The sequence below is a fragment of the Phalaenopsis equestris genome, unplaced genomic scaffold, assembly GCF_001263595.1.
Source record: "Phalaenopsis equestris unplaced genomic scaffold, ASM126359v1 Scaffold000317, whole genome shotgun sequence".
Taxonomy (NCBI): domain Eukaryota; kingdom Viridiplantae; phylum Streptophyta; class Magnoliopsida; order Asparagales; family Orchidaceae; genus Phalaenopsis; species Phalaenopsis equestris.
In genome coordinates this window covers 578,115-640,437 of record NW_018164759.1, presented here as the reverse complement: position 1 = coordinate 640,437, position 62,323 = coordinate 578,115, and the positions used below count along the sequence as shown (strand labels likewise).

Genomic DNA, 62,323 nt, shown 5'->3' with positions numbered 1-62,323 from the left:
AGCATATGCTATTGATATATTATAAAATATTGCCAAAGCCTAGGAAGTCCACCTCACTGCTTATGATAATATTTTAGACGAAGTAAAATTTTATTGATATGTTTAGTAATAATAGTAAAAATAGTTAGTTTTTGACAATCATGCCCAGGATGTCGTTGGCATAAACATCCTTTCAAGATTATACTAGGTTTTATGAAGACATTCTGTCTTGCTCTTATATTTTTTCATCAAAAATAAATGTTACCCTAAAAAAAATAACTATATAAGGATTAATTTGTTATAAATGTTTTGAAAAGGGGTGTGAAAGTCTCCGCGCGTATAAATTTTTTCAATGTTAAATTTGTTTGATCAACAAAGATGAGAATGTTTTTTTTCAAAAATGATGTCTATTTCTTATGTGATATAAAGTTCTCAATAGTAAACCTTTTAGAGTTGTCAAATGACCCACTCACACATATATAAATTAAGAGAAGCATACATGATGCACGATATTTTCTTTTGTGAAAAAATTGATGGGTCATTTCCCAATTGAAACTATTAACTAATATGAGCAAGGATTACTGAGGAATAACTTCCTTATTAATCAATTAAAACAATACTATAATTTAGTATTTTTTTATTGTGGGTACAACCTTCTATGACTAAGTAAAAGGATTCTTAAGATTCTAAAATTATCATAGAGTAATGTTAAACAACTAATATCAATGGGCATTGGAAGGCAAGCATTGCTTGTTGGCTTGGTTGTTTTCTTGATACGAGAGTAGATTAGATTGATTGGAGAATGAGCATTGCACATTAATTGATGGTAAATGTTAGGCGATGATCAATGGGACAAGAAGTTGAATATCATATGTTGATAGTTGATATATATTGGATATTGATCGATCGTTGGCAAATATTGAGCATCAATTATTTGTAGGTATTAGACGATGATGAATAATAAACACTAGAAATTAGACGATGATGCGTGGTTGATGTAACTATTCTCAATGGAATGAGAAACAATGATCCTATGAAGATGAGTGTTAGATGAGAGTGCTTAGCAAACATACATTTTTTGGCATTGGCAAAATTTGGGTGATGTTATAGAACAAGTATTAGAAATTAAATAATGTTAGATAATTGAATAGGTTGTTCTCCTAATAAAAGGGAAGATTATGTGATTTGGAAGATAGAGCATCAACATTGATAACTAAAATATAATGCGACTTTTTTTTGCTTAAAACTTTAATCGAAAATGGTTGAGAAAATTAGAGTAGCCAATGTGTTATGAAATAGTTAAAAATAATTTGATACTAACAACTACCATTTATATAAATGTAAGGCTAATTTGTTGTTTGCTGGTTGTTTTCTACATGCCAATCCTATTGGTCTCAAGTTTCTAACTCTAATTCACCCGGTGGTTGGGGCTTTGTCAGTGGTGAAGTTTGAAACACATCTAATGCCTCGTTTGAGAACTCGCTTCTTCCTCATCATAGTTTTGGCGGACGCAGCGAAATCATAAAAGCTTAATTTAGATGGGATTTGGGATTTTCTTTGAACATTTCTTCCACCGCAACAGAGACCCTATATCATTACAGAATGCAAACCAAGTTTTGTTTTGCAACCTACGTTCCATGTTTGGTATTAAAAATGTCGAAAATAAATAGAAATCATCTCTTTGTTGACAATTCTATTGTTGTACAACCACAACAGTCACCTGACTCAGGCTTCTCCGGCTTCTCCGGCGACTCCGGCGACCATAGAAGTGGATCCGACGAGGTAGAAGAGCATTCAGGCGGTTGCGGGGTTGGCAATTCCCACCGCTCATCCTGAAATTTATTTTTTGAAAGTTGTTGATGTATAGTCTTCTATTAGTGGATTCAAGTGGTTGAATTGACCGCAATTGGAAAACAGAGACGCCATTGCAGTGATCTGAAGTAGAAAGAATTCAGGGTTATATTGGTCCTTAACTTTCCACACCGGATTTTTTATTCAAACAGCCATATATACGGTTGTTTTATGATAGAATTTTTTAGGCCGTTACTTTTAAATTAAGTTTTTTGGAAGGTAAATTCTCTTCAAACATGGAAAATTGTACGTCGAGATGGTTACAAATTTGACGCAAATTTGACTAAGAATTTCTATGCCACGACAGCTTTTGGATATTCGGTGTTATTATTACTAATCAAGAAATTATTACTAAATTAAAATTCTTAAGATAATAGTAGCTCCAATCCATTTCCGCAGCCGCAGCAGTAGAAAATCGGATAAAGACGCAGTGAGACAAGTCCAAAATTGTTTCAGCAGGCCTAGACCGACTCAAAGATTGTCAAACGGTCGGTAGTGGCGACTAGGTTGTGATCTTCGTCGTCGTCTCACCGTATACCTAACTAATCCCAACTAGCTTCACATTCCCTCAACTTCTCGCATGGCCGACGCGTCTCCTAAGTTCCATCCCCCGGATCTTCTCCCCCCGGCCGCAGCGGCCGCTGCTGACCTCGCTACATCCCATGATGGCCTTGTCTATTGGCAGTACATGGCGGCTGGATCCGTCGCTGGAGTAGTGGAACACACAGCCATGTTCCCCGTCGACACCCTCAAGACCCGCATACAGACCCACAGCCTCCCCTGCAAGCCGTCTCCCGGTCTACGCCACGCTTTCCGCTCCCTCATCCGCGTTGACGGCTTCCTTGGTCTCTACCGCGGCATTACTGCGATGGGACTCGGCGCAGGGCCTGCCCACGCTGCCTACTTCTCCGTCTACGAGATCTCCAAGCGCCTCCTTCTCACTGAAGACCACCCGAACAATCCAGCCGCTCACGCGACCGCTGGTGTTCTCGCCACAGTCGCAAGCGATGCTGTTTTCACGCCAATGGACACCGTCAAGCAGCGTCTGCAGGTAGGAAGCAGCCCGTACAGGGGGGTCGCCGATTGCGTGCGGAGGGTTTTGAAGGAGGAAGGCTTTCGGGCATTCTACGCTTCTTACCGGACGACGGTGCTGATGAATGCGCCGTTCACCGCGGTGCATTTTGCAACATACGAGGCTGCAAAAAGAGGGCTGATGGAAATCTCTCCCGAGAACACAGACGATGAAAGGTTTTTGTTGCATGCAGGGGCGGCGGCTGGGGCGCTTGCAGCGGCTGTGACTACGCCTTTAGATGTCGTAAAGACGCAGCTGCAGTGCCAGGTGCTTTTCTGATTTCTGCATACTTATGCTCTCTTTTTTTCTTCTTCCCGATTTGTTTTGCATTTTTCCGGCACTTTATCTCTCATTAGTATATATAATAGAACAAATTTTTAACTTTTTTTTTTATTTTTTTTCCAATCCAAACTTCATTTTTGTGATGAAGTTTGATGGTGCTTTCTTTTTTTATCAAAATTCAGATATCAGAGTTCAACCTACGAATGAAACCATAAGGGAGGTTATTGGGCTATACTTACGATGGAGTTGATGTGTAGTTAATAGAAACCACAATTTAATCGACCCAAGAGTTTAATGTGGAGGGAGGGAGGGGGGAGGGTGTTTTCGTCATTTTATATTACATCATTGAATCTCATGGAGGTTTTTGTGTTGTTGGATGTAGTTGTGTGATTTTGTAGTTTTGGCTCAAGGTCAATTTCTTTCGGGGCCTTAATGAACTGAAATAGGACTAGGCACTACATATCTTTTCCTTTGCTTTATAAAGATTTGTGTGTGTGTGTTTTTTTCCTTTAATTGATAACATTTCTATCCCAAAAATACGGATTTATTAGGATTACATGACAAATCTTGAGGAACAATATCATGGGTAAACTTATCTATAAACTGTTCAGTGATGAAAAGTTTTACTTTGAAATGTTTTACCATATCAAACTTGCTATTAATGTGTCACCATATTTTTGGTAGGATGCAGCTAATACTCTGAGCTTATCAATTAAAGTAGCATGTATGAGATTCCTGCAACTATTAGGATCAACAACAGCACATGTAACACTGTCTGCTTGAATGTTTATTTTTAAGAGTTTTTTCTTCACCTTAACTTCTCATCATCATTAACAAGACTTCAATCTTCTTTATAAGTGGAAGGGCTTTCTTATTTTTGTTCTCAAGGTGTTAAGTCTTTTTGATCACTTGCTATTGAGTGCTCGCTTCCAACCATCTTCGTTTATATCATTGGAATTTGTAGTCGTGGCACTAGGGTCTTGTCTACTTTTTTTTTTTTATGATTTACTTTTCTTATTCGGCCCTCAATTTTGAAGAAATTTCTAGCTTTTGCTTCTATTGCTACCCCACTTCTTCTTTATGATGATGATTTTGGAGCTCTCCTAAAAAATATTTTACACTATGAACTTCTTGATTTCTCCTTTGAGATTTATATGTAACCTTGACACATATTTCATTAGCAAACTTGTATTGCCAAGAAATATCCAATGCAATTGCTTGCATTTAAAATTCAGTTGCATATTTTATTGCACACTTTGCCTTTGTTTTTTTCTCAATTGTTCCAATCAAATCCACATCTCTTTTTCTTTGTCAGCAGAATAAAAGTGAGATTTTAGCAATCCTTTAAGTTGTCACCATTTTTTATTCAAGATAAATATTAATTCTTGTACTCATAATTCCATCGCAAATATGTATATCTGTGGAACTTGATTGGAAGTTCATAAAATCTCTGTTTGGCAAAAAAGAATAAAAAAGGGTACATGTTTTGGTAAAAAACTGTAGAAAAATATGATAGCAGTTATAGAACAATTTTTCTACTTAATTATTATAATGATTCAACAACTATTATTTTAATGAAATGATGGAAATGCAATTAAGATCGATAGAATAGGAAATTTGTGAACAAATAGATAATCTGATTTGCTTTTTACTTCGAAATTATATATAAATGAAGGGATGTGATTCACTTTCTTAAATGAACGGGTGAGTCTTTATTGTTCCAAGATTCTTTTCATTAGTAGTGTAAATATTTGAAGCATATGCTATTGTTATTTACTGTTATGTCTCATTTCAATTCGAACTAAATGGAATGGCTCCCTCTTCAATGCAAATGACTTTTGGAGGAGGATCTTTTGCTTGTGCTATAAAGGATTAGTATAGTGGAATATAGTAGGGCTTGAACATGCTACTTCTAGCAACAATACTGTGGATTCTTCTAGGTGCGATTGTATTTTATTTTGGTCCATTAAAATAATTACTTTTGAATCGTAGTCTAGCTCACTTTTTATCTGTAGTTAGCATCTTTCATGCTTTTCATTGCCGCAACATTCATTTTTTTAATTTGTTCATATTTTGTTTTGCCTCCTAATGTAAACCCATGTATGGTTGATTTATTTTGAATTACTATTACCTTGTTTCTATTTAATGGTAAAAAAAACATATTTGAGATCAAACATCCTAGTTACAAATTATAATTATGTTAATGTAGTTTTTAAGATCAAACTCTGTAATCTTTCTCATGCATTGGTAAAATATTTGTCATGACTCGTGCTGTTATAAACTTGGGGAGCAAGTTTTAGTATAGACTTGTATTTTTGGTTATCACATGCAGCTGTTATGATGGGTGAATGCTTTATGCTCTTTGAAAAAATTCAATATGGACCCTTTTTCATTATCAGTATCCTCGTTAGCCCTTATTAATGTTTCAACAATGCCGTTATAAACAACAATCACCCAAAATTTGACTTCTTTTTAATTGTATTCTTTCGATGTAGTCTCTTATTCTCCTTTAATCTGTATTCATTGGTTCTTTTTTTGTTGTGAATTAATGCAGAAACCAACTAAATTTGTCTTGGCTTGCCTCTCATCAACAAATGATTGTCATGCACTTGGCTGTGATTCCTCTTTTAATATCTAATAATTTGTTTTGGGCTTAAGGATGGCAATTGAAATTTGGATTCTTTTTCTTAATTAAAAATGTCAAGGCTAGGTTAGTATTCAATAAAATATTAACATTATAACTTTCGTTCTGTTTGGGGGCAGCTGTAGTTTATTGAAAAGCAATCATGAAACTTTTGAAAAATAATCTGATATTCAAAAAGCTGCGGTGGCCAGTACAATTTTTTTTTAAAAAGTCAGACAGCAGCTACAAAGTTGCCACCGCACCTAGCCTGAACCGGTGAGAAAATGCAGATTTCAGCGGCTGTTTTTTAAAAAAGATGTCAAAACACAGTTTATCTAAAACAGATAAAACTGCGGTGCGGTGCCGCACCTCTACTCCAAACGGACCTTTTATCTTCATTTGTTTTGTTGAAGATTTTGATTTTAATTACTACTAAAAACGTCATGACTCTGTGATCTCCCACTATTTTGATACTTGTAGTTCATAGTTCTTGTTTTACTTTCTAGGTTGTGAAATTTGGTGGATCAAAATACTGAATTTATAAAATATTTTTGCAAAAAGCCTGCATATGTCGGTAATTTTTTAATAAGTGCGAAATTTATTTATTGGGTTAAATTAGTAATTCACCTGATAAAGCTTGATTATCTTATGCTTTTGTTGAACTACAAGTTTGAAAAAGTAGCAGTTATTAATCATAGGATTGATTGGATTACCAAGCTAAATAAGGTAGATTTAGTAGATAGGTATTTTGATGGGAAGACTGAGATACCTACTGTGTCATATTGGCAAATTTAGATCTATAAATAGAAACGTTCTCTTTCTGAATTTCCGGATATGTTAAGAATTCACATATCCAAGCTTTATTGTGTTAGGTTCTGACCTGACATACCTAATCTGATGCATAAGTTGTTATGCTTGTTTTTTTTTTTAATTGTGGGACTAAAGTGCATTGTGTTATCTCGAGAGTTTATTTGCACTGAAGCGTTTTGAGCTATTTTTATTTCAAATTTTGCACTAAGGCATGTGCTTCTTAACTATTCTGCTGTGAGCATTTATTCGAAAGCCAACTTAAATTATTTTTTAATGTTTTTAAAAAATACAGTCCATGTTGCGTAATTCAAATTTTTGTTGGAATTATCAACTTGATAATTCTTGCATATGATCTGTCTACAGCATTTTTATTCAGGGCAATGTTTAGATTTTTTATTTTATTATGTTTATACTCATATCTAATGGATCTTCACTTCATTTTTTTACGGTGAGTACCTTAGTATTTGGTTTATTAGATTTTATAGGCGCTGTAGATTTTAACTATTTTAGTTTTATATTTGTTCAGAACAATTCAGTGTTCCAAGCCTTCTATTTTTACCACTTTGAGACTAGTGTTGAGACTGAGCTAGCTTGTAGTTGATTTGGCTGTGACTCATGTTTGTTGTGTTGTTTTTCCACGAAAGACAGGGTAATGACAAATATATTAGGGAGAAGAAATGAGCACAAACTGCCAAACAGTTATATCGATAGATACAAAGCAGAAAACAAGAACAAAAGCTCCAACCTGTCTTGCAGCACAAGAAAGCTTATATAATTTTAGAGGTTTGAGACGAAATAGCACAATGAGCTTCTTGAAAGGAGATGATGCAAATTTATAGAACTATAACATTTTGATAGAGAAAACAAACTCACTCAAAACTAGATCGACAAGAGCAATACCTCAATATCATTTATTTTATGTGTTAGTTTTGCTAGATGGGGTGTAGAGAATTCCTCAATTATGTATTGACAATGGTATTTGATGATACTAAAAGTTTGTTGGACCTTCGTGTTCTTAACGATAACCAAGGATATTTTAAGTGCGGTGAAGCAGATATATTTAAAGTTATGTAATGTTGCTTTACTCAATGTGATTAAGACATAATTAACACCACCAATAAATGTATTCTTTAAGTTACCAATTTTTAAAATAAAATAAAACTTCTATAGTTTGAACTTGATTAGTACTAGTATAAAAGATGAGATACAGTAAAGATGCTGTAATGCTAGAAATTTTTGTAGGAACAAATATTCATGAATTTCTTGTGGTGTTATATGTTAATATAAATAGCTGTGCATCCAAATATTTGGAAATGACTGCATTTTCAATCTTTTGTCTATTATTAAAAGTGAATAAGGGTGACAGCTTTATGGCAGAAACAATACCCATTGGTGAGAATGTTGCCCTAATTGCTATCCCCACATCAAAATCAAGCAGAATTGAGCTATACAAGCCTTTTCTAAGCTCCAAAAGGTCCAATAATTAAGAAGGTATATTATGTAATTATTTTTAAAGACAAAAGTACTAAGAATTCTGTTAAAAACTTCAAGGGAAATCTCTATACAATAAAGGGTCTGTTTGGGGTAGCTGCAATTGTTTGAAGAAGTAACTGTGAAGCTGCTAAAGAAAAAACTGCTGTTCAGAAAGCTATGTTGGATATTAAAAAAATTTTTTCTTGAAAAAGTCAAACCGTAGCTTTTTGGCAGCCACCGCATGTAGCTAGGTATGATGGGGAAATACAGCTTTTAACTGTAGTTTTTTAAGAACGCTGACAAAAAACTGTTTTACTAAACAAGAAAAATTGCAATGTGACACCACATTGTTGTCTCAAATGCACCCCAAGTATCCATATGAGAACAAATTTGGACGCTATTATGCAAATACTACAGAAGAAGAAATTGTTCAAACATTTAAGGACTAAAGTAAAATAAAATATCAAAACTTTGTACCTTATTGGCAACATTTGATAAAATAATGGGTGTGTGTTTTCTTAAATAATGGGTGTGTGTTTTCCTTTTCATATCTTTATTGTCCTTAAACACGTTCAAATGAAAATAGGAAAATGTTGTCGGGAGCAACTGATCTCATTATCAACTCTTCAACGTTTTTTTTATTTTTATATACTTTGCCTAGGAAGTCATAAAATAACCCTAGTTGATGCACCGATAATTGTCGAAAAGGAACCTATAAAAGACACTTTACCTTGCGTTGTCGAATGTTATCCTCATACCTAAATTATCCATGAATCTTTTATCTATTATTGTCATCATACCAAAATTGCATTTTAGTTTTTATTCTAATCATTGTCATTTCAAAATTGAAGAACGATGATTGGGCATACTAAGGAAAGAGAAATTTATTATATAGATGCAAATAGTAATAATCAATTGCTTTAGTCAGGTTAATTTAAAAGTTTTGATTCAAGAAGCGTACAAATTTGGCTCCATCTTATTCATCTATCTTTTATTGTACTACAGTCCATATTTCTTATATTATTCAATAAAATCAAATTTAAAGAGTTGTAATGTGAGGTTTATCAAATGACTAAACACCATTGAGTTATTTATTCTTTAACCTGCTTATAAACCTTTGTACATTTTCCCCTATTAGGCACCGATATATGTGTGCCACCTTGCATCATTAATATTAATGGTGTTAGATGGTTAGTTGTTTTGATAGATGATTGCTCACACAACTTAATTTTTTTCTCATAAAAACTAAATCCAATGTGTTTACAATCCTTTCCATGTTCCATAAAATGTTTCTTACCTAGTTTTACATTAATATTAAATATTTTATGTCTACTAGGGGGAAGAATTTTTTTAATCAAGCATTTTTCTTACATCCACAGAAATGAAATCATCATTGAGCAATCGTGTCAAAAGAATAAGTCATCTCTCCTTGATACCTCTAGGGCTCTGTTCTTTGAGAGTAATGTCCTAAAAGTTATCAAGGAAATCACTTTTACTACCCAATAAATCATCTTCCAGTTATTTTATAAGACAAAACACCCATTGAAATCCTCGCTGAAATGTTTCTGCATACTCATTGCTTCTGCTGGAAAACCTTTGGGACTTTGCTTATAACCATCAACAACATCAAAATACTAAAGGCGATCTAAAAGCACTTTAAAATGCTTTTTAGTATATTCCTCAGCTAATAAAGAGTGTCACCATCTCTTTTCCAAAAGATTCTTCTTCTCCTGGGATGTAATTTTTTACTGAAAATTAAAGATTCTATGAGCATCTTTGTTTTTAGGAGAGCCTTAGAGTAAAGACTATTTAGTTCTCTAAAATTTGGAATCCCAATTGACCAACCAACCCATCAAGTCTCTAGTAGCCTTGAGACTTCCCTGCAATATTGAAGTAAACCTCTTGTAAAACAATTCCAATAACATCTTTCCTAATGAACATTAACCATTTTTACTTGTACACTTAAGAAAAAAAGTGGAGTATAACACTCATCTAAGGCATGCTCAACCATCTGGAATCTTGCAAGTTCAAGCATCATGCGGTGAAGCTATGATCTCTAACCTGAAATTCAAACCCAACATGATGTCAGCCTTATGTATTAACTTCAAGCATTCAATAGCCAACTTTATTTTACTTTCCAATAGTTATTCCTCCCCTCCCATAAAATGTTTCTTAGTGGTTAAAAAATATCAATATTTGAGCTATTATTCCTAAAATACATGAGAATCCAGAATGAAAAATTGTCATAATGGAGAGCCCTAAAATAAAACTAAATTTGGGGGTTGTTAGAATTTATAAAGGAAATAAATTAATTTGATGTAGGTGGGCATATACAGTATCAATCAGAACACAAATGGGAGCTGATCCCCTTCCCAAACCCTCTCCGATCCCCCTCCCCCTCTCCCTCCCCCTCCCCCTCCCAGTTTCACTCAAAACCATCACCTTTGTGAATGAACCATTGCAATACAATCGCTACTAGAGCTAGCTGGGAAGGTAACGACGGGATCACGGCTTACGGAGACCACCGAAACTCCCATCTTTCTCATCCATCTGCTCCGCTCCTTCCAGAAGCCATTGAGGAAGGTAAGCCTATTTACGCCATTCTTCCTTTTAGCTTGTCCCAGATTTACTAAATCCTCCGATACACTGGATTTACTAAATCCCGGATTTACGACGAATCGATGTCTTTTTTTTTTTTGAAAATGAATCGGCATTAATTTGAGATTTACCAAATCACAGGATTTATGGAAGTGCATTTTGTCGTTTGGCAGGATTTAGCCTAAATCCCACGTACATCCTATTTAAAACCAGCTACCAAACAACCCTTTAATGTTCTCAGAATCGTTGGATTTAAAATTCATTTTTACATGATGCACTAGAAGAGTAGGCCCATATGGAACGCTCAATTAGATTTTAATCTAGATTTAAGTGCGGACTATGCATGCCAGTTGACGATAGCTCTATATGAGCACAAATATTCTCCAAGGGCCTGGATTGAGAAGTTCACCAAAGCTACTGAAATGATGATGTTCAAACAAAATTTCAGAGATCGCAGGGTTGTTCATGAAGAAATCTAATGCGAGCAAAACTACAACTTTCATAGCATATGTGAATGATGGATTATATTGGGAGATGATCACCATGAATTACGAAAGTGAAAGACCCACTATCTAAAGAATTTGAAGTAAAGATGTGAGAAGAATTAAATATTTTCTTGAATTTGAAGTTACTCACTCAAAGGTTGATATTTTTATCTCTTAACAAAAATACATTCTAGATATACTAAATGAAATGGGTATAATGGGTTGCAAACTTCTGACTCTCCTAATTCCTTTGTGAGAGATTGCATAATTTCTATAACGTTTTGGTCAATCCAAGCAATTAGACTGTTTTCCTCATTAGAGTTAATGCCTGTGTCCATTGTCTCTTACCACTTGTGCTGCTACCTTTCCTCTGTAAGGCAGCGGGAGTCATCTATCTAAATCAGAATTGGTTAGTTATGCTTGATCATCAAGTTATCATCAAGTGAGAGGAGAAAGCTGTAGTATTGTCTTTTCTGTGCTTTGTTTTTGCTCCTTGATGTCCGGCTTTCAAGGTTTCTCAACATTAATTTCAATTGGCTTGGTCGGGCAATGCTTGAAGCCATGAATGAGGTATGACACAAACTGCAGATGGGCTGCTTCCATATTTAAACTATTTTCTGATAGATGATTTTACCATTTAATAAGATTGAAACACTCGGCACACATTAAGCAAGTCCTGTGGGCTCTTAGTTGAAGTTGTACCATCCATAACAAGAGATTTCCCATTTTGCTATCAATTTTGCTTTTATGATTGGCTTTCTGAGCGAAAGAGGAAGGTTAGGTTAGGCAGTGTGACACATGGGAACGACGTTTAAAACCTGTCTTTCATATGACCAAATTGTCTTTCATATGACCAAATCACGACCATCCTTTTCCGTAAAAGGAGATCCCGGACTCAATCCTATCAATAGGGTTATCAAAGTGGAATAAATGGAGGCCATTTTGTAATATTAGCACATCAAAATCAATTCCATTAATTGTTGGCATCATTTTTCCAAATGTATCTTTTGCAAATTTTCTTTTTATACAAAGACCTGCTGGTGTTTTGGAAAGTAGACAAGCCTAAAATAATGGTCTTTTAAGCCTAAGGCTGTCTTCCAACGCATGGAAGTTAAGTCTCCTTCCCTATCTTCTGTCATGAAAAAATATCTAGAGCATAACCTTGAGCACTTTAAGAGTCATGAAGCAGTCCGATAGAGTCCCTGAAGTCATGGAGAGATCTACAGGCTCTGTTTAGTTAGTGGCTTGAAACATTTGTGAATTTTGATCTTCAGTTGTTATTGCCTATTTTTGCTCGTTATTAGGCTTTTTGGGCTCTATTTTTTAGCATGCCTAAAGCCAATTAAACTCTCAAAATATTTATGGATGTTCTTTAACCTTTATTGATAAATGTATGGACTTTTGAAGCATTCAATAACTCTTGCATCTATGCATATTTTGCAATCTATAATGTAAGTGTTGGAATACATGCTTAGGACTGCTTATTGAGTCTAGGTTTATTTGAATTTAGTTTGTTCCTTAATCTTTGGTGTTAGTTGTTTTTTTTTCTTGAATTTTGTTTGTTGTTACTTTCTTGGCTGATTTTTAGGGCTTTTATTGGAAGTTTGTTATTAGCTCCAAGTTTAAAATATTGTAAGGCTACACAAAAATGGAGTTCTAATTTTTTCTTCAATCTACAACAATTCTCTTAAGTTTTCTCCTCTTTCTCATTTCAAGAAACCAACAATTTGGAAGAAACGCTCTCTTCTTAAGGGACCTGTGTGAGTTTGAGCGACAATGGAGATCGAAGCTAGTTTTTCCTCAGGCAATGGAAGTTGAGCAGTTATGGAGATCGAAGGTTTTTTTTCCTCAGTTGCTCCACCAGTGTGTGACGGAGACAACTACTGGACGCATGCAGCCCGCATGGAGACATACCTGGAAGCTTTGGATCTCTGGGAAGGAGTGGAAGAAGACTATGACATTCCTCTTCTCCCTGAAAATCCCATCGTAGCACAAATTAAAGCACAAAAAGAGAAGAATACAAAGAAGTCCAAGGCAAAAACCTGCCAGTTTGTTGCAGTTTCCTCCACGATCTTCACTCGTATCATGTCATTGAAAATGACAAAGGAGATATGGGATTATCTCAAAGCTGAGTATGAAGGAGATGAAAGAATTCGAGGGATGCAGGTGCTAAATTTTGTGTGCTAAACTTGGTTCGGTGCTAAATTTTGTTCGTGACTTTGAATTACAAAAGATGAAGGAGACAGAAACCATAAAGGAGTACTCTGACAGACTACTCAAGATAGCAAATCGTGTCAAATTACTTCCCTGGAAGATTCAAGAATTGTGAAAATCCTTGTAACAGTGCCTGAAAGATTTGAGGCTACCATCACCACCTTAGAAAACACAAAGGATCTGTCAAAGATTGCTGATTGCTTTGACTTTGACAGAACTCTTAAGTGCTTTACAAGTACAAGAGCAGAGGCGTGTAATGAGGAAAAGAGCCGTTGAAGGAGCTCTTCCATTCAAGCATCAAGATGATGAAAGGAATAGGAGGCCCAAGAACAAGAAGTTTCAAGCTACAAGTGGAAAAGAGAAAGATTAAGATTACCCTCCATTCCTCCATTTCGACATTGTGGCAAGAAAGGTTATCCTCCTTTCAAATGCTGGAGAAGACCAGATGTAAAGTGCAGCAAGTGCAATCAAATGGGACATGAAGCTATCATTTGCAAGAATAATGATCAACAGCAAGGAGACGAAACACAAGTGGAAGATCAAGAAGAAGATGACCAGCTTTTCGTTGCAACTTGTTTCACGAGTTCTGAAACAAGTGAAAACTGGCTCATTGATAATGGCTGAAGTAATCATATGACACTTAACAAGTAGTTGTTCAAGGAATTGAAGAGCACCGAGTCCAAGAAGGTCAGAATTGGGAATGGTGAATATATTGTAGTCAAAGAAAATGGCACCGTAGCCATTGCAAGTTGTTTAGGAACCAAGTTGATCACCGATGTTCTCTATGTATCAGATATTGATCAAAACTTGCTCAGTGTTGGTCAATTAATAGAAAAGGGATTCAAAGTGATGTTTATGGAGAAGGCTTGTGTGATAGAGGATGCTACATGCCAAAGGATGTTTGAAATTAAGATGGCAGGGAGGAGTTTTTCACTCAATCCAATGCTGGAGGAGCAAGAGGTTTTTGACTCTTTTCCCAATGAAAGTTCTGTAAAACATGCCCACTAACTAGAAGTTTCATTGATTAATGAGGGTAATGAAGGTCATTTAGATGATCTTACAATAATGAAGGAAACACTTAGAGTTAAAGATGAAGAACTTCAGAAATTGGCCAAAGAATTACGTGCAAGAGATTCAACTATATGTGAGTTAGCAAACAAGTTAACTGAGGCAGCTTAGACTGCTGAAGTAGCTGCATCTGTAGCTCTTGCTATGGATGAAGAGAGGAGGCTTGCTTACACAGAAATTGAACGACTGGCGTAAAAAACTTCAAGAAACCATTCTTAAGTTAAAAGAATCAGAAGAAAAGGTTGCAACATTTAGCAGAGATAGAGAGATCCTGTTCAAGCAGAGAGACTCTGCTCTTCACGAGGCACATTTTTGGCGTTCTAAGATCGCAAATGCTATAGAACATGTTGTTTTATTAGAAGCAGTTGTAGTTCGAGTTGAAGGAAGCACCAGGGTTTCACAAGCAGATGCGGAAGTTCGATTAAAAGATGTCGTTGAAAAAAGCATTGTTCGCTGCAAAAGAAAAAAAAGATCTGTTAACATTTGTGACTGCTTTGCATTGTGACTATCTGTTAACATTTGTGACTGCTTTGCAATCTCAAGTTCAAAGGCAACAAAGTTCCACATAACAAGTGCTAGAAGAGAAACCCGAGTCAAGCTCAAGCTTCATCAAAATGGTGCCAATGACTAAACATGCGGGCTTGGAAGACGATGTCAGTAAAGCTTGCTTAAGTGATTCAAAACTCATTTGGGTTTCTGGTGACAGCATGCAATTGACTACCAATGGTGTCGATATTCGTACCATTGTCATGTACCATTGTCATTTCTCATAACCCTGTGTTTCATGGGAACACTAAGCATTTCAATATCAAGTTATTTTTTCTAAGAGAAGGGTAGAAAGAAGAATTTGTGACTCTGATTTACTGCAAATCTGAAGATCAGTTGACAGATTTGCTTATAAAGTCACTTCCAATCAACAAGTTTGAGTTTCTAAGGCAGAAACTTGGTGTTCACAGATCCTAAAGCAAGCAGGAGTGTTGAAATACATGCTTAGGACTGCTTATTGAGTCTAGGTTTATTTGAATTTTGTTTGTTCCTTAATCTTAGGAGTTAGTTGCTATTTTTTTTTTAATTTTGTTTCTTGTTACTTTTTTGGCTGATTTTTAGGTCTTTTCTTGGAAGTTTGTTATTAACTCTAAGTTTAAAATATTGTAAGGCTACACAAAAGGTGGAGTTCTAATTTTTTCTTCAATCTACAACAATTCTCTTAAGTGTTCTCCTCTTTCTCATTTCAAGAAACCAAGAGTAAGGTTCTCTGTATGCAATGCTAACATGACGCACAAGAGGTTTGTTTTTTAAACTGAAGCGTGAAATTTCAGTGGTATGCTTCAGTTAATTTAAGCATGCATATTTAATGTAATCCTCATTAGTTATCCTTTCTAACAACCTTGACGTATGGAAATTTAAGTCAAATTTTAGCTAAAAGAACTGTTATCAAATATTAAGCAATTTAAAAATTAAATCTAAGTGATGTTCTATTTATACATTTAATAATAATCAGCATGAGTAATAGAACAAAAAATGTCAATTATAATCTAAAAGTGAAAATTGAAACTCGTTTGATTTGGTTAAATTAAAATTGATTTTTTTTTTTTTGAATTGATTTTCAGCTTCGACCAAGTTACTTGGCCCAAAATCTATTTCAAATTTACAATGCCTTACTTGAGTTTCTCTTTGTTTTTACATGGAATTACTGAATTTTATATATTTTTTATAATGGTAATATTAAGTATGTGTTGGTTCATTTAGTTGACATTTTGTAGCTCATGCAAAAGATTCTTCGTTCAAACCTCCTAAATTCACACGTTTTATAATTTAGAACCAACTTGAAAACAATTTCATGCCAAATCATCATGAAATGAAATCAATTTAGAGTTGGCTTTTGAGTTGAGCAAAACTTGTTTGAAATCAGTTTGTTATCACCCGCACATCCATGGAAAACCCTTGACTGCTAGCAATATAAGAGAAATCTCCCATTGATAATAACAAATAATGTTTTGTACTATGAATGCAAACTCATTTTGTTTTATTTCAGAAATAAATCGAGCATTTGAGAGTCCAAGGAGGTTGGATCAAAGATATACAGGAAATAATATGTGTTAAGTGGTTTGAGATGTTGCGAGCTTTGAAGAATACTTGAAAATCAACCATATATGAAAATAGTAGGAGAAGATTTAAAAGAAAAGCCTTCAACTGCATATACTAATCTCTTTCTGATATCTTGACTAAAAATGTATGTAATTGTGCTTGTTCAAAATTCAATCAATGAGACATACCAAGTGAGTCATCTCTAGTTACGAGGTGAGAGATGAAGAGGAGATATGTATGGGACTCTAAAAATTACTTAGGGCCTGTCTGATAATGGATATAAGTCTGACTTAACTTGGAATCTTTCTGGACAAAAAATTGCAACTTTTAAATACTGAATTTTGAAAATCATCCTGAATTTTGAAAATCTAATTTCTTCTCAAAATTTTCTCACATTTGCCTTAAATAATAGATTCAACAAATTCTGGTATTGGCAAGATTTAGTGCGTCCAAATTTACAGGGCTTACTAAATCTGTTACCAAACAATTCCTTAGGATTTCAATTATTTGACTCGGCCAGCTTACATCCACTATAGCGAGTGCGAGAGATTTACTTCTAATAGCAAGAGTAGAAGTTGTAAAGTTGTATTATCCTTGGTTTGGGAGGAGAAAATTTGCAAGTAGAATTATTACAAAAGAGATTTTGTCTATAATTATATATCCTCTTGAAATACCTTTAAATGACTTCTTTATTCTTTGTATAGTCAATTGTGATGGTACTAATCCTTCCCATGCCTTGAGACACAAGGATGTGGCAGTAAATGGTAGGACAATTAAAAAATTTGTCTGGCATTATAATGACAGTTTAGAACTCTTAAGGTCATACAGTGGATTACATCAATTAAGTTTGGTAAATCAATCAAAAGAGTTATTATTCTAATAACGACAATTAGATGGAACCAGCTTCTGACCATGGTGGCTATATGAAAAACTTGATGATTGCCATTTTTCATGCATGCCGTCTTGGGGATGATAATGATGGATAACCTGATTATAATTTGAAATGGTGAGAATGTCTTAATTAAAGCAGCATGACCAAGCCTTTTGATAGTCAGAGGGATTTGCTTAGTTATTATGTGGGCAATCCATTTGAATCAAGCAAGCTATTGTTTTGAGAAGTTCAAAGTAATCTTGAATAGAGTGCTCAATTGGACAAAAAATGAGTGTATTGGAATGATATGGGTTGTCGATCTCATTTGAGATTGATTTCTCTCTATTTTGCTCTTTCTATCTATTTTGATTTACTTTCTCGATCAATATTGCTTATATACATCAACAATGTTTTTTTCTTCCAGGTAACTTTTGGATTTTGACCAGTTAGCTATCATGAAGTTGATTCGATAAGATTTAGTTAGATGGATACTGATGTAATTGAACACTGTTGATCAAGGTTCATTGGCAAGATTATGGTGCCCATGGAATTTGGCAAGCCCCGAACACACTCCCCTATTAATTTATAAACTGAGATTGATCGTGGAAAACAAGGTGTTACATTTTCTCTCTAAATTTGAGAACTATTGAATAAAGTGTTTAAAAGGAAAGTTAAGCGTATGTTCTATTCTCATGTTTCCTTACATGAGGTCCATCAAATGCCTTTTCTGAATCAGTAGTTTGAAACGTGTAATTTTATTAGGATAGTCAACCTTTCAATTGATATCATATCAATGACCACAATATAATCATTTGGCTTGTTTAGTTATTGAGATGGTTCAGTTCGGTTAACCTATATCCATTTTGGTGAAAAGAGATGTTTTTTTCTTTTCTTAAGAATATTAATGAATCTAACAGTAATAGAGTTCTCCTTGGGATAAGGGTTTTATAAGCGGAGCGAGAGCTATAAGAGTTCAATGTAATAGAGCTTTTAGAGTCTAGATCATGTTAAAATATCTCAAATTGATTTTTTTATAACCAATTGTTATTTTACGGGCATTCCCAGATAATGTGGTGGTAAGATGCTTGGCATTAAGAAGTAGCTTGACTAGAGAAACTTGTAATGAAAGTAGTATGTACTATGTAGCTTTGCAGCTACATTTTGGTCTTCCCAAGTTTGAACTGTTGAGAAAATTTGGGAGAGGTTTGGTAAGCAAATTGATGATTAGATGGGACAAGTTTTCGTAAACTCGTAGGTAGATGAATACTTGATGTTTGTTATGTCTTGAGTATGCACTGTGCCTTGGACATAATAACATTAATTTTGATTATGATTTAAAATGGGTAGATTACTGAGACTAGATGCTTCGAGAGGCATATGGGTTGACCTAGTCGCCATTTGGTTGATATGTTTAGATTGGGAAAAATGGTTTTTCTAAAAAGCTTGTGACAGTTTTGAATAAATTACTTATTTGGACATGAGATCATGTGAGCTAAAGTGATTGTGGTGGCTCTCACTCTAAACTGTGCTCTTACTTTTTATTCTGATTAATCTTCTCAATTTTTGTATATGTACATGAGATGTCTTGTTCTGAGTTTGAGCTTTTGATTGATACGACTATTAAGGAGCTGTTTTGATAAGATTAGAAGTTAGATGGATATTGATGTGGTTGAAATCTATCAACCAGGGATACATATGAAGGTTATGGTGGTTTAGGGCCCGTTTAAGGCAGTTTGTTCGGAGCGGCGGTGTTTTGAAAACGCCACCGTTCCGTTTGAATAGTGCGTTTGCTGGTACGTTTTCTTACCGTTGCGTTTTAATATCGCTAATTCCTTATTAGTTCCGCAATTTGGCCTGGAGCTCCGCCGCGTATGCTTCTCGCGTTTAGGGTTATATTTCTTGTGGTGCCCTTCCCTTGTCTCCCTCGCCCTCGCCCTTCCCGTTTCTCCCTCGCCCTTGCCTCTTCCCGTCTCGCCCTTGCCCTTCCCTTACGAGGCTCTGGTCCTTCACTGACGGAGAGATCGACGCATATGAGGTATAATTTTTTGATCTCGCTCTCGTCCTTCCGGTCTCTCCCTCGCTCTCGTCCTTCCGGTCTCTCCCTCGCCCTCGCCTTTGATACAGTTATGAAAGCCTTCGATATAGTTATGAAAATAGTCACATTTTCTTGTTCAACAGAATGGAGAGATTTGGCTTTTTCTTTATGTTCATAAGATGGAGAGATTTGGCTTTTCCTTTATGAAATCTTGTATGACTTTCTTATTTTTGGGAAAGCTCACATCAATAATGTGAGGAGAAATTGATATATGTTTACCTGCTGTTTGGAGAAGTTATGGTTTAACATACATAACACAATTTTTGCATTGATACCACCTTACCTTTGCTTGGAAAAGTATTTTTCACATTTTAAAAGTTAAAAGGGTGGAATTTTCTATGTGATGTGCAAAATTTGGGTGATATAAATGTAATAAAAAACAAATTTTAGGTGTTAGATACGTAAGTAATAGGGATTGGCTGGTAACTATGTAAATGCCGTTTTATTTTTATTTTAGCCTCCTTAAATATTTGCTTTACAGTCATATGAATGACCGTTTATCACTATGTACAACTTTATCAGCTTTTAAAGAGATAAGCAAAGCAGAATTCATGCTTTCTTGAGCTTGTGATTGCATAGAAAAGCAATATTGTTAATTGCTAGAGGAGAAGACTCTTTTGGGATGGTTTGATTAGCTGCAGTTTTGATTCAAGTTGTGAAGTAGCTGTAGCATTTTTTGGTTTCAAGGCTTTTAATTGACAAATTTTACATGTATTGAGGGCTTTTAATTTGCATCTGTCCAATATGAGTAAATTGTGGATTACTTTGAAGCTAAAAATATAGTTCTTTTTTGCTGGTGATGCCATTAGTATGAGCCGTGAATTTTTCTTGGGTCGGTGATGTCTGCATTATTCTGACAGATTACTTTGAAGCTAAAAATGAAAGCTTCTAATTGCTGCAGCTTGTCATTTCTTGTGTTCTCCATGGAAATGTGTTATGTTTCTCATGTAACCATTAGTATAAGCAGAATTCCCGCTTTCATGCTTGCTGAATACTGATCATGTTGCTTTATCCATTTGATGATTATTGCTTTTAAGGCACAACTGTTGGGATTTCCTTTACAATATTGTTATGACTCTTGCTCCATATTTTTTGTCCCTTGAAATTGAAATGCAGCTTTAGCGATATTACTGTTTGATCTCCAGTTTGGTCTCCTAATGGCTTCGTATATGCTTGCTTCATAAATACAAACTTGGGAGTTGTTTGGTTGGCATTTGAGAGCATTGTAGTGCTATGTAAGAATTATAGTGCTATGTGAGATATGAGAGCATTATAGTGCTATGAGAATTATAGTGGAACTCTATTTTTGGGTTCATAAATATATATGTATTCTTTCATGTTGTGCCTAATAAAATTTTTGTGGGTTTTCATCTATGAATATAGGTCACTGGCCGAACCACATAAATCTCTTGTTCACTTGTTTTATTTTCTTTTTAATTGAACTGTTGTGGAAATAAATGTTGGATGTCAATGTTTATTTATAATATGTTTTTTTTTTTTAATTTCATAGGATGGAGAATTTCTTATTACACATTTAGAGAATACTTACTTTCCTTTGTTCCCTAAAGTTCAATATTTAAGGTGAATGAAGGGGGTTCCTTTACAATGTGGGATAAAGATGTTACAAATATTTTTGCAATCTATGTATTAAGAAAATTGAACTGGGGAACAGACCAATCACGTATTTCAATAAGGAAGGTTGATAAAATATTGCTAAGAGATTCAAAGAATTGACTAGAAGAGATTACGACAGGCTTAAATTCAAAAACAAATGAGACCAATTGAAGAAGGAATGAAAAATATGGAAGGAGCTGAAACGTGGATCTACCGGATTGGGTTGGGATCCTATTAAACGAACTATAGATGCTCCAGATGAATGATGAGTAGAACTATTGGAGGTAATAAATACAAACTTCTTTTGTTAATTTCATTATTTTTTCCGTTAATGCCTAAACACATCTAATAAATGTCTTATGTTTTAGGTAATGCCAACTGCTAAAAAATATAGGCAGTGCGAAATTGAGCTAGAGTCCGAGGTAAAATTGGACATAATGTTTAGGGGGGTTGTGGCTAGAAGTGTAAATGAGCCGAACACGAGCGAGTCCGGCTCTGCTCGTGTTCGACTCATTTATATTTCGAGCTCAGAAAGCGTGTTCATGTTCGACTCGTTTGCTTAGCGAGTCGAACACGAGCCGTTCACAAACAAATAGTTGTTTTGCAACCCTAACTCATGTAATAAGATATTAAGGATTGGGGCAAGATTTAAAAATTTTTGTTTAAATTAAAACATCATTTGAATCTAATTTAATAATTTTTATTTTATTTTCTTAATTAATACTTTTAATTGATTATAAATCTTCGTACCCTTTCAGTCAATTATTTTTTTTTAAATACTACTCATCAAAGATATAGATATATATATATATATATGATTGATTAGTAGTATAAATAAATATAATTGGTAGTATTAGCCGAACACGAACGGACAAATATTTGTTCGTGTTCAGCTCGCTAACTTAGCGTACGAGCCAAACACGAGCTTCTTAACGAGTCGAACACGAGCTGTTCGCGAACAACGAGCCGTTTTGACAGCCCTAGTTGTGGCGACTGGAAAGAAATCATTTAACCCAAGTGAATCTGGATTTTCAGGAATACCAGATGAATTGCCACCTGAACAGGTAATAGCTGATGAAAAAGGGCCTAGTATTAACCAAAAAGAGATAGGAGAGTCCAGTTCCATTTCGAAAAGGCCTAGGCTTGCCAGGAGGAAGAAAGAGACAAATGGTTTCGTCAAAAGCTCATTTCATGGATTACCATCTCCGTTGCTCACGTCACGTCAGTCTCATTGGGAGGCAATTCTACGGTTGTGTCAAGGGTGTTTCAGCTTGTTGCTGTTTCTTTCGGTGGGCTGACAGTCCCACATATTACACTGCAAGCAGTCATGTGAATCTGATGTTTTCCCAGGTTGATAGTGCAGATGAGGACAGACATAGGCAGAGTTTTAAATTAAATATTTTAATATCTCTCATTGTAGTTGTACTTATCTTTGTACTTTTTTTATTTCTTCTGGTACTCATGAGAGTGTGAGAACTGCATGTCATCTTGAACTGATCTGTGATGATTGTGATGATTGTATGCTTTTGCACTATATGCTTCTGTACTACCAATAAACTATTCTGAAGCAGCTACCTCAAACAGTTTTATCAGACAGGGGCATGAATGTCACCAATAAGCTAATCTGAATAAGCTGCGTATAACAGTAAGTCAGAGATTATCAGATTATCAGAATAATCTGCTTATCAGCAGATTATAAATAATCAACAGTTGCGCCAAAGAGACCCTTAATTGGATCTAGTTGGCATCTAATACAATGCTAGATTTTAAGTTATACATCTATTGAGTAATCCTCGAAGTCAAGTTTGACTTTATCTTGAGGGATCCAGTAGTCACGTTGTCACAGCTTTTGATCGTCCCTTTAAAAATCATTAGTATTGATCGTGAAGAAAAAGGACACACCAGATGAAAAGTTACAAGATCTAGGGTTTTTAAATTGAGAACTTGAATGCATCAATGAAATGCGAATTAGACCATTGTTTTATTTTTGAATAATCATTTGTTCTAAGCAGAACACATAAAGCATTGCAATACATGGCAATACAAAGTATTGAAGTACTTGTGATCGAATGAGGCATTGCAACTGTGAGTTCTGATGCTTTGCTTCATATTTGTGCTCTTAATAACACTACAAAGAAAAGATACTACACCTGTCCATTTGCTTTGCTTATTCCTTTCCAATTTTCTTTGGACAATGGGAATTTAAAAAGTGTTTTCTATGTGCAAAAGGTAAAAGTAGATAAGCATACATCATTGATCTATTGTTAAAAGCGTTTAGAAGCATGCACTTCAAGTATGACAGAGGGTGTGGTAACAATGCTATTCACAAAAAGGGCTTATGCTGTGAAGCACAGTTTGAGGGTGTGCTCTGTGATTGCTTTGTAGAGATGCAAAGCGCATGCTCCACTCTTTTATGGTTGAAGAAGACTGCATGTGTATGCTCTTTTGTTTGCTAGTTGATAAGAATTTTCCATATTAATATTTGACTTAATATGCATTTTTCATTTCATAATTTTTTAGTTTATAATGATTTATAAACAGTGTAATATTATGTAATGTGGCTAGTGATACATGTGCTTATTAATTGAAGAAAACACTTTGTTTGCGCTTCAAATAAAAAATTGTGTTGTCACACTTTGCATGTTGGCAACCTTAAAAGTCGTGCTTTTCTAAGATGCTTGATAAGAAGCTGGAAGACTGGTTAAATAAATGCGCAAAAGACTAATTTGTTCCGGAAAATTTAGACATGAGGAACAGTTCAGTTACTTAACATTGCACTGTATTCCAAAGTTAACCCAGGATTTTTAAAAATATGGCGATGTTAACAGATGAAGTTTGTGGTTGATAAAAAATTTTCAAACTAAATGCGCTTAAAGGCTATCTTTACTCTACCATGATGTCCATTTGGCAGTGTCAAAAAAATTGACGACCTAATTCTGTTTTCAGTTAATTATGATTTCTGCACTTTAAAGATGGTGAAACAATGAACCAGAAAGTAGTTGCTTTTGAACTCCTTGATTTGGTAGAACGAGAAGCCTTTACCTACTTACAATATTTGGCATTTATGAAACTTTATTTTCTTAATGCATTCAACATTTATCTGTAGAGGTTCATTCCTTCAATGCAGAGGAGCTATGATTCTTGAGTAAATTTTTACCTTCCTTAATCTTGAATTGGTTAAATTTGTTGGTAGATTTGGTGAGAAATTTTCCTCTCCAGTATCATTCAAGTTTTTACCAAGCTTATGATTGAAAACTACGTTTGTTTTATTTCGATGTTGGCTCTTTCATCTTCAGAAATTGATCTGATAATGCCAAAAAAATATAACCTGTCTTTACGTTTATTTTTGGTGACGGAAGACTACTCTATTTAATTCTGCAGAAAAAGAGTCAGCAGTCACAAAGTCCTATTGTGACTGGAGTGTCAGTTTTAGTTTTACGTAGTTCTCTTGTGCTCTAAGTGAGGAAAACTACTAGATCAATTTGTTGCATCTTTGGAAGATGTGCTTATATCATAAACCTCCTAAACTTTCTTTTCATTTGCATACTTCATGTATCGGAGGCTTTCTGTGTTCTGGCCTTCATTTCTTACTTGATCTTCTGATGAATGCCATGGAATCTCCTCTAAACAGCATCTCTTTATAGAATATTGTTTCCACAATCCACTTGAGACCTCTTGAGCTCTCGTGGAGAATTAAGCTCTTCTGATGGTGATTCCATTTGTAGAAGAGCAAAGTATAGAAAGGAGAATGGCTGAAATAAACTTTTTCAGCAAAGTTGTAAGATTATAGTGAAGCATATATATAGAAAAGACACGTACAAAGGTTGTTATTAAATGGACGGTTGGATGAAATCTGGTATAGGGCTGATTGTCCTTTTCGGTTGGGCTGCAGCTGGGAGGTGGAACCATATCCTTTACATCTCCATTTAAACTGATGGTGTTAGCTGGCAGGATCAGTTTGCTAGTGAGTTGTTGAAATTTGAAATTGGAGAGAGTTTTGGTTAGAACATCTAAGAGTTGATCGGGTGATGAGATGTGATGAACGGTTAGTTGTGTCTTCTGGATACAATCACGGATGAAGTTACAATCAACCCCAATGTGATTCGTACGAGCGTGGAGGACTGAATGTTTGGCGATTGTGATGGCAGAGATGTTGCAGTATAACGTGGTGGGTTCATGTTGAGGAGTACCAATATCAGCCATAAGGCGACGAAGCCATACTGTGTCTGTTGCAGCGGATGCAAGCGCCTGATTTTCATTTTCGGCGGAAGAACGAGCAACGGTAGCTTGCTTCTCAGCGGACCAAAATACCAGAGTGTTGTCAATGAAAGAACAATAACCTGATGTTAATTTACGGTCTGTTGGGTTGGCGGCCCAATCGGAGTCAGAGTATGCCGTGAGGTGGAGTGTGGAGCGGTGGATAGGAATACCAAAGGAGGTGGTGGCATTGAGATAGCAAAGTATGCATTTAAGTTGTGTGAGGTGATGGGTGGTGGGATGCTGCATATGTTGAGAGGCAAGATTTACAACAAAGGCTAGATCAGGGCAAGTAAGGGTTATGTATTGTAGTGAGCCTACAATTTGACGGTAGAGTGTTTGGTTCAAGAGAGAGGTGGTATTCGGTGGTGCGGGGGTTGACTTGGGTGAGCATGGGTTGGGTACTAGTTTGGAATTTTACATACCAGCTGAATTAAGAATGTCAATGTTATAGTTGGGTCGAGAGAAATGAAGGCCGTAGCTTGTGGTGGTAACTTTGATGTTAAGGAAGTAAGATAGTTGGCCAAGATTTTTAATGTTGAATTGTGAGTGAATGTGTTGAATGGTGGATTGAATGAGAGAGATATGGGTTTCGGTTATAAGAATGTCTTTGACATATATGAGGATGTAAAGATGAGTGGTGGTAGTGTGTAAGCAGAAGAGTGATGGGTCGGCTGAGCTAGGCTTGAACCCGAGTGTGGAAAGGTAGGTAGAGAGAGTTATGAACCATTGACTTTGGGCTTTTTAGGCCATAGAGGGCCTTTAAGGCAAACGTGGTTGGGATAGCCGAGATCAATGAAGCCTTGCGGTTCGGACATGTAAATGGTTTCAGTAAGGTTGCCATGAAGAAATGCATTGGAAATATCCAATTGAAAAATGGGCCATTCGTTGTGGAGTGCGATAGTGATGAGTACTCGAATGGTGGAAAGCTTGGCGACGGTGCTGAAAGTTTCAGTATAGTCAATGACATGCGGTTGTTTGTGGCCTTGAGTTAGCAAGCGGGCTTTATAGCGGGAGATAGAGCCATCAGAGTTTAGTTTGGTTCGATATGTCCATTTGGACCCAATGATGTTGTAGTGAGGAGAAGTTGGTACTAAAATTCAGGTGCCTTGGGATTGGAGAGCTTATAATTCAGTAATCGGATGGTTCAGATGTCAGTTGATGAGTAAGATTGAGTATTTGATGTGGTTTAAGATGACCTAATTGGAGATGGGTACGCATGGATGGGTTGATAGTTGAGGGGGTTGTAGGATGAGCTGTTCGTGTGTTGGAGATGAGGTGGGTGAAGGATGAATTATGGGAGCTAGTGTTTCGGGTAGAATACTGGAGGAGGACTGATTGGTATAGAGGCTGATGTGGAAGATGCTGTTTTGGTGATTATAGATGCTGGTGTTAGAAGTAGAGGAGGTTGTGATATGGGAGAGGTGGTTTTAGGTGGTTTGGTTTGGACTTGTTGGGAGAAGGGGAAGATGTGTTTATTTAATAGAAAATGGCCAGAGATGTAGAGTTTGTGGGTGATTGGATCTAGTCATCGGTAGCTTTTTATGAGGTGCATAGCCAAGGAAGGCACATGGAGTGGAGAGCGGAGCTAGTTTACTGTGGTTGTATGGTTTGCGCCGCGAATAAATAGACATCTAAATACTTTGAGATGGTTGTAGTATGGGACACGGTTGTAGAGAATTTTGTAAGGGGATTTGGTGGTGTTGCTGCCTAGAGGTAGGCGATTTATAAGGTATGTGGCGGTGAGTAGGGTGTCGGCTCATAAAAGCTAGTATCATAAGAGCACGAGTAATGTCAAGTAGGTGACATATTTTTATTCTACCACACCGTTCTATTTCGGTGTGTAGGGACAAGATTGTGGGTGTAAAATGCCATGTTGGTTGTTTATTAATTAAAATGTTTTGTTTATGTATTCTCCGCCGCCATCAGTGCGGATGGATTTAATTTTGTAAAAATGTTGATTTTTTATCAGAGATTTGAAGTGTAAAAATTTTAGAGAAGTTTCACTTTTATTGCGAAGAAGGTAAATCCAAGTGTAGCTAGTAAAGTCTTCACTAAAAAGTAAGTAATATTTGTAAGCTTGTGTGGAAGAAGTGGGGGAAGGTTCCCATACATCAGAGTGAAATAACTATAATGGAGAAGATGACTTGGAAGTAGAAAGTGAAAAAGAGAGCTTATGGCTCTTTGCTACATGACATGAGTTGCAATGTAATTATTTGAAAAAGGGGTGTCAAAAGAATAATGTAGATGCAATGATAGATTTTTTTTTTTCCTTGAGGGATGACCAAGTCATTGATGCCAAATTTGTGGAGTGTGTTGGACAGAGACGAGCAAATTCCATTGTAGGCTGCAAGATGAGAGGAGGTTGCACCAGGTAAATAACGCCAACATAGGGGCCCCTTAAGGATTGTTTTGTTGGTCTTGAGATCGGTGATGTCGTACCTATCAGAATTGAAGGTAATTGAGCAAGATTTAGCTTGAGTTGATTTGTGAATGGAAATATGATTGCATGCTAGATTCGGGATATGGTGAAGATTAGACAGAGTAAGCTAACTTTGTGTGGTTGGGAGAATTTCTTGAACTATATGAGCAATAGGGAGTTGTTGCTCATTTCCAACTTATATTGTTTTGTCTCCTGGTATTCTTGAGCATGTTGAAGGTGATTTGGTTTGGATGTCATATGCTCGGTGGCGCCGCTGTCAATTTACCATTTGCTGTCCATAATTTCTGCATTGTTGGTAAGGATGACTGTTAGAGTTTGATAGGACTTGTCGTGACAGTACCATTATTTGAATTCCTCATGCCCTGTTTTGCGACATATTTGGAAAATTGGAGGATGGTTATTGCGATTGAAGTCATAGTTGGACCGGGATGAGGAAGCATGCTTGTTGCCTCTTGTTGTTGCCTCTTGTGGTGGATGAGTTGCCTTAGGTTTTGCCTCAACCTCGAGAGACAAATAGTGCCGTGGTGTTGAATTGTTCCTTCAGAGCCTCATTTGCTAGATTTATTTCTTCGTTGCACATAATGTGTAAAGGTCGTTTAGAGAGATTGGATTAAGATTGGTGAGAATGGTCGTCTTGAATGCGTGGTAAGTAGAGGGTAGGCTGTTGAGGGTGTGATGGATGGCATCCTCCGAGTTAAGAGAGGCTTCAGCAGCAAGAATGTCTAGTCTATCTTTTCCTTGACTTCCGAAAGATACTGATTCATGGTTTTGTTTGCCATAGGTTGGGAAGCTCGTTTTTCAGCTGGATGATGCGAGAGTGATTGGACGCCTGAAGACGTCGCTCTATGGTTTGCCATGTGTTGTGGAAAGTTTCTTAAGGTAGTACATGCGATAAGATTGAAGGCGATATGCCCGAGTAGAGAGCTGCCGCCAAAAATTGATCTATTAGCATCTATTTTAGAAAGTTGGGATTGGGAATAATTGTTCCGTTCTCTTCAGTAATGTGTCGAGGAGGGCACAAGCAGGTTCCATCAAGAAATGTATCATAGCCATTTGCTCTGAAATGTTTAAGAACTTACGCTTTCCATGTGAGATGATTATCGATGGTGAGTTGAGATAAAATGATGTTCTTGATGTTGCTCAAAATGAATTTTAGCTGAGACGGAATGGGGTTATCTGAGGGTAGGGAGTTAACCTGAAAGCAGGTGTTGCCGTCGGTGGAGGCATCGTAGTAGGAAGAAGCCATCGTAGAGACTTACTGAAGGATCAGCAAGGTTGAATTCGCAGGACAGGGCAGAGGCTCTGTTACCTTGAAGAAGAGCAGAGTATAGAAAGGAGAACAGTTGAAATGAACTTTTTTCAGTAACCTAACAAGATTACAGGGAAACATATATATAGAAAAGACTGGTACGAAGGTTGTTATTAAGTGGACGGTTGGATGTAATATTGTGTAGGCGAATGGTCCTGATTGGGCTGATTGTTCTTTTTGGTTGGGCTGCAGCAGGGAGGTGGAGCCATATCCTTTAGACCATTATGGTTTCTAGTTGGGAAGGCGTTGACTTAAAAATGGAGTTAGTGCTCAGTTAATAGCCGCAGGTCCTTCTCTATGAGTTTTTTTTTTTTACTTTTTTCCTCCATTTTTGTATCTCACTCAATACTGGTTGCTGAGGTGGTGCTTTTTCTTTGCCTGTTCGGCAGACCTTTTGGAGATCAATTGCAGCAGTTTAATATTTGAAACCATACATTTCTTCTACTCATGTTGGCTTCTTGCAGTTTACGAGTTGTCATATTTTGTATTTTGGTGGCCATTCTTTCCTATGATTTTTTAGTTACAACAAATTATTATTTATTTATTTGTTTTTGGTCCACATCAGGGTCTTTGCGGCTGTGAGAAATTTTCCAGCAGCTCCATAACAGAGGTCATTCAAGCTATCATCAAGCGTGATGGCTATACTGGGCTTCTGAGAGGATGGAAGGCTAGAATGGTCTTCCACGCACCTGCTGCTGCCATTTGCTGGTCTACATATGAAGCTTCTAAAAGGTTTTTTAAGAATCTGAATGACAAAAAGGCCTAACCTTTCTTCTATTCGTTAGATGGTCTCTTTCGAGACCTTTTTTACATAGTTGCTCATGAACAGGAACAGGTTTCTCAAGTAATCTAACATTTTTTTTTGGTTGGTGATTTAGCTATCAGAAGCTTTTTCATTAGCCGTTGAAAACCACATCTTCTATTTATTTTTCCCTATTTTCCTGGTTATTTAACCATTCTAAATAAGCTGAGGTGTGGAATGCAGCTTTTGTACCCACTTATTGATGGAGCAGCTAAGTAATACAGGAGAGACATTACAGATATAGTAGTTTTAGGAGCTACTGTACCCGTCAGTTATATTTTGTTTTTACATAATTTTGTAGTCTGCTTCGCTGTCCCTTTCACCACCATATAGGGTTGTGTTTTCTGTTCCATAAAGCTAGCAGATAGTCACAAATTCAATATGGTTTTCAACTATTTCATGTTATAGATTGCACTAGTATTTTATTTCCATGAGCAATTTAGCTTCATCTGTTACGAAGTAATTTCAATTTTGTTTTTTTGCTGTTTTGAGTTGTGATCTTGTTTTTTAACACTGATGGTTGAATTTGTAAAGAGCAATTTAAACTAAATTACTTTCTGCATGGTTTTGATACTTCGAGCAGGTTAAATGCACTATTTCTTTAATCAGTGACAGTATAATTGGAAATGTTTGGTGCTAAATAGTAATTACAGTCGCTACTGTGTTTCACTAGTTCTAACCATTGTATCACAATTGATACTTGCGATGAATCGATGTTTGGCCTTTAGTTTGGTGACTGAAGGACCTGCAGCTATTAACTGAGCACTAACACCATATCAAGTCAACACCTTCCCAACTAGAACCCATAATGGTGTAAAGGATATGGCTCCACCACCCTGCTGCAGCCCAACCAAAAAGGAAAATCAGCACAATCAGGGCCATTCGCCTACACCAGATTACATCCAACCGTTCACTTAATAACAACCATTGGACCAGTCTTTTCTATATATATATGTTTCCCAATCATATAACTCTCATCATATATTTGGGGTGTCTTTAGGCATGTGAAGGATGTAGTGCTATCTGATATATATAATTGATCAACCGTTTTGTGCTTTACCTTATCTTCTTATTCTTTTAGATTGGGAAATTTATATACCTAGCACACAATTTACTTTTATGTTGACATACATAACACTACTTTAAAGCTATGCATAAAAAGGTGTATTTGACTTTTTAAAAGTGGTAATAGTGCTCTTTTTTTATATGATATTGAAAATTTGAGTTTGCTATGTATGTAAATATTAAAGTTTATGTGCGAGATATGCAAATACATCAGAATTGTGTGCTATGTATGTAAATGCCCTTTTTAGATTTAGTGTCGGTCTGATCTTTTAATAATTAGTTTTGAGTTTGTTTTATGGGCATTTACATACATACCTTATAATTCTTATGAATTTACATATATAAAACCTAAACTTTGATTTTTATATTTCTAGCTCTTGAGTCATTCATATGATATCAAAATTACTGCTGTTAATTTTAAAACTGAAATATACCTTTTCATGCATAGGAAAAGTGCTATTAATATAAAAGTTTAGGTTTCATAACTTCATTGTTTTTTACTAATGTGCTTATTCAACATCAATATAGGATGAATTTATAACTTAAATTAAGATAAATTCAGTGAAATTCATTTGAATCCAAAGTCAAGATAAATAAAATAAATTCATTAATATATTAATGCTTGACATTTAACTTGGTTTTGTTTGACGATAATGAAGGTTTGATTTTTGTTTTATTAAAAAGTTTGGTATAATTGATTTTTTATTATAAGTTTGTTGAATCCAAGTCTAAATCAATCTCTCGGTGTTGAAGAAGATGTTGATAGACATAAGTTCAATTCAACAAATCATCTGATGAAATTAGTAGTCATTCTTTTTTTTTGGGTTGTAGCATTCATCACAAACCTTGAAAGGGATATTAACTCAATTGAACATGTCTTCATCTTCGATAGAGCATGAAATATATAAATGTATTTTTATTAGATCAGAGTTAAATATATTAAATAAATTATAAAGGGGCATAGATCACTACTATCTTTTGTCAGTGACACTCATCCATTTGATGGTTCAATGAATTTTCCTAAGATCATAATGCAATTTAGAAATCATTGATCAACACAACTAAAAAATTTTGTAAAAAATCTACATTGAGGAAAGCTACCTGCATAAATTCTTTTGAAGCACCTACACATCTATGAAAGATTTAGCAAAAGATTTCACCTCAATTTAATAAGAATACAAAGTCACAGTAATTAATCCTTGAAGCTTGCAATTAACAAAATGATAAACTTTAAAAAGTTGCAATATATAAATTTTTTGTAATACCAGACAATATTCTTACATTACAAATTTGTGAAGGTACCCAAACATATTATCCATGTACAAAAAAAATTTCAACAAATTTTATAATTTATCTTATCACAAAACTTTATTAGTAATATAAACATCATAGTTTCAGCTTTCAGAAAATTTCTCTAAAAAATTAAGATGTCATAATTTTGCAACAAAAATTTGTTGGCAAATACATAAAGACAATAAGAGAGAACCACACTAAAACTCTGCGAAAAGTGCAAAACTCAGGCAAAAGAATCATTCTTGAAAAGAAAAAATTTTTTAATGCTCATTGAGTAACAACTTTTCTTCAAAACTTCTACATCTCTTCATTAATAATTAGCAACAACATCATTCTTTATTTTTCCATTTTTTTTATTTTCAGATTTTGAGAACAATCATCTTTCAATTAGAAAACAAAATAGAGCCTCAAAATGAGGAAATAAACCGTCACCTTTAAATTTTATTTGTCTGCGAGCTAATTCATGAATGATATCAATGAGCAAAGGCTTCCACTTGCTCAAAAGGCTATTGGTAGTGATGTTCGCATAAAAGATCAAGAGAGATATTGATGGAGGCATCAAGCATTTTGTGATTTATTTTGATGGAAGATATGATATTTGTAGTAACTGAGAGAGTTTTAAGTATTAGCTTTGTACAAAAGTTTCATACAAAAGTAAAAGCACTTTAGAAGAGACTAAAGATTTCACATCAAAAAACAAAGAGGAAAAAAAATCTATGAGACCTAGCACAATAGTCCATTATGCAAGTGAAGTGGTTATATAAGTTTGTAGATCCTCTTTTTTTGATAAGACATGATTTGAAAAAGGGGTTGAGCCAATTTTATTTTCTAAGATGCCAAATGATAAATTTTTATTAAATAATGGGTAAAATATGTATCGAGAGGGGGTGCCAAAATTACTAAGTATGTAAAGTATATAAGAAATAAATATGCAAATTCACTACTTATATAGAAAACATTTAAAATTTCAAGGTGGGCAATATAACTTGATTCCACCCCTAATTAGAGAGTATAAAAATTTCTTTGACCACTTATAACAATAATAAAGAATGTTAAATAATTGGAGAAAACGATGATGGTGATCGAGATATAGCAATTGGGACGAATTTGTGAGAGAGATGATGATTGTGTAACGATAGTTTTGTATACAAGTTAGGCAATATCAATCGAGGGATTACGGATGGACAATTTAGTTAATTTAGACAATTATGACTGAATTGCAACAAACAATCAACGACAATCAAATGACACAATTCAAGTAATGGCAATAGGTTGATGACAGTCTAGTGACAAAAGTTGATGACTAAATCTTAACATCAATCGTTTAATAAGGTTTCAGAGTACTTTAGATTTTAATCTCTCTTTTTTTTATTCTTTTAATGTGAAAAATGAGGATTTGCATGCAAGTTTTATAGTGATGTTTTAATAAATTTGACTAAAATTTTTAAAACTCAACCAAAAGTCACATGTCGATTCTCTTGATATTAGATCTTTATTTTAATATTTATAATGTGAAATTTTGCATTTGTTTTCAAAAAACTACTATTGTGAAGTCTTTAGATATAAGTTTATAGTAATATTAATTTTATGTTTTTTATATGTTCTTGAATAAAGTAATTAGCAAAGTGAAAAGTAGCTTTTCTTAATGATTTTTTTCCGTCATAGCTCCAAATAAAGAGTTTGAAAATTGTTTTCTTTCATTTTATTTTAGATTTTTTCTATGTCAGTCACTAAATTTAGAATATTTAGGATATAAATAATTATAGATTGTAATAACTATAGTAGCACTTCCAATCTCGTACATCATTTAAAATTAAAATTCATTTCAGAAGGGGAAGGAGAGATATGATCTCTTACCGAATGTAAAATTTCATGTAAATTAATCAAACAGTTGTTACATGTTCTTTAATTATGTCTTCATTTACCAATCTTTCTGAGATTAAGATGGAAGATGAAGGAATAGAAGTTGATGGTAAAGATATTCTTGCTAGATGTCGGCACTATTTTGGTTTGGAGAAGTTGCCCGTAAGAAGTTATCGGTCACCGGAATCAAAATTCCGTCGCTCGCTTCGGAAGGACATTTTAATATTTAGAAAACAATATAAAATCAAACTAACCCCATATTTTTCATAGTTTAAATGAAAGTGCGTTGTACCTCTAACCTTGTATCTATCCCGAAGGAAAAACACAAGACTTGAGGGTGAGGCTTGATCAAATAAACTAAAAAACATATGACGTCTGTTTGATCTGCAAAACCATTTTATTTGCCGACAATTTCTCCTATTTAATATGAAAAATTAAATAGAGTTTATATTAAGCTGGGTTCGAAGAAGTTTCTTATAAGGGTAAGTCCCTATAGTTAATTATATCTTAAATGACAAAAGCCACCTAAGAAAACTTTCGATAAAAATCAGAAAATATTATCTTCAAGAATTTCAAAAGGATAGGACTATTCAATAATATAAGACAGAGAGGTGTGAAATGGAATTGGCTCAAATTTGGAGCATTTTGTAACTATGGGATGTCATGAATCCAGAGGAGAACCTTGGTGACTTCCCGGTCTATCCTATTATTTGGGTTTAGTTTTGAGGTTGGGTTTAGTTTTGAGGAGGTAAGGTTTGTTTTTAATTTTGAGGAGAAATATTTAGGTGTTCCATCCTGCCAATTTTATTAATTTAGGACTTACACTTGTGTAGGACGATCACACAAATAGTCTGAAAGATGTGAGAATTTAGGTCATGACAAACTACAACCTCAGAATCCTAAGATGAGTTAGGGCTTATATTGTATAACAGAGCTGTACAAAGGCCTAAAGATAAGGTGAGGATTTATCTTGCATAAATAGACAACCTCGAAATCCTATGGCTTGTTGTTTAATTCTAAGGAAAGAATAGTTTAGCCGGGGAAAATAGGTTTTGTTGTTGAAGATGGTTGTGCTGCCCCGTGCTAGCTCCAAGCTTCTTGTTGTGACGAATTTAAGTTTTCTAGGGTATCCAGGTATGATATCAAATCAGGTGACCCAATAGTTGAAGTTCTTTAAAATTTATGGGGCATGTTAAAGTTGATTAGAGCGACACCGGTTAAGATCATACGGTTCCCTCGTTCTGGTACCACTATTTTCTATTATATTCACTTAGTCCAAATGAATTTACTAAACTCAACTTAATGAGTTCCATAATTTTATTTAGATCGTGGGAAGCCTCGTTAGCAAACATAGGTTACCTCCTCTGAGGGATTCCTGATCATCCGATAGATATGTCTTATTTTAATTGTAGTTATAGTTTTGTGATATTTGTGATTAAATTTTGAGTTGTTTTATATTTTTGAGTTGTTTTATATTTTAAATTTATATTTTAAATGTAGTGGAGGTGATTTTTATCTTGATTGATTTTAATTTTGGTTTTGGTTTTGATTTTGTGACTTTCCTGACAGTTTTAATTTTCACGCAAGGTGACATCATTGTTTAGCATGCAAGTTTATGTTTTGTTCATACATGCAGGTAAGTAAGCACAATGTGGAAAGCTTAAGAAAAAAAAGATAATGTGCTGTAAACTATAAAAGCGTACCTGGCAAGTCTTCTCGTTCCACCACCTTAAACTCAAAATGCATTTTAGAACATTTTATGTAAAGCAGGAAAGTAAAGTTTTGGTTACCTAAACCATAGGTCATATCTTGGTGGATCCCAATTAGTTTGATTAAGGATGATTTTTGTTAAGCAAAACATATTAAGTTTAATAGACCTCCGAGGTATCCAATAGATCTGAAGGAAGAAACAAGTCCATGCTTCCCTCTCACCGCCTGGTGAAAAGCCTCGAGCTCATTTTAACTTATTATGTTGCTTAATAAATCTATCCTACAAAAATATTTTTAATGCTCAGTGAACATTGATGTTTCAATTACCCCTGAGAGCAGGGTAATTTTCATTTGTGATTTAATTTGTAAATTATGTGGGTGAAGTCCCTTAAAAAGGGCAAGTTAATGTTATCAAGGCACTCAACCAACTTTTTAATTTGGGCTTGTAGCATTACAAAGGTGTTTAATTTTAATTATGTTCACTTTTCTAATCCTTATTTAACCAAATTTGATTTAGTTTAGGTCACTACTAAGCCCTTAAGGTTTTGGTGGATGTCTTGGTTATTTTCATGTCATTCAATTAACTCATTACAAGGAAGAACCTCTTAAGTATTTGATATCTTTCAATCCAAATTGCTAAGAGTAGGATTACTTGTATAGGATTTAAATTTATTGTTAGTTGTAGCACACTAGATTAGCTTTTCAGACTATAAAATTTTCAACTTTTTAGGCTTGGACTTAAAACCAGTAGGCTACAAATTTTCCTATTTTGAATTGTCTAGTTCATTGTGGGATCGACATTCCAAACTAAAAAATCTGACATTACTGATACAACACATGCACTTGTGTGAGCCCCTAATGTGTGTTTGCACCTAGAAGTGATATCAAGTATTTTGGCATCATTCTCGAGGAGCGATAGTGATTTGACTTAAGCAAATTTTAGTTGAACTTCGAGGTCTTAAACTTGAAAACATGTAGTCTTAACTACTTTTTTAAATTTTTTTTACTAATTTTTGAAAAAAAACAAGAAAAACCAAATACATTTTTGTTTGCTTGTGTTTGAACTTATAAGGGATCTCTAATTCATATATGCATAGTTCAGGACATACAAGACTTGAGCATTATGATTCTAAGTTAGATAGAACTATTAAGAAAATTAGAACATAAAAGAAACTTCAATAACTCATAGGAAAGATGACGAATAATCCACAAAAAACCTAAAGATTCATGAACTTCCCCATCAACATCCAAATGAATGCAGACCCTACAATATATGACATTTGAGTATTCAAACCCCTACCATAGAAGCTAAAATATTTGAACTGAAACATGTTATCATCTAAATTGTGCAGAACAATCAGTTTGGGGGAACCCCGTCTAAAGATCCAAACTTACATTTAACGAGTTTGTTAGAACTTTGCGCCATGTTTCGGTATAATGGTATTTCCAACGATGTTGTTAGGCTAAGGCATTTCCCTTCACCTTGAGGAACAAAGCAAAAATGTGGTTAAACTCTTTAGCACCAAGATCAATAAGAATGTGGAATGACTTAGCCCAGAAATTCCTAGCTAAATATTTCCCGCCATAAAAAACGGGTAAACTTAGGAATGATATCACTTCATTTTGTTAGTATGAAGGTTGGTTGATTTATGAAGCTTGTGAACGATTCAAAGAACTACTTAGGAAGTGCCCCCATCATGCACTGCCTAAGTGGTTGATAATTCAGACTTTTTACAACTAGTTAGTAGGATCTCTTAGGACTACCATTGATGTTGTCGCTGGTGGATCGCTTATGTCAAAGCCATTTAATGAGGCCTATTCTATGATTGAGGAGGTGGCTACCAACAGTTTTCAATGCCTTCTGAAAGAATGAAACCCAAAAAGGTATCAAGTGTGCCTGACACGGCGGTGTATTCAGTTTTAACATCTCAAGTAGCTGTATATTTAAGAAACTAGATCAGTTGAGATGAACCAGCCTCAAGGATCACAAGTAATTAAAGAAAATTGTTTAATACTAATAACTCATTTGGACAACTGGTTAATGCTAAGATTTCATCTTTTGAGACGCTAAATGCAATCAACAATAGGACTAACAACCAGTATTCTAATTATTACAATCCCAGTTGGAAGAATCACCCTAACTTCGGTTGAAATAATAATGAAGGTGCAAAAAAACAACAATGGGGGAGTAATCCACCTAACTCTTTTAGGAATTTGAACAAGGTAATTCTAACATCAGACCTTCTTCTCCTGGTTATAATGTAAAACAACAATTCAAGGAGAAGTTGTCTTGGAAAGAAATTGTTTTGCAGATGGGGAATCAGCTACAAAGCCAAGGTACGACTATTAGTAACATAGAGAACCAATTAAGAGAGATTGCTAACTCACTTAGTAGTCTATCCCAAGGGATGCTTCCTAAAAATACTGAGGTCAACCCTATGGAAACTAATAGTGAGCATGTGAAGGCAACCAAATTGAAAAATAGAAGAGAATTGGAGGAAGTGGTCCATAAAGATTCTGAGGTGGAGAAACAAAACGTGGAACCCAAAAGAAGTACGGAAGACCTTTCCAAAAATTTAGGAAAACCAATCTCACCCACTAGGAATAACTTAGAAAGACCACCACCACCATTCCCTCAGAGACTAAAAAAAAAAAAAAACTAAATCAACAATTTTCTCGATTCTTGAAAGTATTCAAGAAGCCGATGATCAACACTTCATTTATTGAGGCATTGGAGCTGATGCCTGATCCCGGAAATATAGTTGTGTAAAATTTGTAAAGTTGACTTTGCTTTACAACGATGCCAAGAACTTGATGTGGTATTTTTTGAATAAGAATGTTAAACACTTAATGTTGAGATTCTACGCAATATACACATCTTTATCAAGTAATATAAGACTTTCTATTTAAGTTTTAAATATTGATCCCACGATGAAGTCTTAAATTTGAGATGATAAATTAACTAGAAAATCCACAGAAATCAAACGAAATTACTGTCACTCATGTGTAAGTTACTATCAAAACTAAATTATTAACTACTAGTAAAATTTAAATGCAAATTTTAAAGCAGTAACTACTAAACTATATTTATGTGATGAAGTTTTTTAATATGAAAAAACATCTTTCTCACTATAATGAGCTTTTTGGTGAAATGAGATGAGATAAATGGTTTAAATTTGTATTGTGTCAAATAGGATCAATTTTAATTCTCTACCCTGATTCAGTGTTATTGAAAATCATTCGCTAATCTTAGGTTTAGTCTCTAAATCCATGGCTAGGCTAGAAGGATACTGACTCCCACTCCAGAGCTTCCACTTTCGTTCCCATGAAGGCTAACTCTCACTTTAGTTCTTAAACACTAAGATCAAATTGAGGATTTTAGTCTGTCACCCTAATAATCTCTAATTTTACACCCAACAATGTATATTTTTCTTTTTATTTGCACTTAATTCCATAAACGAAAAGGTTTAGTCCCTAAATCTATGGCTAGGCTAGGATACTGTCTCCCACTCCAGAACTTCCACTTTCGTTCCCCTGAAGGCTAACTCTCACTTTAGTTCTTAAACACTAAGATCAAATTGAGGATTTTAGTCTGTCAACCTAAAATCTCCAATTTTACACCTAACAATGTATATTTTTCTTTTTATTTGCACTTAATTCCATAAACGAAATACTTCATGAACTTAAATGTGATTCTCACTCTGTTGGAGAACTCATACTCCATTTCCCGGATCATATATTTCACAACATATTTTAACAATTTAATTAGCCAGATCGAAAATTAAATTAAGAACGGAGTTGAAAAACCATCATAATTTATTTTATATTTTAACATTAGCACATCCAAATTATCTCTTCATTTCACCATATCTCAGAGTAGGGAGAAAGATAAAAGAAACTACTCAGACTTTATGAGAAAGAAACAGCAAAACACAAATTTCATATATAAAAGAAAGTTCATACAACAATAATAAACAAACAACACTTATCTGAAACTCTTTCTCAAATTAAATCCTTTGTAGTCTCTCTTAAAAAAAGTCGGAAGAAGAAATCTTTCACTTATCTTCCGCTTTAACACTTTTTAGAGAAGAATTCACACTTAAACTCACCATAAAAACTCAAATCTATAATAAAAATAACTAACTAATAAAACTCAAATCTATAATAAAAATAACTAACTAATGGTGTGGAATGTAGGTGTGTGAAGAGGAAAATTGAAATGAGTGGAAGAAGTTGAAATGGTGCGAGAGGGGGTTCTGATCAAATTTCGACTCTAAATAGAGTCTAGGTCGGTTCCTTAATAGGTGCATCCAACAACTCTTCAAAAAGCGTCCAAATTCGTCGAATCTTCTAGAAACAAGACTTCCACGGTCCATAATTAAATCCAAAGTTTCTGTCAAACGGTGTCATCGGCGCCCGTCTGGCGCCGTCGGCGCTGAACAAATTTTGAGCTTCTCTATTTTTGCTCCAAATTTCATCATTTTTACTTCCATTTTGCTTTAAGTCCTCAAAATCAAAAACCTACAATAAAACATAGAAAATACATTCCATTAAAGTGCAATATCATCAAAATGGGTATAAAATATGGGTCTAAAATGCATATATTTTTTGTGTATCAAAATCCCTCAAACTTAAATGTTACATGTCCTCAAGTAACTCCTATATTACATAAAAAATATGACTTATGATAAAGATTTTAACTTCTAGATTTCCATATCTTAGTTCACTAGATAAAATAACCTAAATATAATAACATAACTTAGGAAAAATTCAAAATAACTTCAGTTAATACTAAATGTATAAGAATTTCTAGTAGTCAAGTTTAAGATTTTTGATTCTTTATTCTTTTCAAGGAAAATTGCAAATTATTCATATTTAAATCCACTTAGAATATCCATATGAAAAAGAACATGAAACTTTACTAGTAAATATGCTAATACTAAAATATAAGTTTAGAAATTGTAGTCAAGCCTTCTTCTTTAAGTTGATTCAAGTGAAACCAATTTTAAATTAAGCATCTCCTCAAGCTTCTCCTCGCACATCTCCTCAAGCTTCTCCTCACATTTTTTTTTTTCTTTTCTTTTCTTTTTCTCTTTTCTTTTCAGGATCATTTTTAATCCCCTTTTTTTTTCATTTTCATTTTCTTTTTATGTGAGAATTACTATATCCGGATAGCCTTTAATGATTTTAAACTTAACTATATGTTAAAAACTTTTCACATTTCTTTACTTTATAAATCTATATTAGCTTTAAAGATTTTTCATAAAATTTTAATCTATTCTTCTTACATGAATCTCTAAGATTTTTAATACTTCAAAAATACAAATTTCTTTACTAAAAATAGAAAAACATAGTCTTATTCTATCATACCAAATATTCTTAATCTCTAAAATTAACCTTTATTATTTAAAAACTTTACTTAAGTCTACTATATATTTAGAAACATATATATAATTATCCAAGGTTACCCTCTAATACCAAATGTCATGTTAGTAATTTTTAAAATATTTTGAAAATATAATTAATTGAGGACAAATAAAATTAAGTTTCTTTTCTTAAAAAAATTAAGTTTCAAATTAAGTTTCTTTTCTTAAAAAGGAATTTCTCTTCCCCCCAAACTTAAATTTTTAAAATATTTTAAATGAAGAACTTGAAAAATTCGCGGTTAAAGAAAACATTTAGCACATAAAGAAAAGACATACATGTTGAAGGTTCTGATTTGAAACTTAACTCTGAAATATTGCAGGTGCTAATATGAAAAGCATATGAAAAGCGATGAAAAGCGACAAGACTTAAAACATTAAATAGCACATAATACATATAAAAATTTGCTGAGAAAGAGTTAACTACAAATACATCCAACAAAGCACTTAAAACTAATAACAGTATTAAAAACAGTCTCACAACACAACATACAATAAAATAAAGTACCTCAATCCTCAAACAAACAGTTTAAAAAATAAAGTACAATTAAAAAAAAAACTAAACAAAAATCTAACTAAAGCATCACCAATCATCGTCTTCTTCTTCTTCATCTTCCACATCCAAATTTTGTTGTTGATATGAAGTAAAAACAGGGTGAGTAAGAAACTTAACTGAGTGATTACCCTTCATGAATTTGACCATTACATCATCATAAGCAGCATCGTATTCAAACTTTTGTATTATCAAATCATCAAAATTAGCATTTCTACCCTCCATATTTTCCATTATATGATCCATCGCAAAATATCTCTCCGTTGGATCATCTTTTATTCCATAAGTTCTTAGATAGTAAGGGCACTAGAAGTACCTGAAGAAGGAATATCTCTGGTCCTACTTCTAGATCTCCATCCAACTTGAGATTCATAAGTCTTTTCATAAGTCTTGATATTAGCAGGCCCAATAGGTCCTAGAGGTTCAATCCTCTCCTCCTCTGGTCTATACTCAATTCCTGTTTGTTCACATAGTGTGAAGATCAGGGCAGGGTGCGCTAAACCTCCAGTAGTCTCTCCAAAAGCAATAGATCTAGTGTTTCTATAAATAATAGAGCTCATATCTATTATTTTCATAAGTTGGATACAGAAGTTTAAGATGGATCTATCCCTTGAGACCTCACTATGATGATTTGTTGGTATCATTCTTCCAGAAATAAAATAGTGTCAGACCTTAGATACTACATTTAACATTGAAAGAGGAAAGTTTACCTTAACTCCATTCTTCACCTTCCAGATTCCTCTTCCAATAGTAAGAAAAGAAATAACATCATCCAATGCCTCATTCGTAGTAGAAAACGACTTATATTGGCAGCTATACACATCTTCCAACTGATAAAATTCATTAATTTTACTCGGAGTAAACTCTACCATTTTTCCACAAACAAATACAAAGTCTTCAGAAGTCTCCTTGAAATTGGCACAGAACTCCATCACTACGCTAATAATCGTCGCGGCAGTAAAGTAGTAGAAATTCTCCCACTGCCGAGTATTGATTATTCTCTCGACTTCTCCTCCCGGATTTTTAAATCATCGATCCAGAATCACTTTTTTTGTGTTACGTAGACTATTAAAGCAAATGTTCGCTTTGTAATTGACAAACTTTTGGTCATCAAAATCCATTTTTCTTTTTCCTTTGCTCATTCTAGGTGTCATGGTAAATCTACAAAAAATTGATAAAATCCAAATAAATTCCAAAAAATTCTGAAAATCACAATGTAGAACATTTTAAGCTTAAATCTAATAAGTAAGAGTTCTTCACCTAAGAATTTTCTCAAAATCTTCCAAAAAAAATCTTAAAATTTTGGATCTCGGCAATGTAAGATAAATCCTTGGTGAAAATAAAAAATTTTGAGTTCAAAGTGTAGCTTAACTAGAGAAGATGAAATCCAAGCTTTGTTTGCCTTAGAATCGCCTCAAACCAGATCAATAGCAAGCCCTAAGTGCAAAAACCGGAGGTTGAAGGTGACTCAAATGGTAAAGATGATGTTTCACTGTGCAACTCACGAATTTTAGAGGTGTTAGGGTCGGTTCGGGTCGAGGGCGCTGTCAGCGCCCATCCGACGCCAGAGGCCAAAAATTCACCATTTTGATTTTTTCAATTTTCAATTTTCTCCCAATTTATTCCAAAGTTTATTTAGTCTTTTTGAACATTAATTTTCATCTAAAAATAATTCACAAACAAATATTTTCACAAACAACACCAAACTAACTTTTATATATGAAAATACATTTTTTACAAATACATTTTACTAATCACATTTTCACATCTTCAAAGCAAACTAACTTATAATTCAATGTTGAAATCAAGCCACAACACTAGAATGCTGACACAAAACTATACACATAATCAAAGTTCTAAAGCAAAATAAAGTAAATCAAATCAACACAATTACCTTAAAGCATAAGTATTTTAAAATAGTAGAGAGTTCAACTTCTTCAATTAATCTGCCTCTTCTTCAGTATTTTCTCCTCCTCTAATATATCTCATAGACTGGTAATGAACATATAAATTGTAGAATGGTCGGTACGAGAATTGATCAATTGAATTTTCATCGATCCATCCGTTTTTCTTGAACATCTGTACCAATCCTGCTTCAATTGTTCCTGTATGATCAAAATTCTTCTTCATTCTCCAATCTAGGTGATCAAAAAAGTAGTTAAGATTTCTTATTGCATTCGTAATACTCTGAATTTTTCTTTCTATTTTCTTCGTTCTCTTCTCCAAAGATATTGAACTTCCAACTGTATGTGGCATCAATGGATATCTGGAGGCTCTTAAATAGATGTGGATGTATGTTCGTCCATGAGTGATGCGTTTCATGACTGTCATTTATGATATTTGAGGAGTGATAATGGAGAGTTTGGCGGACTATTTTCGTAGCTGGTGCAATACAATTAGCATATCAACAAACAAGGTCAGTAGATCACATAGGTAGATTACTGCATCAGCTGGTATAGGATAATTGCAGATCGACAAGCAAGTTCGATAGACCACCTCGACGAGTTATTCTAGCTGTTAATGCTCAATGGCATATGAGCTTTGGAGAAAAGAAACCCATTATTGCAGACATAAGTCCACGAAAAAAGCTTATGAGTATCCAATATGTAAAATGCTAGCATCCCTCTTCAAAACAAATTTAATCTGACAATAAGGTTAAGCACATGTGCACTTGCGCTTAATTCCTTACCTTAATTTTCATGCAAAACTTATGAAAATTTATATCTCAATTTGCATCTTATTGATTCTCGTGCAAAACCAAAATAATATGGGTGACATTTCGAGTGCACCCGCACAGTCCATTTTATTTACGGTGGTTATTTGGGCATGTTTGACAATGTTTGAAGCAAATTAGCTTCATTATATTCATCGTTCACCATTCGTCTTACATCCAATTGATTCAATTTTTAAAATGTATATTGAAGTAAATAATGATAAGATGAAATATAACTCGAACAAACATCTAAAGATAAAATTTGTGAAATTTGAAAGTGCCACTCTAAAAAGATGAACATGTAATCAACATGAAATAGAAATAAACCTAATATTAAAGTAAATGGACAAAAAACAAAAAAAATTGCCCAAAAGAATTTTCCTGAATGGATTGGAGAGCCAAATAGGCTTTAGTTACTCACCAAAAATTGAGATTTCTCATGGACAAAAACATCTATAATTAAGTATATCCTACCGTAAAACTCAAGGACACTCTATTAGGAATACGATCAGCACAGATTAAGGATTAAGATCCTATACTGAAAAAGATTAACACCATATACCATGATATTTTGGGTGCCTGAGTTAGCTAAGTCACACATGATTTGATTTAATAAAGAAAGATGGACCCAAAAAAAGCATATATTCAACTTGAAGTACCCGGATAACACAACCTTTCCTTGGTATAGTAGAAAACAATTTTACTGAACACCTGAAAAACGCTTTATAGTAAAAACAAGATCGGTGTTTGGACTTGAATATGCTTACTAGCTATGCCTGAGAATAGCTCAATCTCACAAGAAACTAAAACACCGAAACCAAAAGATAAGGTAAGACAGAATTAAGAGAGCTAATGCGAGGTATAAACAAGATGATGCAGGACATTTTCAAACTTACAAAAAATATGCAGGAAAATGACAACAATAGTAGAAACATCTAAGCAAGATCATAATGTTGTGATATATACGAAATTTAAAACGATCGACGACGACGAAGTGAAAAATAGAGTGAAAAATAGAACGAGAAAATTCACACTAAAAGAACACACAGATTTACGTTGTTCGACAAATTACCTATATCCACGGAGTTGCAAAGGATTTTACTAATTGATGAATTTACACCAGTGGATCGTCTCCAATTACAAAAGCGAACTCTTTTTCTCACTTCTTCTCTTCTCTCTACGCTGAGATATACCGAAGAAGAAGAAAAACGTACAAGAGAAAAAACTATTTCTCTTCTGCCACAATCTACCAAGAAGAAATTAAGGAGAGAAAACTTCTTCTTACACTATCTTCTTCTTCCTTCTGCCAAGCACACAATAACAACTAAGAGAGAGTACCTTGCGAAAACACACCTTTTTATACTTTCTGCTTCCCGTAAGCCTCAAGAAGAATCCAAGGAGAAATCTCTTTTCTTGTTTCACGAACATGACGGGAGGAGCGAACTGCAGCGAGCGAGAGAGAAGAATCTTCGAACTTCTGTTTCGCTAGCAAGAGAGGCGGAGCGACGGGAGATAGGGAAACTGATTCGCGAAAAAAATGGGAAGGAAAGGCGGAACGGGGCATTTAGGTGGAAACAAATTTTTTTTTTCCGTTTTTCTTAACCGGACTCCACACAACAAATCTCCCACTTGGAGACCGGTTCACAGACTGCAACGTCCTTCCTCCTCAAACTGATATCCTCTACTGGTGGCTTCACCCTTTTCTTTAAACATGAATCCTCTACCTCTGCAACTCAAGGCCCTGCCTTCACACCAGAAGACCAACTGAAGTTGCGCACAAGTTCAGTTTCTTCAGAGTAACACCATTTATCAACATATCAGCAGGGTTCTGGCTTCCAAAAATTTTCTCAAGCATCAACTGACTGTTATCCAACAACGATCGTATGAAGTGATACCTGATCTGAATGTGCTTAGTCCTAGATTGAAATGTTGGATTCCTGGCAAGGAATACGATGCTCTGACTATCACTGTAGAGTATGCTCATCTGATCCTTCTTGCCTAATTCTTTCAAGAAGCTCTGTAGCCATATCATCTCCTTTGCATCCTCTGGCACTGCTATGTACTCAGCTTCTGTAGTAGACAACGAAACTGTCTTCTGCATATTAGAGCCTCATGATACTGTTGTACCACCAATAGTATAAATAGTCTGTAGTACTTCTAGTATCAATATCTCCAGCTAGATCAGCATCAACATAGTCATGTACCTCTGTACTTTTTCCTGAGAATCACAAGCAAGTTTCTGCAGAGCCTCTTAGGTACCTCAAGATCCACTTAACTGCTTCCCAATGTTCCTTTACATGATTACTCATGTATCTGCTAACAACTCCCACTACATGGGCAATATCCGATCTGGTGCAAATCATAACATACATAAGTGAACCAATAGCTGAAGCATAAGGAACCTTACTCATGTGAACTTGTTCCTCCTCCGACTTGGGTGACTGATTCTTGCTGAGTCTGAAGTGACTTCTCAAGGGTGTGTCAACTGATTTGACCTTATCCATGTTGAACCTGCTAAGTACTTTTTTCACATATTTAGCCTGAGAGAGTTTCAACATGCCTCTGACTCTATCTTTGACAATTCTCATACCAAAGATTTGCTTTACCGCTCCCAAATCATTCATTATAAAGCGCTCTGACATTTGTTCCTTCAGATTATTGATCTCCTCAATATTAACACCTGCAATAAGCATATCATCCACATACATCAGTAGGATAATATAGGAATTGTCAAAATACCTGACGTAGCAACAGTGATCTGCCTGATATCTGTTGTACCCTACACTGTGCATGAAATTATCAAATTTCTTGTAGCATTGTCTAGGAGCTTGCTTCAGGCCATACAAGCTCTTCTTCAATCTGCAAACTAACTCTTCCTTTCCCTGTATTACGAACCCTTCAGGTTGGTGCATGTAGATGTTTTCTTCAAGATCCTCATGAAGAAAGGTTGTCTTCACATCTAACTCCTTAAGAAAGAGATTCTCAGTAGCCACCATAGACAATACCATTTAAATGGTTGTAAGCTTCACCACAGGAGAGAATCTCGGAATAATCAATGTCGTGCTTCTGTTGAAAATCCTTTAAAACAAGTATAGCCTTGTACCTCTTACTGTCATCATGCTCAGTCTTCACCCGGTACACCCACTTGTTGTGTAATGCCTTCTTCCCAGATGGAAGTTCTGCCCAACTCCCAAGTCTGATTTTCTAGCAAAGAATTAATCTCTTCCTTCATGGCTAGCTCCCACTAGCTCGAATTTTCATCTTGCAAGTTTTTTTAATAACTCCGAGGTTCTCTACCATCTGTCAGCAGAATGTAATTTAAAGTTGGAGAATAACGCTGTGGTGAATGTCTAGCCTTTTCTGACCTGCAAACTGCAATTGTAGGGGTAGACTGCTCTGAAACTAACTGTGAAACAATAGGTGTGGATGCCCCGAATCCACTCTCCTCATCGCCTGCACTCTATCCTGCACTGTGACCTCTAGTAAATTATCAAATCTTACCAACTCAAATTCCTTCAGTGTTGTTTCAGAAAATATATTTGACTTTTCGTTGTACATAACATTCATTGAAAATCACGTTCCTGCTCCTTATGATCTTCCGACCCTGATCATTCTAGAAACGATATCCAAATGCCTCTTCTTCATAGCCAATAAAATAACACCTGTTTGACTTAGCCTCAAGCTTATTTCGAGCATCAGGATTAATGAGTATATAAGAAAGACAACCAAAAGTCTTAAGGTGACAAAAGTCTTAAGGAAGGTGAGAAAATTTGACCTCTTTCTCACTCCAGACTTCTTCAGCTAATTCACAGTTCCAGATGGTCCCCTATTGATCAAATAAACTACAGTATTGACTGCTTCTGCCCAGAAAGTAGGTTGTAGTCCGGAGCGCAAACTCATGCTTCTAGCCCTCTCATTAATGATCCTATTCATGCGCTCTGCAACACCATTTTACTATGGTGTCCCTGGAGTGGTCTTCTCCACTCTGATTCCCTGAGTTGCACAGTACTCCTTGAACCCACCATCAATGTACTCACCACATTATCAGACCTCAGACATTTCAGCTTTAAGCATGTCTCTGTCTCAACCACGACCTTCCAAGTCTTGAATACACTGAATACATCAAATTTACACTTCAAGAAAAAAACCCATACCTTTCTGTTATGATCATCAATGAATGTGATGTAGTAACGAAAGCCTCCAAGAGATGCGACTGGAGAAGGTCCCCACACATCTGTGTGTACAAGATCCAGTTTTCCTGCCTTTGGCATTGCCTTTGGCATCCTGCTCTTTGGCATCCTGCTACCTTTCAAGAAACTGACTTTCCTCTGCTTCCCCATAATGCAGCTCTCACAGATGTCAAGATCAACTGACTTTAGTTCTGGTAGCTTACCTCTGGACAGAAGTTCCTTCATACCTCTCCGACTCATGTGGTCAAGTCTGCAATGCCACAACTCTGTTGTGCTCTCTGCAACAGTAGTATCAACACTATTAATTAAACCAGTTGTCATATACAACGTACATGTTTTCTTATCCCGAGCCAGTACCCGTGCTCCTTTAGTAACCTTGCAGGTGTTATCTGAGAACACTGAATGTCTACACTCATCAAGCTGCCCAACAGAAATGAGGTTCTTCTTCAGTTCAGGAATGTATCTTACTTTTTACAGAGTCCACTTGTTCTTGTTTGGAAGTGCAATGTCAATATCTCTCATTTCTACCACGTTCAGAGCTTCTCCATCTGACATATATACTTTCCCGAAGTCACCTGCAACATAATTCTGCATCAATTCCCTATAGAAAGTTGTATGGAAAGAAGCTCCTGAATTTAGTATTTAGTCATCAACAAAACTACAAACTGTCAGCAGTAGTGCATCATGTAATTCTTCAGTTACCACATTTGCTTTTTCATTCTCCTTCTTCTTAGAATTCTTGTAGTTCCTCCTTATGTGGTCAGTTTTGTCACAATTCCAGCAAGCAAGTTACTTGTTTACCAGGCCCCAGGCCTTGATTTGCTCATGCTTCTGTTCTTTGATTTTGATATTTCCCTGTTTGAGTTCCTGTCATGTGCTCCTGTCAAGTGATCTCCCTCTGGAATCAACATTTAATGCCGAACTCGAACCTGAGATCTCACTAGAATCTTTCTTGCGCACCTCCTCAACCAAAATCAAATCACGAATATCTTCAAATTTCAGTTTAGATTTACCTGCAGAATTACTGACAGTCATCCTCATAACTTCTCAACTATTTGACAATGAAGCCAACAAGATTAGTGCACATATCTCATCATCAAATTCAATTTGCACAAATAATAATTGATTTGTGATAGTATTGAAATCATTCAAGTGTTGTACAACAGACGTACTTTCCGCCATCTTCAAATTGAATAACTTTTTCATCAGATATACCTTGTTATTCGTCGATGGCTTTTCATACATACCTGACAGGGCTGCCATAAGATCTGCAGTCGTCATCTCCTTGACGACATTGTGTGCAACGGACCTCGATAGGGTCAATCGAATAACCCCTAGAACTTGTCTGTTCAACAGATTTCATTTAGCCTTATCTATTCTTTCAGATTTTTTCCCCAATAACGGAAGATGAAATTTCTTCCTATAGAGGTAGTCTTCTATCTGCATCCTCCAGTAACCAAAATCTGTGTCATCGAACCTCTCGATCCCTGAAACTTTCACTTCATTTGCAGTCATTGATTCTGATACCAGTTGTTGTGATATAAATGAAATTTAAAATGATCGACGATGAAGTGAAAAATAGAACGAGAAGATTCACACGAAAGATTCTGCAAATTACCTACATCAACGGAGTTGCAGAGGATTTTACTAATTAAGGAATTTACACCAGTGGATCGTCTCCAATTACAAGAGCGAACTCTTTCTCTCACTTCTCCTCTCTTCTCTCTACACCGAGATACACCGAAGAAGAAGAAAAATGTACAAAAACAAAACCTATTTCTCTTCTACCACAATCTACCAAGAAGAAATCAAGGAGAAGAAAAAAGTACAAGAGAAAAACCTATTTCTCTTCTACCCCAATCTACCAAGAAGAAATCAAGGAGAACAACCTTTTTTCTTACACTATCTTCTTCTTCCTTCTGCCAAACACGCAGAAACAACTAAGAGAGAGCACCTTCTGCTTCCCGTAAGCCTCAAGAAAAATCCAAGGAAAAATCTCCTTTCCCGTTTCACGAACATGACGGGAGGAGTGAACTACAGCGAGCGAGAGAGAAGAATCGTTGAACTTCTATTTCGCAAGCAAGAGAGGCGGAGACAAGCGCGAACTGCAGGAGGCGGAGACGACGAGAGATAGGGAAACTGATTCGCGAAAAAAATGGGAAGAAGCAAAGGCGGAAAGGCGGAACGAGTCATTTAGGCAGAAACAGTTTTTTTTTTTTTCGTTTTTCTTAATCGGGCTCCACACACAACACAAGATGGTAGAGAAGATAAAATAAGTGCATGATACCTTAAAAAAAAATTAATACAGGATCCATCAAATTATATCTCCTCTAAAATGAGGGATTTACCGCACCGTTCTCTTCACGTGTAATAATCGACATGAGTATAACCCAAAGAATGGACAGGAGAGAGTCCTCCCGTGCAAAAGAGACCAACTTGAAAAATACCTATAAGTATCATATCATATAATTTATGAAAAATGGACCATTCTTCCGTTGTCAAACTGCTCCTTCTAAATCTTGTTTAAACATAACCAATAAAAAAAAGTTCCACCCATGACTCAATTTATCTCTCCTTTACTCTTGTGTATCCTTGCTTCACCTCACCTCTCCTCAAATTAGTCAGACCATGACCCCCTCCGTTCTAAAGTTCCTAGCCTTGAATTCGAATGGTTAACACCCTACAAAACAAAGTATAGATGCATATAAAAGGGAGAACCTTGCCCAGAAGAAGTCATCCCGACGGTTAGCTATGGAATCGCATAATCCTATGTTAATTAAGGCGTATGGCAAAATGCAAGGAGGCTTAGGTAAAGGGGAAGATGGGTAGACTGGAAAAGCGGGCTTTTAGCAGCCTGTGTAGCTCACTGGTTCATATAGCTAAATTACCTTCACTGAAAGCTATATTTGAATTAAATTGAATGTAAAAGCCATCTCAGAGTGCAGCTGTCTTATATCAACAGAAATATGATCCTCCTTCAAGTAAAAAATAAAAAGTGGTAACCATAAATCTGGATCTGACAAATCGTGGTAATCCTGCAGCGGGATGTAAAAGAGGTCATGGTTAGAAATTAATACCAAGGAAACAAATAGAAGTACCAAACCTTCAAAAAAAGAGCAGTAGAACCATTTCCCCATAAACGTCAGAAAGAATGAACGTCAAAAGAAATATGCTATGGCCCTGACATCAGTTGTTTCTGTCGTTGGCTCTGGAAAAGTTTATGTGCATTTCTCTTATTGATCCCAAGTCTGAACATTGAGCTTGCAGCTTGCTGGGAGTTGGTGGAAAATAAAGTGCACCTTTGGTCATCTTCAGTGGCCTTTCTTTTCAAGTATTTGGAGGTAAGTGCCTGAACTGTTTGGTAGCATCAAGTATACAGACATCCAGAATAGTTCAGAAAAGGAGTGATAAAAAAAGAAATTGCATGTGAAACATGGTTTTTTTTTCCAGAAAGAAAGCGCACTAATAGATAAAAAAAAAAAGATTTTTTTAGAACAGAGAAAAATTATGCACCTTAGGTTATCAACAGACTAACTCGACGAATACTTCATGAATAGCTATTAATGCATCATCAAAGACTTGATGAACCAAGAATATCACAGTAAACTTAAAAATATTAATGGATCAAAGAATTGATGAACCAAAAATATCATAATAAACTTAAATATATATAGCCATGAAACCAAACAACCAGAACATCGACAATAGATTCCTAAATCTATGACCCGACTTCTATGAGTCCCGTTTTTCTCATAAGGAAATTGTGAAAATATTAATTGAATTCTCAGAAAGAAATTTTGAGCACATGTATTGAATGCATCTACCGTTGGATTAATATTTTAATATCCATTAGATTGCAACCCGTGCATTCTTGTTTTATTGTTCCCTCATAAATATTTTCCTTAAAAAGCGGCCTCGTAGAAGTCTATAAATACCTCATCTGTTAGTGCAAGTCACTCATTTTTTCTTTACTTCAGTTTTAGGGGTATTGCCAAATCCATAATTAAACATACAAGCCGAGAAAAAGGCAAAATCAAAGACTTAATATAAAAATTATTTAGATGAGCTGCAACCGATATGTTAAACGCTTGAACACAAAGTCTAAGAATACCCCATAAGTTTTAAAAAAAATTAACTCAGATTATCGTTATCTTGAAAAGCATTTACGCTAAATTGCCCGACTGTGCTCCGACAAATGTGTTAAATGCTCAAATACAAAGTCTGAAAAAACTTTGACTGCCTCAAATAAACTTAACTCAACTTGCCTCATATTGAAAAGCGTGCACAATAAATCTCCTACATGCGCTCTAATAAATATATTAAATGTTCAAAAGCAACATTTAAGAATGTTGCACATGCTAAAAATAAATTTAACATCAAATTTAACACACCTTAAGAAACATGCAACTACATTAAATATTGAAATTAAATATTAGAAAATATATTTTTCAAATTTTAATCAAAAATTGCTAAACAGTGCATGCTCCCAAGCAGGAGTCTGATCCTCCTTCGAAAACTGACTAAAGTTGATGAGGCTGAGTCACCAAACTATATAATAAATAAAAACACTAATATTATTTCATTTAGATCACAAAACTATGCAATAAAAGAAATAATATAAAACAATCATTATATAATTTCTTTATCAATAAAAGATTTATATCACCGTGACGGTCAAAAAATAGATCTAAAATAATAATATAGCTAAAATCAGAATCACAACAGTAACCAATAGTCTTTAATCAATATGAATTTATCATATCTTGAAATAACACGCCAATAGACTACTCAAAATCTACTATAGCTTGAAATACACAAGGCAAAAAAAAGAATAGTTATTTGCCAGAATAACAACTTATAAATAATAAAATTTATTTTAAGTGAACAAAAAAATAATCTTAAAAAATTACACAAGCTTGTCAAATACTGTGTTAGTATAATAACAACAACAACAACAACTAGTATTTATCCCACTCAGTTGGGTCGGCTACATGAATTCTTTTCCTTAAGTACATAGGTTAGTAGGTTGTGCAGCTTCTAAAATAATAAAAATCCATACTCTACTCCCCACTCTCTCAATCTTGGCTTTAGTTCACCCCAAAAATTATTCAAGTCACTTCATCCCTATGAGCAAGTTTCTTCATTGATCTGAAAGACATTTGGATGACAACAAAGCTCTACTTTTACAAAAAAAAAGCTACTATTTGATCCAAAAATAAAATGTCACATGAATTGTTATGTTAATGAGTTGAATTCTATTTTGTCCGTGGAAACACACCGAAGGATGGAACTAGTGAAGAAAAAAAAAGAGGGAGTTGGTGCTCTCCCATAAGAAGGAAAAATATCTTCCCTTCACAATAGCTCCCCATTTTATTTAAGGGGATTTCTTATTAAAAATATATGAAAATTATGATTACACTCAGATCCCATGGGATCCTTAGCTGCTTGAGTTTCTTATTTGCCTCCTTAGGTGTATATATTATGCTATCTCCAGTGTCCTACCGTCTGTCGACATCACTTTTGACTTTCCATTCCTACTTACTTTGTCAAACCTTGTCGGGCATTTAGTTAATCCCCTGCCCTCAAGAGTTCATCCTACGAGCGTCTCTCGTATGGAGATTAGATTATGGTCTCATAATCTGCTGGGGTTGTAAGGTATGGTTCTTAGTGAGGTAACGAAGTCAACTAATGGCATTAGCGAGATGGCTTGTTACTGAGTACTAGCCATTATTTTGAGTTTCTTCTATTTGGATATTTTTATCAAGCAATTGGTATTCGGCCACTCATATTCACTCACTCATAATCGGTTGCTATCCATTAGGATCAGTTCTGCTTGGATCAGTCCATCTACAATTCACCTGCTTTCTAGGCTAGATCATCTAAAGGACTTTACACTGGGAGAAGGCCCACAAAGCAATTCCTATTACTGTTGGCCCATCAATGCCGTTTTTGGCTATACATAATGGATGATGAATTTTGGTTCCATAACAAAAGGATGTATCAACTATTCTTTGTCTAACATTGGATAGTGACTAAATAAAGTAGAAAATGTTAAGAAAAACTTAAAATAGCATGGCAGTTCAAATCAAACAAGAAAGGTGCATACCAGAACTTGATGAAATCATTGAAGAAGCTTCATCTCTGAGTTTTCTAATTTTATCGACAATATTATCTTTCAGAAGGAAATCAACATTATTTTCATTTGCCTTCCATTCAGACTGAAAGCAAGAAAGTGCGCTGTCAAATCCCTATAAAAACAACACCAAAATGATCTCATTTGGGGTTCGTAACGAAATAACAACTCAATTTCAAAAGCCAGCGACACATATGATCAGACAATATCCAAGGTCATTAATTTAAGCATATCAAAATAGCTCCTGTCATAGTAAAAGTAATATAGGATTTTGAAGGAATTTTAGTTTACTGTTTCTATCTAACAATAACCTATTGTTTATATTGTTCAAATAGAACCTCTCTTACCTGGAAATTAAAGACCATGTCACTGTTATTCAACATCACAAGTGTTAGTCGTTGTTTTAATTTCAACACAGCAGATTAAAAGCTGAAGAGTTCTTTGGCCCTAAACATTGAGATACCATCCAAACGACATTCATTAAACATTTGTAGAAAAGCTTGAAGGTTAAAAGTAAAGGTTCGAACAAATCTTTTTGAGTATAACGAATCCTTCAAACTTGCTTTAATTTCAACATTAAACATTGAAATCTGATGGCATTTTTTAGCATTAAAATTGATGAAATTTCACAAGGATTTAAAAAACAGGGTTGTCCATATTAAATTTGAATATGTATTTATAATTCATCAAAGACATGACTACAAAATAATCAAGATTGTAAAAAAGAATGATGTCTGTCAGCAGGCAAGTTATTGTGCAGAAGCAACAAATTGATCATGAAGCAGGAAAACAAAAAGGCTCAGAGCAACTAATAAATTTAACAATATAAATAATCCAAGTTATGCATTAAATAAAAGTTGACAATCCCAAATTTTTGCCAAATAAACAAATATTTTTAACATGAAAAAAAAAGTTACCTTAACAGCTATTGCATAATATCCATTATAAAATGAATCCTTTGCAAAGGTATACCATTCCTGATATGAAACTCGAAAGCCATTATAATTGTAATACTTGGTCTCCCTTAGAACCAACGCCTCATACCTCAGAGCCAAGCAACTCTGGAAAGAAGCATGCTTGGCATAAATTACAAAACCATAAGAAATGGTATTATTTGCTAATCAAACCATAACAAATATTTTTGTAGTTAAAAACCAAAAACTTCATGTGAGAGTAAGCAGATAATGGGGATGCATAGAGTAGCTTGGATGGACATAACAAATTTTGTTAACATAAAAAAAACTATTATGGAGCATCCAAACAATCACTAAGCAAAGATTAATTGCAAGCCGGTTGCAATAAATTGTTCATAATTTGGCATCAAATAAAGAAAAATGTGCTTTAATAAATATAAATTTATTAATCTAAAATTATAGAACAAGTTTTGGTATCAGCTAACTACAGTTTGCTGGTGCAAGAGGAACTCTGGATGGGCACGACCAACAGAAACAAAAGAATCAGACTAAATTCTTCACCTATCACTGCACATGTGATTCCTTCTGAGCATGTCTTTGTCACCCTCCAAATCCGTTTCCATATTTATCACAATCAAGACTATCATTTTGCACTTTCTCAGAAAACCTACTGTAGAGGAGTATAGGGTTATACCTCTCAACCGTGTGGTTCAGTGAACTTTAGTTGTTTATTTTACTTCAAGAGTTTTTTATTTTAATTACCGAAACAATATCATCATTTCCATCCTGATGTAACACAGATCAGCTAGAGATATAAGGAAAACAGTATTGGCCCCTAGGAACCAAATCATGCCTCTTTTCAGGCAACCTACCAAACAAAATGCAAATGCTTCTAACCATTGAAAATTTAGTGTTCCATAGTTCGATCCGCAAGAAGACATCCAACCATATATAATCATTAAAAAGAACATGCTAAAAACTTACTTCCACGTCTCCTACTAGCGCGAACGCTTTGACGAAGAACTCGGCAACTCTGAGTTTCTCATCAGCAGACTTTGCAGCGATTCTATCCATTACAAGCTTGGCCTTCGATCGAAGAAGCTTTTGGAGACTCGACCTGATCTCCAGCAGAGCTCGCATGTTCTTGGCGACGAGAACCGATTCAAGGATCAGAAGAGTAACATCGCTGAAACTGGAGGAAAGATCGGAGGGATTTTTTGTGGAAAAGCTTGAAAGAATAATGAGCCAGGGAAATTCGGAGAGCACAGTTACCTCCCGTCTTCAATCTGGGAGCGGAATAGGGATATCTGCTCAGCAGCAGCCCTGCTCATTTTGGAAGAGGTGCAGTAGGAAAGCGATAACAGAATGGATTCCTTATTTATTCGGTCTGGGTCTGGCTTGCTGTTGGGAAGTTCAATGCGGCGACTTTTTTATTTTTTTCAAGTTAAGCCATAGCTATTATTGTTAGTGATTAAACTTCAAAGCTGATCAAATGCGCCTCAGAAGTATGAGAGGCCACAATTTCGGAAAGGGGTTGTTTTGTTATTTGAATTTTAATCTATCAACACATTAACTGATGAGACATGCCTAACAATAGGAATCAAAGATGAGAGAAAAAAGAGACGGATATAAGGCAGAAGAAAATAACACACATAAACTTGCTCTTAGGGGTGAATTGACATATTCTCGGGCTATGTAACCCATTGTATATATTGGATGTGGGAGTTATAAGAGAGAAATGAAGAGAGTTCTTTCTGCAGAGCATGAGTCTAAAGAGAAGAGACAAAAATCACTAATACATGTCATGATCCTCTATTTATAGATAATAGAGAGCTAAAGTTGAAAATTATATGATTGCCCTTGCTTTAATAAGGGTGTTGTTATTATTGTTGTTGAGAAATTAGGGCGAAGAAAAATAGGAATTGACACAAATCGAGAAGAAAACACAAAGATTTAACGAGGTTCGGCAAAGATGCCTACATCTTCGGGAGCTGAGCGACAACATTCCTTTAATCTCAGAAAAGAGTACAAGATATACAATGTGTAATTACAAAATTACCCATGTACCGTATCACGGGGTGTTGCCCCCGCACCCTCAACCCTCGTAACTCCCTCGATTGGATAGATACTTTTGCTCCGCTCCACTGGCTCGCTCCGTTTCGCTCCAGCATCTGTCCCTCATATGGTATATGAGCCATACATAACAAATATCCACCTTGGCGAATATTCAGCTCCTTAGGAGAAATACATCATGGAGTTTCTTACATGCACCGAAGTGGGTTGGGCTAGCATGCTGTCTAGCAACTGCAAACATTCAACAAGTACACGCAATGCAAAAACTTGTTGATAGTAACTGGCTTAGTTAACATATCAGTTGTATTTCCATTAGTGTGAACCTTCCGCAAAAATATCTCACCATAAGCAATCAATTCTCTAATCTTGTGATACTTAACATCAATATGCTCGGTTCTTGCATGGTACACCTAGTTCTTAGCCAGATAAATGACAGTGACTGTAATAATGCAACTGAACTCCACCTTGCTCAACACCCAGTTCCTTTACTAGCCAAGCAAGCCATAAGACTTCTTTTGCAGCTTCAGCTACTGCCATATACTCAGCTTTAGTTGTAAATAGTGCCACAATAGACTGAATTGTTGATTTCCAACATATAAACCCTCCACCAAGAGTAAACACATACCCAGTTGTAGATCTTCAGCCATCCAAATCACCTGCATAGTCTAAATCAACATACCCAACAACTGAAGGATCATTTTGCTACTACTAAAAATAATTCTTGTCCTACAGTACCCTTCAGATATCTGAAAATCCACTTGACTGCTTCCCAATATCGCCTTCCTGGTTTAGACATGTATTTGCAGACTTGACTAATAGTATGAGCCAAATCAGGGCGAGTACATACCATTGCATACATCAAGCAGCCAACTGCACTGGCCTATGGAACCTTTGTCATGTCTTCGATTTCCCCATCTGTCTTCGGACACTGTTCTGAGGAAAGCTTAAAATGATTTGCCAATGGAGTGCTCACAGGCTTTGTTTTGCTCATCTCAAACCTGTCAAACACTTTCTCAACATAGCCTCATCGAAAGAAACACAGTCGTCTTGAGCCTCTATCTCGATGAATTTCCATTTCAAGAATCTTCTTCGTTGGACCCAAGTCTTTCATGTCAAATTCTTAGCTCAATAAAGCTTTCAAACCATGGTCATCATGCATATTCTTTGCAACAATCAGTATATCATCAACATACAATAACATAAAAATAATAGAACGATCATCAAGGTTATTGACATAGACACAACAATCATACTTACATCTCCTGTAGCCAATATGAATCATGTAGGGGTCAAACCGCTTGTACCATAGTCATGGAGACTTTTTCAACCCATACAACGATTTTCTTAATCTACAAACCAGATGCTGCTGTCTAGGTTTAGTGAACCCTTCTAGCTGCTCCATGTAAATCTGCTCCCCAAATCACCATGTAAGAGGGAGTTTTAACATCCATATACTCCAAATGGATATCCCAAATAGCTACTAATGCAAGCACTGCCCTGATTGAAGTATGTCAGACCACAGGAGAAAAGATTTCATCATAATTTATCTCCTTCTACTGTGAAAATCCATTTGCTACAAGTCGAGCCTTGAACTTTTTTCCTTCTTTTTCTGATATTATTAGTTTCCTTTTATACACCCACTAGCACCCAATAGTCTTCTTTCCCTTAGGAAGCTGAACTAGCTCCCATGTGTGATTTTTCTGCAAAAACTTCATAAACTCAACCATTGAACCCATCTATTTCTCTTTCTTATCGCTGGTGATAGCTCCTTGAAAATTGGATAGATTATCGATGTTGATGAGAAGTGCACTAGAGACCAAGTCTTCATAACCCTATATGCGAGGAGGCCTTACATTGGTGTGTCTCTATCTATCTTTGGCTAGATTGTAATTCTGCAAGTCATCTGTATTGGAATCACCAGGTGTTGGTTCAAAACTTTCAACTGTCTCATTTTGTACTAAATGTTGTTCTAGATCCATCTCCATTGTATCTGAACTAGAGTTATTCCCTTGCACCTTGTCTTGATTCTACTGTAACATGAACTGTTCATCAAAAACTACTCATCAAAAACTACATCTCTAACTACATCTCTACTGATCACCATCTTGTTTGCAATCGGATCCCAAAACTTGTATCCTTTCAAACCTTGCTTGTAGCCCAGAAAGATGCACTTCTTGAATTTTGGATGAGGTTTTGATCTTTCGTCTCTAGGTACCTGCACATAAGTAGGATAACCAAAAATTTGTAAATGATCGAAATTAACTGGATTACCTATCCATACCTCTTCTGCAATCTTGCGATCGAATGATGCATGAGGTGTTCTATTGATGAGATAGCATACCCTATTCACAGCCTCTACCTAAAAAAATTTAGGAAGCCCTGCTTTCACTCTTAAGCACGTTGTCATTTTATTTAAGGACCTATTCATCCTTTTTGCAACATCATTCTACTGTGGTGTTCTGCGCATTAAAAAATGCCTCTGAATCCAAATATGTGATTAAGTGAGAATAAAGCAGTTCTTCACCACCTTCCATTCTGTTAGATCTATATTCCAAATACCCAAGGAGAAACTAATGAAAGGCCATGATTCATTCTACCAAAAGGAGAGTGGAATTAAGTTCTTATTTTAGTGTTCATTTGTGTTTATCATTTTTTTGTCAATATTAAGTTTGTTTTATATGTTTTTAGTGTTAAGTTTGTTTAGTGTTTGTGCTTAGGAATTATCTCATCCTAGACTCTTTGGATTGACAAGTTATGTCTCACAAATAATTTTATTTTTTTGTGAATTAATATAAGTGTTTATTTATGTGTGACTTTTGTGTTATTTTGTGTTGAATTGAATTAGTTAATATTGGTGAATTTGAGAAAGAGGAGAGTTGAAGGGGAAGAAAATAGTCATTAAAGATTTATAACACCATTTAGGGGTGGTTGACTTAGGCTAGAAGTGCATTTTACTTAAAATCAAAAATATCAAAATTCGTGCACTGGCGCTTAAGCGCCAAGACCTCGCGCTTAAGTGCTGGTTAACTCGAGAGGTAAGCGCATAAGCACCAGTTCACTTAAGCTGGTTTACAAATGGTTTAAAGTGAAAAATTGAGCCGAAAAACCCATTTTCAACCCAACTTAGTCTTCTTCCTCTGGTTTTCATGATTTTGAGAGTTAGTGCTTCCTCTAAAGTGGAAATTTCTTGGTAGATTCAATCCAAATTTGTTACATTTGATCTTCTTGAGGTAAGAGCTTCACTTCTATGTAAAAATTTTTTATTTTCACCATGTATTTTGAGCACATTGGGGATTTGCCAAAAATCACTTTTCATGGTGAAAATTTGATAAAAACCTATAGAAAATATATAAAAAATGATAGTTTAAGCTTTTATAAGTTGAGTTTAGTGATTTAGTCTTGAAATTAGGATTTTTTTGTGAACTTTATGTGATTTTTAGAGATGCCCCAAGAATGAAAAAGGAGTAAAGGGAAGTCCCATTTTGATTCAAGCAAGTTCATTAGCTTGAAAGCTCAAGATAGGTATATCGATGCACTACAATCGAGAAAACTGATTCCTGAGAGATGTTTTAAAAGTTTGGGTGAAGCAGAGGAAGATTTAATTGTTCACCAACAGTAGGAACAATTTTGTTGTTTTTCTGTTGTGGTTGTAACTTCTGTTGTTTGGGAGTTTTACACTAATCTCCTAGAAGCTGAAGAAGATTAGGTCGTGGTTCAAGGAAAATTAGTCTTTCTCCCCTGAGGTAATAAATATGTTCTACCAGTTGTCCCCTAGTACGTTGTGTTTTTATTCAAACTATAGTCTGAGTGTGGGAGTTGGACGAGATCATATCATTATTGGCCGATGGAAGATTACAAATGGAAGAAGAGTTAACTTCCCCGCATCAAATTTAGATGCTACATCGAAGGCGTGACACTACTTTATTTCTGCTCGTCTGCTACCAACCAACCACATCTGTGAAGTTACTCGAGATAAAGCTACTTTAAACTATTGCATTCAGCTGTTCAAGCCTATTTAAATTAGATCTCTAATTTATGAGACTATCATCAGTTCTGTTGTTGCTACTACTACTACAGGGTTATTATTTGCATCCTTGATCTTTTCCTTATGTGAGCATGCAAGTGTTAGATTCAATAGTTGGGAAGAGATACTTCAACCTCTAAAGCTCATTACAAGTTTTACTATGAAGTCTTATTCACAACATTCGATATTTGGCTGAAGAGGAGTATTTTCTAACAGTTCAGGCGCCTCTACTTCTCATGCTTTTACCTCACGTGCATCCACATCACAAGGTTAGACTTCTGGTTCTGATTCGTAGTCACATGTATTGCAAAGGATGTTAGATACCATCAATTATACTGCAAAGAAAGTATTAAATTTAGAGAATTTTGTAGATCATATGAATGGATATATGAGAAGACAGTGATTATGAGGAGAAATTTCACTCATCTTTGGAAA

General features: G+C 35.2%; 2 protein-coding genes across 5 annotated transcripts; one reads left to right on the top strand and one right to left on the bottom strand.

The window, feature by feature from the left end:
• The first annotated feature begins 2,243 nt into the window (after positions 1-2,243).
• On the top strand, positions 2,244-30,860 carry LOC110025628 (mitoferrin-like). 2 transcript variants are annotated; one of them, XM_020726207.1, is made up of 2 exons: positions 2,244-3,169; positions 30,663-30,860. In XM_020726207.1, the coding sequence occupies exons 1-2, from the start codon at positions 2,411-2,413 to the stop codon at positions 30,672-30,674; spliced, it is 771 nt and encodes a 256-aa protein (XP_020581866.1). In that variant the 5' UTR covers positions 2,244-2,410; the 3' UTR covers positions 30,675-30,860. The 2 variants fall into 2 exon arrangements, with proteins under 2 accessions (XP_020581866.1, XP_020581865.1); XM_020726206.1 differs by lacking the exon at positions 30,663-30,860 and adding an exon at positions 29,698-30,399.
• Positions 30,861-50,737: 19,877 nt separating this feature from the next.
• On the bottom strand, positions 50,738-57,172 carry LOC110025627. 3 transcript variants are annotated; one of them, XM_020726204.1, is made up of 6 exons: positions 57,064-57,172; positions 56,776-56,983; positions 55,795-55,938; positions 54,851-54,992; positions 51,930-52,098; positions 50,738-51,779 (listed from the first exon to the last, which is right to left on the bottom strand). In XM_020726204.1, exons 1-6 carry the CDS (start codon positions 57,120-57,122, stop codon positions 51,722-51,724), a joined length of 780 nt encoding a protein of 259 aa, XP_020581863.1. In that variant the 5' UTR covers positions 57,123-57,172; the 3' UTR covers positions 50,738-51,721. The 3 variants fall into 3 exon arrangements, 2 of the variants coding, with proteins under 2 accessions (XP_020581863.1, XP_020581864.1); XR_002294142.1 differs by having other exon boundaries at positions 50,740-51,779; positions 51,848-52,098; XM_020726205.1 differs by having other exon boundaries at positions 50,740-51,779; positions 51,871-52,098.
• Positions 57,173-62,323: the final 5,151 nt, after the last annotated feature.

What these genes read in the sequence shown, in the direction of transcription:
- LOC110025628 (XM_020726206.1), top strand. Translation starts at nt 2,411, where the DNA reads ATGGCCGACGCGTCTCCTAAGTTCCATCCCCCGGATCTTCTCCCCCCG. An exon ending in AGACGCAGCTGCAGTGCCAG is followed by an intron (nt 3,170 to 29,697) that starts GTGCTTTTCTGA and finishes GGTCCACATCAG; the next exon opens with GGTCTTTGCGGCTGTGAGAA.
- LOC110025627 (XM_020726204.1), bottom strand. Translation starts at nt 57,122, where the DNA reads ATGAGCAGGGCTGCTGCTGAGCAGATATCCCTATTCCGCTCCCAGATT. An exon ending in TCCCAGATTGAAGACGGGAG is followed by an intron (nt 56,984 to 57,063) that starts GTAACTGTGCTC and finishes TCTTTCCTCCAG; the next exon opens with TTTCAGCGATGTTACTCTTC. An exon ending in ATTATGCAATAGCTGTTAAG is followed by an intron (nt 54,993 to 55,794) that starts GTAACTTTTTTT and finishes TTGTTTTTATAG; the next exon opens with GGATTTGACAGCGCACTTTC.